This window comes from Leptodactylus fuscus, chromosome 2 (assembly GCF_031893055.1).
Source record: "Leptodactylus fuscus isolate aLepFus1 chromosome 2, aLepFus1.hap2, whole genome shotgun sequence".
NCBI lineage: Eukaryota > Metazoa > Chordata > Amphibia > Anura > Leptodactylidae > Leptodactylus > Leptodactylus fuscus.
In genome coordinates this window covers 211,143,416-211,215,504 of record NC_134266.1, presented here as the reverse complement: position 1 = coordinate 211,215,504, position 72,089 = coordinate 211,143,416, and the positions used below count along the sequence as shown (strand labels likewise).

The window sequence follows — 72,089 nt, the reverse complement described above, 5'->3', positions numbered from 1 at the left end:
CCCCACACAGTACACACTGCACCCCACATCTCTCCCCCTACAGTACACCCATGCACCCCACATTTCACCCCCCACAGTACATCCATGCACCCCATATCTCTCCCCACCCACAGTCAACCTTGCACCCCACAACCCCCACAGTACACCCTGCACCCCACATCTTCCCCTCACACACAGTCCACCCTGCACCCAACATGTCTCCCCCACACACAGTCCACCCTGCATCCCACATCTCTCCCCCACACACAGTCCACCCTGTATCTCACATCCCCCATTTCCCCCAATACCTTAGACCACAGATATCTCCATCTCTTCCTGCACTGAATGGGATACAAAGACATGCTTGCCTAGTCACGTGTCAGTCTGATGTCACACAGGTCTTTCTGAGTACAGTAGTCAAGCTTTCCCCCGATCACAACCTCCTCTTATCCCAGTTACAACCTTATTAACTGTTATAAGAGCAGATGGTGATCGGGGGAAAGTTTGTTAATAAGCAAAACACTTCAGGGGCAATGCAGGACATGCAGTAACCTGTGCGGGACCGCGGGACAGCAGCCTAAAATCGGGACTGTCTCGCGGGATGCAGGACGGTTGGGAGCAATTGTAATGCAGAAAAACAAATATGTGTAAAACATAGTATCTTACCATCATGTGTTTCTACAGACAGTTCAGCAGGCATGTTGTTGATCTGTCTTGGCAGCTGATACTATATCTTGAATGAGAACAAGGATAAAGAGGGGTGTTGAGGTTGTAGTGGGTGGGCTAGCTAGAGAAACAAGGATGGGACAGCTAGTGAGAGAGGGAGGAGATGTGAGGCATCATGGAACTTGTAGGAAACAAAGCACAGGAAGTTATGGAAGTAAACAAATGCAGAAGATGCCATCAGCTCACTGAGAACACCAGTAATCACTGTGGGGAATTGCTCAGGTAGATGCTCAGTAGCAGTGCAGGAAACTGGGACACAGAGATTGAGTTGCACGCAAGTTCAGGCTTTATTCACTTGCAGTCCATTAACTGTCTTTGCAAAGGCACAAATAAACAAAACAAAAGCCTTGTCGGCTGAGAACTGACTAAACATAAGAAAACTTTCCCCTGACTATACAGGAGCCTGGCTACCAGACTCCTGCATTGGCATCAACAACGGGTGGCACAGTACCTGCTTTGTAGGTTCGGTCTAGACAGGTCAGCTCTGTCACTGTGGTGCCCCACTCCTAGTACTCACACGCAGACACACAGACCCTGATTAGTCAGCTGATCTCCCTGGTGTGGGCCTTTACCAAACACCCTTTAGCTGCCTGGCTGAAACATACCTGTCTTCCCAGACCACACCCTTCACTCTCTCACATCACTCAAAACACTGTTAAAGGTATTTGGTTGCATTTATTAACCCATTAATAGCATTAACAGACCTTTTTTGAAAAATGATTTTTTTTTTTTTTGCCCAGAAAACCCCTTTAAAAGTCCTGATTATTCAAGGTGATGACAAATTCCCATCATTGACAAAACAACTATATGTCACAAGGAATCTATTAATCTATTAACCCATACTATCCATCAGACTGACTCCAGACACCTGCACTTCCAAGCAGTGGCGTAACTAAAGTCTTGTGGGACTGGGTGCAAACTTTTGTCCAGGGCCTCCTACTCACTTCCTAGAGTGAATTCTTGATAGTGGTGGTCACAGGCGCTGAAGTGGTATCTCAGATACTTCAAAGGGATACAGCTTTAGTATCCACAACTGCAGTTATCAAGAATATGGTGAGTGAGCAGCGCAGCACCTGGCATGTAAAAAATACTGGGACAGTATTACATGCCACGTAGTAGACCCCACACAGTATTACTTGCTCCACAGTAGCCCCCAAACAGTTTCACGTGCACCACAGTGGCCCCCAAATAGTATTACGTGTTCCACTGTGGCCCCCACACAGTATTACATGCTCAACAGTGGCCTCCACACAGTTTTATGTGCTCACCAGTGGCCCCAAAACACTATTGTATGCTCACAGTGGCCCACATAGTATTTAATGCTCACAGTGGCCCCCACACAGTATTATATGCTCCACAGTAGCCACCACACAGAATTATATGCTCACAGTGGCGCCCACACAGTATTATGTGCTCAACAGTGGCTCCTACACAGTATTATGTGCTAACAGTGCCCTTCTCCCACCAGAGCCTGAATCCGCATTGTCCCCTCTTACTCACACACAGCCTGCACCCCCATTCCTACTCTTGCACATACACAGCCTGCACCCCCATTCCCCCCTTTTGCTCACACACAGCCTGCAATCCCATGACTCCCTCTTTCTCACACATGCTCACTTCTCTCCTCCTTACCTTCCATCTGTTTCGCTTCCAGCAGCTTTTACACTGTCCTGTACAATCCAGAATAGCTCTGCCCACACAAGAGTGTAATTATATCCTAGTGGGCTAAAGGATCTTTGATGACATCATGACATCATCAATAGTCCTTTAGCCCACTAGGATTTAGCATCTATCACAGGAAGAACCTCTGAGTGGATGCTCAGCCCAGGAGAGGTGAGTATAAGTATTTTTTTTATATTTATACACCTCTCCTGGGCTGGCATTTAATAGCGCAGTCAGGCCCCTTTCCATTAACAATATGCATAGTTGTCGGGGAACAAGGTTTTCCACAGCCATTGTGGTCTGGGGCCCCGGCCATTTCCAGCTGGCTGTAGGCCCCATACCCCTCCAAGCCCGGTCGCAGTTGCACTCCCTGCGACCACGATCGTCACACCCCTGCTTCCAAGTTATCATTGCTTTATTACGCTACCTTATCTTACTAAGATCTCACCTCATGATTGTCTTTGTGTAGCATCTTGACAGTGTTGTTCTGTGTTCTCTGTAAATGCTTGAAGGAGCCGCTGTCCTATGAAAGCTTGCAAATATAATCTTTATGGATAACCAATACAGGTATCATACCTACTATGCTTCTGCTTTCTTTACACAAAAGTATCAAATATTGCATGATAGAATTACATTAAATAACAAAGATGGTGGCTTAACAGTAGAATTATGCCCCATTAAAAAGTGTAAGTAAACCTAGATATTATAAGTGTTGCTCTTCAATGTAAAAGCTGTAACCAGACAGCAACACATTGCTTTCTATATCCATCTGTATTATTTGTTTTTTATCATCATGGCAACATCCCTGGTACTGGAGGTTATGTGAAGAGACCTCCTGTGAAACATTCTTGTTTGTTCAGAAGGAAATTACGTCATATGTACGGCATATTAAGAAATTTCTTGTTTACTTGGCTTAATGGTGCAAAATTTTATGAAGGTTTGTTGAAATAAATACACACAGGGTTATTGTAAATGATTGCAGTCAGTGGCGTAACTACCGCCATAGCAGCAGAGGCAGCTGCCACAGGGCCCGGAACATTGGGGGCCCGGTGACAGCCACTACCGCTGCTATCATTATACTCGGAGGTCTTTTCGGACCCCCGAGTATAATGATTGATGGACCGGGAGAGGTAAGAAATATAAAAAAACACTGTTACTTACCTCTCCACGATCCAGGCCAGGCCTCCTTCCTTGTCGTCTGACATCTCTGACATCACATGAACCTGGCCTGCGTCCCGGGTCATGTGACGTCCGACGTCATTGAAGAAGGATGGCAGCGGAGGCCGACAGTGTAGGAGCCAGGGGACAGGTAAGAAACAGTAGTTTTTTATGTTTTTATTCCCCCGGGTCTCTGATTATTATACTCTGGGGTCTGAAAAGACCCCAGAGTATAATAATTGTTTATGGGTGTCCACAGTGGGACATAATACTGTGTGCAGGAGCCAGTAAGGGACATAATACTGTGTGAAGGGGCCACTATTGGGGATAATACTGTTTGCAGGGGCCACTATGGGGCATAATACTGTGTGCAGGGGCCAATATGGGGGATAATACTGTGTGAAGGGGCCACTATGGGGCATAATAGAACGCACAGGAATGCGTAGGAGGGGGGTCGGTCGAGGTCTTTGGCGTCGGTGTCAGTCGGTGGGGGGGATCCCCATGTCAAAAGTTCGCCACGGGGCCCCGCCATTCCTAGTTATGCCACTAATTGCAGCGTTAAATTCTGGTCCTTTAATGGGGTTGTCCACCTTTAAAAAATATTGTATACAATATTTGGGCAGCTGCAGATGGGCTACAAAAACAAGTACTGTAAGCCCCAATGACTGGTACCAATGGTCCACATGGGAACCTGAAAGACAGAGAGACTGTCCACTAAAAGTGGTTACCCATGGACACCTGCAAACCCCATAGGCTATAATAGAATCTGCTGGTCGTCCTTCAGGTTTCTGCCGGTTTTATATTGAAACTGAAAGAGAGAAAAGTCCTCCATGTAGGACCTTTCTCTCCAGCAATTCTAGGCCGAATCTGTGGTGAAGTGTTTAATGCAAATGTGAACCTAGTCTTAGTTATCAGCCAGATCCTACTATTTCTGGTATTTGCTCCAGAGACTCTACCATAAGCCCAAAATGAGAGGTGTGGGTTTCATCAATGGTAGATTCATATATTGAGAGAGTGAAGGTCCCTGACCCCTGTTAGGTACTCAGAGGAATAGGAAATGATGTTGAGAGGTAGTTGTGCTTATACATTTAAGCTTTTGGGAGTCATGAAACCAAACAGTACAGAACGACACCCATATTCTTCCAATAGGTGGGGTCCCAGAAACAGGGGTGGGTTTTTTTAGGTTATTACGGTGCTCATTACATTTTTATATAATTGAGGGCATGTGTCTCATAAAATATATTCATCTTGTTTTGATTGAATGATCCGATCACATGGTGCAGCCCATTTCACTTGGATGTGAAATGGGCATATGCTTGAGAAAGAGAGAGAAACCCCCCAAGCATTATTGGCATGCATTCAAGAATTCTTGTTCCTCAGCAGTGTCCCCTTGTGCATTCATACATTGGATATAAACCTGAGATATACTTGAGATTCAGATCTACGTAAGTGTAAGTACACTCCAAAAAGTGAATGTACAATTATGTTACAGAATTGCTGGAGAAGGCTGTAATTCTGCTATTTCCTATACTGTATGAAGCATTCTGTGAATGCTTAGAAGTATTACAGTGTCCTGCATGGTTCTGTATATTGGACTTTCTACTTAAATCATTGTTATTCTTTGTATAACAGGAAAAGTTCTACAATTTTCCTATATACAGTACTTTCTGTATCAATTCCTCACAGTTTTCTAGATATATGCATGCTGTTATTGTTTACTTCTAGTGGATAAAAATCAGTCCATGGCCATGTCATGGACACTGTGGGGAGGGTAGCTCGGTAGCAGCAATGGCGCAGACCCAACCCATCAGAGACAGGGACGTGAAGTCTGGCGCAAACAGGTTTATTTTGGAACAAACAGCAAAAATAAATAAACTTTCAGTTCAGGCACAGAATAAGCTGTCGGAGTCTTAATCGACTATATCCTGGATCAATCAGTCAGTCCAAATTAATGAGCATATTTGTGCCCAATTGCTAAAAATGAGACAGACACTAAGTTCCATTTCAATATCAGCTAGATGCTCTTCTCAGCCCTTCCCAACAGCATTGCTGACGTTTATTCAAAGCTCACACACACTTATTAGACAAAGCAAGGAGGAGTTAGTGAATCCTTTGGCATTCCTGAGTGTTGTCCATCTCTCATTGGCTTCAGACCTCTGACATTCAGCTGGGCACCACCTTGCTGTAACCTGAAGACTTCTGCCTCTTCTGCCACAAGGCATGGCAAACAGGAAATAAGCTCCATCTTGGATTCAAAGTCCTTTGTTCAATACTATAGGCACTTAGTGGAAGGAAAAATTAGTATTTCTAATACATAGCATACAATATAAAGTATAAGAATCTTAATTCATGTTCTCAAACTTGACAAAGCAAAATAAAATATGGCCTTAACTTCAGGCAAAAAAAAAAGTCAACCAAAACCCTGCTCATCAGAGCTCTAAGTAAACCGTAAAGAACTATCTACATGTGTGGCTTACTACCAACCACACGAACAAATAAAGTATTACAGTACAGTCTCAACAGACTCTAAGTATCTGCCTCCTCTCACTCCCAGTATCTGCCCTGAAGTGCAGGTATGAAGCCTTTTATGACCCAGTAACGAGCCCAGGACCCACACTTGGGCTGAGGCCTACTCAAGACCCGCCCTGGACCACACATATGTCAGAAAATTGTGGCTGTTATATCAGGACTCCAGCACTCTTCCTGTCACCTTCTCACAACACACAGGTGCAAACAAGGGTGAAGCTGGATAGGGTAGAGAGGGATAGCAGTCACTACCAGACCCTGAGGAGGCCCCAAAGGTCCCTCTGCCCCATAAAAGATAGAACTATTCTAAATGGTAAAAACAGCTAGGTGCCACCTAGTAGATGCTACCCCTGGCTGAAAGTGCTGTATTACCACAGGTAGTGTGACAGAGGAGGAACCCTAAGCTCCTGGGCCTTAATACAAATGATGCAATGTGGCCTCCACTTACTTTTTTCTATCTATAATACTGATTTCTTCTTATATTACAGAGAGGCCTTTGGCCCCCTGATGCTCCTTCTGGACCTTCTATAGCTATACATCTTTGTAGCATGAACAGTGCTGCACTACAGTGTTTTTTTTGCTATTGCTTGTCCACGAATTCTAGCATCACAGATAAAAATATCATAGTCTGCAGGTTAAAATGTGGTTTCTGGGGTGACAGGTCCACTTTAGCATTGCTTGATAGGTACTATTGAGTATATACAAGTGGCAATCTTAAAAACAAGTGTGCAATAAAGAATAGACTGTAAACTGGTAGATTGGTGGTTGGATGGCAATAAATTAAATGTTTTGTAGTATTTTTGGCTATATCCATTGTGGTATTGGCTGCCATAGATGCCTGATAAATGTGAACACGGTCCTTCTTGTTGCCAAAAGTGAATGAAGTGAGACCGCGTATCCTGACGTCTCTCTATTGACTTGTATGGGAGGTATGGAAATAGCCAAACAGGCAGTTTCAACTATTTACTATATCTCTTTTGAAAACAGACAGGGTCTTGTACACAAGATAGATAAATGGTATCTCCCTATATTATAAAAATGAATTTCTGTCTGTCTGTCTGTCTGTCTGTGCTCTAATGCGAACCAAACGACTGGACCGATCTTCACCAAATTTGGTACAGAGATACTTCAGGTATCCGGGAAGGTTTAAGACGAGACTCCAACTCACTCGGACGTACCGTTGCTGAGATACAGCATTCCAAATACAGTGCCCCCCCCCCTTAGCCAATACAAACCTGCAAGTCTTTCACTCATATTCCAACTGCAATACACATGGTCACTCCACATGCACAATACAACACTGATATCCAAACTGAGATACACGCATCAGAGGATTAGATACACAGATCAGCAAACTGTATCACACTCCAGAAGATTAGATACACGCATCTGCACACAGTCCCACAAACCAGAGGATTAAATACGCACTTCTGCACACAGTTCCACACACTGAAGGATTTCATACGTGCGTCTGCACACAGTTCCACATGCCGAAGGATTAGATACACGCGTCTGCACAAAGTAACACACCCCGGGGGATTGGATACATGCGTCTGCACACAGTCCCACAAACCAGAGGATTACATACGCGCTTCTGCACACAGTTCCACACACTGAAGGATTTGATACGTGCGTCTGCACACAGTTCCACATGCCGAAGGATTAGATACACGCGTCTGCACAAAGTACCACACCCCAGGGGATTGGATACATGCGTCTGCACACAGTCCCACAAACCAAAGGATTGGATACACGCATCTGCACACAGTTCCACGCACCAGAGCATAAGATTTGCACGTCTGCACACAGTACCACATGTCGTCGGATTAGATACGCGCGTCTACACACAGTTCCACACTCCAGAGGATTAGATACGCACGTCTGCAGACAGTTGTACACGACATAGGATTAGATACACATGTCTACACACAGTTCCACACACCAGAGCATAAGATATGCACATCTGCACACAGTACCACATGCCGCAGGATTAGATATGTGTGTCTACACACAGTTCCCCACGCCGTAGGATTAGATACGCGCCTCTTCACACAATACCACACAGGGGAGGATTAGATACATGCCTCTGCACACAGTACCACAAGTCAGAGAATTAGATGTGCGTCTCAGCACACAGTACCACACGGGGGAGGATTAGATACGCACATCTGCACACAGTACCACATGCCAGAGGATTAGATACACACATCTGCACATAGTACCACATGCCAGAGGATTAGATACGCGCATCTGCACACAGTACCACACAGGAGAGGATTAGATACGCACATCTGCACACAGTACCACATGCCAGAGGATTAGATACACACATCTGCACACAGTACCACACGCCAGAGGATTAGATAAGCGCGTCTGCACACAGTACCACATGCCGTAGGATTAGATACGCGCGTCTACACACAGTTCCACACGCAATAGGATTAGATACACGCCTCTTCACACAATACCACACAGGGGAGGATTAGATACGTGTGCCTGAATACAGTACCACAAGCCAGAGAATTAGATACGTGTCTAAGCACACAGTACAACACGGGGAGGATTAGATAAGCGCGTCTGCACAAAGTACCACATGCCTCAGGATTAGATATGTGCCTCTTCACACAATACCACACAGGGGAGGATTAGATACGTGTGTCTGCACACAGTACCACACTTTTGAGGATTAGATATATGCCTCTGCACACAGTACCACAAGCCATAGAATTAGATACGCGTCTCAGCACTCAGTACCACACGCCAGAGGATTAGATACGCGCATCTGCACACGGTACCACATGCCGTAGGATTAGATACACCCATCTACACACAGTTACACACGCCGTAGGGTTAGATACGCGCCTTTTCACGCAATACCACACAAGGGAGGATTAGATACGCACATCTGCACACAGTTCCATTCACCAGAGGATTAGATAAGCACATCTGCACACAGTACTACATGCCGTAGGATTAGATACACGCGTCTGCTTACAGTTTCACATGCCAGACGATGAGATACGCACGTCTTCACACAGTTGTACACACTATAGGATTAGATACATGCATCTGCATACAGTACCACATGCTGTAGGATTAGATATGCGTGTCTACACACAGTTCCACACGCCGTAGGATTAGATACGCGCCTCTTCACACAGTACCACACTTTGGAGGATTAAATACATGCCTCTGCACACAGTACCACATGCCAGATAATTAGATACGCGTCTCAGCACACAGTACCACACTGGGGAGGATTAGATACATGCCTCTGCACACAGTACCACAAGTCAAAGTATTAGATGTGCGTCTCAGCACACAGTACCACACAGGGGAGGATTAGATACACTCATCTGCACATAGTACCACGTGCCAGAGGATTAGATACGCGCATCTGCACACAGTACCACACAGGAGAGGATTAGATACGCACATCTGCACACAGTACCACATGCCAGAGGATTAGATACACACATCTGCACACAGTACCACACGCCAGAGGATTAGATACGCGCATCTGCACACAGTACCACATGCCGTAGGATTAGATACGCACGTCTACACACAGTTTCACACGCAATAGGATTAGATACACGCCTCTTCACACAAGACCACACAGGGGAAGATTAGATACGTGTGCCTGAATACAGTACCACAAGCCAGAGAATTAGATACGTGTCTAAGCACACAGTACAACACGGGGAGATTTAGATACGCACGTCTGCACAAAGTACCACATGCCTCAGGATTAGATATGTGCCTCTTCACACAATACCACACAGGGGAGGATTAGATACGTGTGTCTGCACACAGTACCACACTTTTGAGGATTAGATATATGCCTCTGCACACAGTACCACAAGCCAGAGAATTAGATACGCGTCTCAGCACTCAGTACCACACGCCAGAGGATTAGATACGCACATCTGCACACGGTACCACATGCCGTAGGATTAGATACACGCGTCTACACACAGTTACACACGCCGTAGGGTTAGATACGCGCCTTTTCACACAATACCACACAAGGGAGGATTAGATACGCACATCTGCACACAGTTCCACACACCAGAGGATTAGATAAGCACGTCTGCACACAGTACTACATGCCGTAGGATTAGATACACGCGTCTGCTTACAGTTTCACATGCCAGACGATGAGATACGCACGTCTTCACACAGTTGTACACACTATAGGATTAGATACATGCGTCTGCATACAGTACCACATGCTGTAGGATTAGATACGCGTGTCTACACACAGTTCCACACGCCGTAGGATTAGATACACACCTCTTCACACAGTACCACACTTTGGAGGATTAGATACATGCCTCTGCACACAGTACCACATGCCAGATAATTAGATACGCGTCTCAGCACACAGTACCACACTGGGGAGGATTAGATACGCGCATCTGCACAAAGTACCTCACGCCAGAGGATTAGATACACCTGTCTGCACACGGTACCACAACGCCAGAAGATTAGATACGCGCATTTGCACATAGTACCACATGCCGTAAGATTAGATATGCACGTCTGCACACAGTTTCACTTACCGGAGGATTAGATACGTGACTCTTCACACAATGCCACACAGGGGAGGATTACATACACACATCTGCACACAGTACCACACGCCGGAGGATTAGATATGTGCATCTGCAAACAGTACCATACCAACAAGGATTAGATACTTGAGTCTAAACACAGTACTACACGGGGAAGGATTAGATACAGCTTTACTCCAGGTATCCATAACAACTGATCATAGGTTTTTCACTGATATCCAAAGTGAGATACACACAATCACATGACGCTTATGGACATACACACAAACCACACACAAAATACACCAATGCAAAATTGGACATTTCTTATGGGGCCACTACACAAACATAAAATGTAATATACCCGTGCGAAGCCGGGTCCTCCCTCTAGTATCCTATGAATATGATACTCCAACACCTCTTGAGTGCAAGTGGATAATCTGTTGGGATTAGAGCCTTGCAAGGTTTGGATTAGTTTGGACTGAACACGTCCAAAGTGAAACTGCTATTATTATGCTCTGGGGTCCATTCAGATCAGTGGCCCAATTGAAGTGATCAAACATAAAAAAAACAGTGTTACTCACCTCTCCTGGGCTCCGGCACAGGCCTGATTTATGTTGGTCCAGTGTTGGATTGGGATGTCTAGAGCCCACCAGTGAAATTGTTTCTAGGGGCCCACCTACCACTGACAGGACCCCTGCAAATCAGCTGTACTGAGACAGCACAGCTACAAGTAATAACATGATGGGAGCTATGCTGCTCACTCACCATGCAATTTGTACCACTGCACTACTTAAGCTCACCGCTACACTCTGTATGGAAATTGTTACCATTTCCTGTAGCCACACTGTCCTGGAAAAGTTAATCTGGAGAATCCTGGCTGTTGGACCCCACAGATGTAATGTGAATGGTCTATTCTAAGGACAGACAATCAATATTAGAAAGATGGATATCCCTTTCAGGCAGAGGCTGCACGTTGCAGAAATGAACCCTTTTTCGCTGCAGTTTTTTTTTTAGCCAAAGCCAGGAGTGGATTGAGTAGAAGTGAGAAGTATATGAGCTTCCTATATATTTCCCATTCCTTTTGTGGCCATTCTTGGCTTTGGCTCAAGCCCCAACTGAACCCCAGCACAGTTGAAAAGGATCTGAACCCAAGAGAGAAGGGATGCAGAAAGAAAAGCAGTGAGTAAAATAAGAAAAAAATTCTATCAAATATAAAAATATACTTCCACACCAATTGTCCCACCACACAGGACAGAAAAAAAGTCTCTTTCCTTATAGTTCATATAAGTGTGTCCTTAAGTAATAAATAAAATGATTATATAATATTAAAAGTTCCATCTGTCCTTCCAGCATACAAGGACAGGAAATATCCCTTTACTGTGCTGCTGGTAGGACATGAGGGACGTATTACTACTTCCAATTCTGTGTGAAACTACTTTTGGCTTTGGTTCAAAAAACTACAGCACACTCTAAAACAGTGGTCCTTTCTAATGTCGTGATCCCGCAATACAGTTCCTCATGTTGTGGTGACCTCAAAATGGTGAGATGGTTGTGGTGTATTATATGTATTATATGCTCCCCATTACGCCCCCCCTCACTGTATTATGTGCACCTCAGTACCCCCCACTGTATTATATGCTCCTCATCATGCCCCCCACCCCACTGTATTATATGCTCCTCAGTATACCTACCCCACTGTATTATATGCTCCTCAGTACCCCCCCCCCACACACACACATACTGTATTATATGCTCGTCAGTACAACAAACACACACAAACACATACAATCACACACTCAATTATACTGTACTTACCCATGAAGAGCGTCCTTCTCATCCAGACTGCAAGCGCGATGACGTTATCGCGCCTGCGTCGGGGCAGAGGTCACTCTCTGCAGTCAGTGTAGGCTGCGTTTCGCAGCCTACACTGACAGCTTTCAGTTGTATGTGCATTTTGCACATACAACTGAAAACAGCGATCTGATCACAATTGGGGAATCGGATTCCACGTTATTGAGCAATCCTGGTGATGGCGCACGGGCCGGATAAATGTCATCGGCAGGCTGCATGTGGCCCACGGGCCATAGTTTGAGGACCCCTGTGTTTTGGTTGTTCGACCCCTGCCGGGGTCGTGACCCACAGGTTGAGAACCCCTGCTCTAAAACAATTTTTTTTTTCACAATGTGTGGCCTATTAAAGTATTAAAAGGCAAATTATATAACCTTTATTATTATATGCAATTTCAATAGTGACCAAATACTGATATGTCCAAATGGTACATGTAAATGAAGGCACTTTTTTGGTACCTTAAAAGACAAGTCCATGCAAATCGTGAAACCTAGCATACATATGTTGACTTGTTTGCTTCCTGCATAGTACATTAATCCTTATTATGGATGACAAATCCACTTGAAGATGAAGTGGTTACAGCTTTTTGTCATCTTTTAACTGCCTATTATCATAACCAGGGAGATAATACCGAAAGACAAGACAAATGACATCCCAAAATATGACAATCTTACCAGTTTTAATTTGTGGAAAAATATTAATTGTTGGGAGTGTTGGGAATAAATATACAAACAAAATAAATCGCGTTGTTCATTTAATATTATACATAATTTTAAAATTCAGTGTTTTTACTATTTGCCATCTAAGCTTTGTTGAATTTCAGTACTGTATGCCATGTCCAAAAGCAGTCTGTACACTGTACCATATCATTCTCTTTGTATGTATTGATTTATGCTTCTTGTGGTTTCCTGTTAACCTATGAACATGTTTATGGCTGGAGGTGAACCACAATCGCTTGCTTGTTCACTTACCCAAACTATACGAAGCAGGAGTTACACGTGATTGCATAAGATGTAAGCTTCGTAAAAAAGGAAGTGTGCCAACCTGCAAGAAGTTTCATACATTAATATTATCAGAAAGTAACAAATGTTCTATTGCATAATCCTATAAACTGAACTAAGCAACAAACCTGATAACTGCAAAGATTTCTAACACACATTGAAAAGCCTTCTGGGAATCAGTTGTGGCAGGAAAGTAGACGGTGTGGGGGGTGCTGACAGGTGATTGTAAGGTTGGGAATGTTGTGCGAACATGCAGGTCTTCATGCAGGTCTGTGCTCAGACAGAGAAGGAAAGGGAAATGTAAATGCTTCTAAAAGGTAAGAAACAAATGTGGCTGAGGGCCATGAGCAGAAGTTGTATAGGGAGGTCCATGGTGAGCTTTTTGTACCCGGGCCCATGAGCTTTTAACTACACCACTGTCCCCTCTGTTAATGGACTGAGACATGAACTGGCTGAAGAAGCTAGTACCTGTAAGTATTAGGGCCCGTTCACACAGGCACAGAGGGGGTGGATTATGGCGCGTAATCCACGTCATAATCCGCCCCCTCACAATGGTGGTCTATGTAGACTGTCAGGCTTCTTTTTATAGGCGGATTCCGCGGCTCGGTGAGCCGTGGCGTTCACCTGGCGGCAGCAACCTCCGGAGTCGGCCCATTCATTTGAGCCAACTCCGGGGACGAAAGCCGCCACCCCAACAGTTGTGGCAGGCAGGTCTTGACCCGAGAGTGACGCGGCTCTCCGCATCACTCTCGGTGCCAAAACCCGCTATACTGCCCTCCGTGTGAACTAGCTACTGTTTTTGAACTGTTTTTGTGAACTTTTTTTTGGACCGGAACCTGAGGTTGGCCTATGCCTCAGGTTCCAGTCCAAAAAACCCCATCTGAACTCATCCTTAAAGGGTGACAATGTTTCTCTGATATACAGTAGAGAGAGATACGTAGATAACCACTATTATTTCCACAACAATGTAAGAGTAAGTAGAATCCCTAAGATATCCCAGTGTTCACACTTACACTCTATAATGCCTTACCGAATACAAGGAGGAAGACAAGATTAGAATAAGGTAGAATTGCTATTATATACCTTATAAAGGTTATATTAGGGGGCCACACGGTGACTCAGTGGTTAGCACTGCAGCCCTGCAGCGCCTGAGCCCTGGTGTTCAAATCCCACCAAGGGCAAAAAACCATTTGCAAGGAGTTTGTATGTTCTCCCCATGTTTGCATGGATTTCCATCCCATATTCCAAAGACATACTGATAGGGGAAAAAATGTACATTGTGAGCTCTATGTGGGGCTCACAATCTACATTCAAAGAATAAAAAATAAATAAAGGTTATATTAGAGCAGGGGTCCTCAAACCACGGCCCACAGGCCACCCGCGGCCCACCAAGGACACCTAGGGACGCACCTACAATAAAGTTCCTAGGGCCGTGATGGCCGTCGCCCAGATTGATCACTAACGGGGAGTCCGGTACAGAATTCCCCGTTAGTGAGCAATCCCTTCTTTCAGCTATATGTGCAATTAGCCACGGAAACCATGGCAAGATTGACCAGGATGCTTCTTTTTTCAGTGTCTTGAAAAAAAGAAGCATTTGTCACTGCCTTCCATTGTATTCAGCTCCATGTGTATGGCCACTTAAAAGGGTTCTCTGGGTTCAGGTTCTATCAACTGAATGGGGCAAAAATGCAATACCCTGCACAGTATTATGTAGTAGCATGGAGGCTCAGAGGTTAGGACTGAAGTTCTAGGTTAGAATCTGACCAAGAACAACATCTGTAAGGAGTTTGTATGTATTTCCTGTGTTTGCGTGGGTTTCCTCCAGGTATTCTGGTTTCCTCCTACACTCCAAAGACATTCTGATAGGGAACGTAGCTTATGAGCCCTATATGAGATAGTGACTGATAATATCAGTAAAGCGCTGCAGAATATGTTGGCGCTATACAAGTAATATAAACTGTAAACGAAGTCCAGTGTAAATAATGAAGAAATTACATCTGTCATGTGAGGGCCCCTTTAAACTAATGAGAGGCATGGGGTGCCAAAAGTTGCTCAGTAATATTCCTCTTTAAGGATTAATAAATATACTTTATATATGGAAAATATGGGCTCAGGTTTTTTTTTTTTTAAATATTCCATCTCTTATCTGACTGACTCTACGGGTGCAGGTCAATCCTGCAGTTATTATTTACCTATGTCCTATCTACTGCTTTACAATATGACTGTTTGCATGTATTTCTTCAGGCTGATGAGATGAGTCTTAGATCATTTTTTAGATTGCAGAAATTGTTCAATTGTTAGAGTGACAGGGTGTTGTCTATTTCCTTTTCACTATTACATCTCAGGGGAAATGTTTGTGTGTGATAATGCAATAACCTTATTGTACAAATACATTCTGCAATCCACCTTTAAGAAAAATATCATACATCATATGGCAAAGTGTGCAATTTACATGATTTAGGCTCAAGGTAAAGCAAGAGAATAAAATAACACTCCACAAAGAACTAAAATAGTGACAATAGTTTCTTTGAATGGGTCCTGTGCAAATCCATATACATGCTGCAGAAACAACCAGTTCAGATGAATGGGAGTAATTTGCAACGGCAGAAACAAATCTACAGTGTGAATATACCCTAAATGTGCTGAGATTGGTTGACACTTCTCTTAGGGTGTATTCACATGAAGGAATTTGCCACGGATTTCGCCCCCAAATGGGGGGGTCACTGGAAGTCACAAGAGAGTCACTGAGAAACCAATAAAGGAGACATGTTCCTGAACAGCGTGTCCCCCTATGGTACTATGGGGGTTCAGAAAACTGCAGGTAGTATCCATTGGCAGAAGCGACTTATATCTAATACAGCATTACAACTCTGCCGCTGCTGCTTTTGATGCCGAGTCTTGTTGATTCAGCAAAGCATGGGAAAAAAAACATCACATGTACGGGTTTTGTGAAGTGGCAACACTTAAATATCCTCCTTCTGTTTCTCCTCTGCGATTTACCTTCTTGCTTTTTGGTACGCCATTATGGATTGAACACTTAGGAAGCAAAGCCTCCCACTATTGACCATAGCAGATTGTTTTTCATTGGATGCTATGTTATGTCTCTTTTTCATATAGCACAGAAACACTAAAGACCACCAAAGAAAACGTATCCAACAACATATCCATCTTGTCTCTCCTATTATCATTATATATTATAAATTAATTGTAGATTTACTAGAAGTATGTTCCAAGACTCAGCTAACAATAATTCCTGGCATTGTTTCTCATCTCCCCCCAAATAATTTCAGATTGTGCCTCTTTGGTCTTGTGTTTAGTTCTTATTAAAAACACTTCCATCGTGGTTAAAATCTTGTTTACCATAGGAGCAATGAGGCAAGTCATAAGTGGACAAGCCAAGACTTAAGTTTTGCTGGTTTCCTGTATTCCCCAGTTATCCTGTAAGCACCTCATATATAAATAATCACATCGCTCTAACAAAAAATGTGGCTTCTTTATGGAAACATTTAGATGGCAGCAGCTAGAAGTCCTGTATTACTATCGAGCATTACTCAAGGTCTGGAGCAATGAGTTTATAGTGTTAGGAAATAAAAATAAAGTAGAAGGGGCCACTATCTCATCCTACACTGCTGAAAACCACAGGCATATTCCAACATGCCGAGCCAAGTAGGACAGTTTCCTGACTAGTGATATGCCCAATTTTTCTTAATTCCAGTCAACTATTATTTTCGGCTGAATGTGGGGTCAGGAAGTTTACACCAACCATAGTTCCCATTTGTTTTCCTATTTTTAGTAGCAATTTTAACAAGCTGAAAACCGATTTAGCAACAAAACACTGTGTGCTGTCATAAGAAGCAATATGTCAAAACATGTACTTGCACCCTTCGGGATGAATCCGTGGTCTAGTTGTTTATTATTGTCAGAGGTCATCGCATTATAATAAGTTTAGACCAGCTTGGTCCCAAATTCTGTAGCTTGCCCAGTATGTTATTGACTTTCTGCCATATCAACTAATAGAAAAGACAAAGATATTGGAAGCAACTTGTACAATTTAAATGCCTAAGGTTACATATACACCACCGTGCAATGTGCTATCCGTGTTTTTAAAGTACAGCACACTGACTCATTCTTTTCATGTGGCGCCATACACACGCCGTGTATTATCACATGTGGATGAAAGGAGGCTGTGAGCTCAGAGGCAAAACTTAGGACTAGTCCTATATCTGTCCATTTTGCAGCCCGGGCTCATTCATTGAAATGTGTGAGTGCGTGGAGGTCAAGGACTGTTTTAGACTAGATCAATAGATACAGTAGCATGCAAACGTTTGGACATCCCTGGTCAATATGACTGTTATTGTGAACAGTTACACAAGTTGAAGATGTGTCAGAGTCCAGACACAGATTCCGGGCTGCAGATTGCACCGCTAAGGAAACAGGGGAAGGAGACTATCCCTGGCATTATGGTGGCTAGCTAGGCCCTGCCTACGGGTGGTGGTCAGCTGTCCCCAAGCTAGCCTTGGCCCCGACAACTCCTGGCTCTCTAGCATGAAGACCTAACAGACAGATAGGACAAGAGCTGCAAGAGAGCTAGGGACTGGAGATACTATGGGGGTGACCCCTACAGAAATAAAGGTTCAGCTGCAGACAAACAAACCTGATGGGAGGTGCTGGACAACGGACACGCAGCACAACACAATACAAAACCAGAGAAATGAGGAGAGGGACAGTGGAGAGGTGAGGAAAGGGTAAACACGAGACTGGGGTAAAATAAACTGGAACCCACCTCAAACAACCAGATAGTGCCAAACAAACAGACGTGAAGGGCAGGGCAGAGTAAAAGTGTGGAGGGAAAAACCAATAGAACTCACACCAAACAACACTCAAACTCCTTTCTAATTAGTAAGCACAAGCAAACCACTCCTCCTCCTAAGGCCAAGAATTCTAGGTTGGGACCACAATATCCGGCAACTGGTGGAGACAGCCCTCTTCCTAATAAAGGCCCCAGACTCCTTCCATAGGATGATGGCAATACATAACACCTGAGGTTTACTCTTATAACCTCAAGTGTGTTCAGAAGGCCAGCACACTATGTACACGCTGATGGCTCAATGGTAGAGAACCCACCAGCAGTTCACAGAAGCCCGGATCGAATCCCCGACTGAAACATACACCAACACACACACGCAATCAGGTCATGACAATGACCTTTAAAAGACATAAACTTAAAGATTGAAGGGATTCTATCATTAGAGTCCCTTTTTTCAGTACTACCACTTCTAAATGGCCTTAAGAACGGCTTTTCTTCCCCTAACTTTAGAAATCTTCTCTTCCCTGCCATTTTGGTGACATTCCCGGTTTTCTCCATATGCAAATGAGTCTCCAGACAGCACAGGGGGCATTCCCTTGCTGCCTGAAGACTCTATAGCAACGCCCTTCTTCTTCTACAGCTTTGTACGTCCTCCTGCATCTTCTTCCAGCAAGACTATGTTCACTCATGTAGCAGCCACAGAAAAATGGCCGACAAGACATGCGCAGTCAGCTCTGCCATTGTCGGCCATTTTTCTGTGACTGTTACATGAGTGTACTGTGCATGCGCAGTACGCTCGTATAGTTCTACAGACTACAGAGCATAATGAGTCTGCACAGTAGCTCTTAGCAGCATCACTTATGCGGAAGAAGACTCAGAATGACTGAGTCTTAAGGCTATTCCGACGTGTTACTACTGAAAAAAGGGATTCTACTGATACAATACATTTAAACACACTTGTCTAGAATTTTAAGCAATATCAATGTATTATTATGTTTCAGTACAATTTAAGATTTAAAAAGGGTAGGGAGTACCTTGCAAAAGTTTGGGAACCCTTGTAGATTTTTGTGCTTAGATAACTTTGACTAAGGTCTCAGAACTTATATAGACAGCTATGGTTATGGTTTGTTCACTATCATTGTTAGTAAAGGCCAAGTGATGCAAATTCTACAGCTTTATAAATCCCCAGCCTCCTCTGACCGTGTGCCAAAAACAGCAGCCATGGGTCCTTCTAAGCAGCTGCCTAGAACTCTGGAAATGAAAATGGTGGAGGCCCACAAAGCAGGAGAAGGCTATAAATAGATAGCAAAGTGGTTACAAGTTGTCCTTTCCTCAGTTTAAAATGTAATTAGGAAATTGCAGTTAACAAGAACAGTGCAGGTCAAGATAAGGACCATGAAAAAACTCAGAGTCAACTGCTAGTAGGGTTCCCAGAGTGGCAAATCAGAACCCCCACTTGACTGCAAAAGACATTGGGAACATTTGCAGACTCTGGAGTTGTGGTACATTGTTCTACTGCTCAGCGATACCTACAAAAATATGGCCTTCATGGAAAAGTCATCAGAAGAAAACCTTTCCTGCTTCCTCACCAGAAAATTTATTGCTAGAAGTTTGCAAAAGAACATCTAAATAAACCTTATGCATTTTGGAAACTAGTCCTGTTGACCGATAATGTTAAAATAGCACTCTTTGGCCACAATGATCAAAAGTATGTTTGGGAAAAAAAGGCATTGAACTTCAGGAAAAGAACATCTCTCCATCCATTAAGCATGGGGTGGATTAATCATGCTTTTGGGTTGTATTGCAGCCAATGGCACGGGGAGCATATCAAGGTTAGAGGGAAGAATGGATTCAATGAAATTTCTGTAAATTCTTGAAGCAAACATAACACCATCTGTATAAAAGCTGAAATTGAAAAGAGGATGGCACATGTCAAAATCCACCATAGATGACCTAAAAAGGCACAAGCTGAAGGTTTTACCATGGTCCTCGCAGTCCCTTGGTCAGAACATAATTGAAAATCTGTGGCTAGACCTCAAAAGGGCAGTGCATGGAAGATGACCCAGGAATCTCACAGAACTGGAAGACTTTTCCAAGGAAGAATGGATGAAAATCCCTCAAACAAGAGTTGAAAGACTCTTGGCTGGCACAGAAAGCGTTTACAAGCTGTGATACTTGCCAAAGGGGGTGCTACTAAGTACTAACCATGCAGGGTGCCCAAACTTTACAATCAGGCCATTTTCCTTTTTGTGTTATTTTGAAAATGTAAAATTTGAAAATATTAATTTTTTCCAAAAAATACATTGGGAATGTGTCATCTTAATGTTATGTCTTTTGAAAATCATTTTATCTTCAACTTGTTTAACTGTTCTTAATAACTGTCATTTTGACCAGGGGTGTCCAAACTTTTGCCTACCACTGTATAGTTAATAGCAGTACAGTACATTGTACCAGAGGTAGACAGCAATGCAATGCATGTAGTGCATGTAAATAGTAATATAATGCTAGGTTCACACCAGCGTTCGGGTCTCCATTATCAGGTTTTTGTCTTCTGCTGGCAGAAGACGGAAACTTGTCAGACCGTGTCTGGCCATGAGCGCCCGTGAGAGTTTTATGCTCTCCGCAGCTAAACCGTTTTTTAAACCGGACACAAAGTCCTGCATGTCCTGTGTCTGGTTAAATTTGTGACCCTTTGTTTTCACATTTGTGTGGATTTGTAAAGAATTGGAAAAATGTGGACATAAGGTAGTATGGATAATGTGTCTTTGACCTACAACCCTTATGGAGTAAAAATGCATTTTGGTGATGTTAATTTTGCAGTCTTAAACTGGATAATGAGTGAAAATTATAAATACAGGTTCATAATCTTTTATTGCGCCCGATAATTACAGTAAGTGAATCATAAAAATGTTGCAAGCATATTTTATACCATCTATAAAATTCAGAAATAACAGGATGAGTCATTTTATGGAAGAAATTCTTAAATTCTATAAAAGCTAGAAAAATACATATATACACTGCTCAAAAAAAATAAAGGGAACACTCAAATAACACATCCTAGATCTGAATGAATGAAATATTCCCATTGAATACTTTGTTCTGTACAAAGTTTAATGTGCTGACACAAAATCACACAAAAATCATAAATGGAAATCAAATTTATTAACCAATGGAGGCCTGGATTTGGAGTCCCCCCAAAAATGAAAGTGGAAAAACACACTACAGGCTGATCCAACATAATGTCCTTAAAACATGTCAAAATGAGGCTCAATAGTGCGTGTTGCTAAGGTGCAGCGTAACAAGCCACAACGAAAAAGGTGCTGTGGGAAAAAAACATTGCGGTTTTTCCAGCAGCATGTTTCACAGAAAGTCTGCAGAGCTTTCCTTTGCGGACTTTCTGCTTCAATTATATCTATAGGGAAAATGCCAGCGTTTCCGTAGGCATGACTGACATGCTTCGATTTAGAAAAACACAACCGTTTCTGAAATCGCAGCATGTGTGATGCGGATATTTTTTTTGCAATATGTGGATGGGATTAGCCATAATTACATTCACTTTGACATGACTGTGGCAAAATCTTGGTGTTTATTAGAGATGAGCGAGTAGTATTTGATCGAGTAGGTATTCTATCGAATATTACGGTATTCGAAATACTCGTACTCGATCGAGTACCACTCGCTATTCGAATGGAAAAGTTCGATGCAGAACCAGCATTGATTGGCCGAATGCTATACAGTCGGCCAATCAACGCTGGTTCTTCTCCTACCTTTAGAAGTCTTCTCCGTGCAGCTTCCCCGCAGCGTCCTCCGACTCTGGATTCACTCTGCCAGGCATCGGGCCTGGGCAGAGCTGACTGTGCATGCCCGCTTGTAGTGCGGACATGCGCAGTCGGCTCTGCCCAGGCCCAATGCCTGGCAGAGTGAAAGAAGAGCCGGAAGATGCTGCGGGGACGCTGCACGGAGAAGACTTCTTGGAGGATCCAGCCCAACCCTCACTCATGGACTTGGTAAGTATAATTTGATCGAATGTTTCCTACCCCTGAAACGAGCATTTTCCCCCCATAGACTATAATAGGGTTCGATATTCGATTCGAGTAGTCGAATATTGAGGGGCTACTCGAAACGAATATCGAACATTTTACTGTTCGCTCATCTCTAGTGTTTATGCTACATGGGGTCCCGGCCTAAATATGATAAACATTGCTTGTGGGAATTTGACTTTATGGAATTCTTACATAAACGTAAGGTATCAATACTGACAAAAGCTAATATTATCAGCATATTGAAAGAAAAAGCCCATCATCTGTAGACTGGTAAGATTAATATCACAATTTTTTCATTATAAGATAATCAAGATAAACTCTCTGGGTAGTAAAATAGATAAGGTTCAAAGCTAACAAGTGTACAAAATTGTATATTTGGGGGGAAAATTATACGTGGTAATGAATTGATCACTCTTTGTTGTAAGCTATATTATATCATGTAATAAAACGTTGCTGAGCAAAAGCTAAAAAGATAGTGAGGCAGATTTACCACATTTATTAACTGTTTTATGCTTAGTCTATAAGAACATAAACTATCCAGTATGGTGGTCAAGGAAGGATGAAGACCTTATCCTAGGCATTCTTCCCTATCCTGTGGCATCTGGAATATTGTGATGGAAAAACATTAAAGACGCAAGGGGTTGAAGGAACAAAAAAAGGGAAATATAGAAGGAAAGAAAGAAGAAGCAAAGATAAAGAGAGGAAAAAGAAAAGTGAAAAAGGAAAAGGAAAAATATGAAAAAATGAGGATAGAGGGGTGATCTTTAAAATTATTTAAGGCTGAGGCCCCACATTGCAGAAACGCAGTTTTTTTAATGCAGATTTTACTGCGTTTTTTGAGCCAAAGCCAAAAATGGCTACAAAAGGAATAGGAAATATATAGTAAGTTCTTAAACGTCTCCCTTCTGCTCAGCCTACTCCTGGATTAGGTTAAAAAAAACACAGCAAAAGTTGCAACAAAAAAAAGCTGCATTTCTGCAATGTGGGGTCTTAGCCTAAAAGGAGTTTTCTGAAAGAGAATTCAGGACTACCATACGCAATAATATTTACATGTGTTATTAACCTCCTGAATTCACTAAATCAGGCTAGGGTAAAGAGTAAAGGGTAATGCCCTAACGGCAGTCAAAAATGTTTCTGTAACGTCTCTGCCTGTTCAGGTCTCTGCGCCACCTTCCATTCGCACGCTGTGGTGCAGGAGGCGAGTTCAGTTTGATTCTTTGCTTAGTGTTTTTCGTTGCACTGTGTGAACACTGCTCTGTCTCTGTAATTGAATTTCCACCACACCCATCTCCTGCATCTTGTTTCCCTCTGTTCATCAAATGGTTAATTATAGTCTTAACTGTGCGATTGACAACCTGTCTTACAATCAAACGTAGGGCAGGCCTTTGGCTTCCTATATACAAGCCATTAGCCCACACAGACTTGCTGGATATTGTGACTCCATCCTTAGACTTTGTCCCTGCTAAGCTCCTCTTTCTGCTATTATTATATTACTGACCTCTGACCTCTGGTTTACCCTTTGACTATTCTCTTGGATTTTGATTCTGTACTGCATTACTTGACTGTTACTGGACCCTTGGCTTCTACCTCCCTTTGTTGTTGTTTGTCTTTTCTGCGTTCTGTGTGTCTCACATATATAGGAAGGGCTTTGTTGCCCAGTTGTCACCTATTGCTTAGGATAGGACCAGCAATCAGGAAGGGACAGCAGGTGGTTTCAGCTTAGGACTCACTGTCCATTGTGCCCCTCCCCTCAGCGTTCACCAGCAGCTACTGGAGAATTGCTGTTCTAGCAATTTTCTTACACTTTCTTGATAGTATAAATGGAGTTAGGAAGAATTGAGAGTAAGGAAATCTGCAAGAAAAAGTGCAGCATTAATGGCAACAGCACTGCCAACCCCGCCAAAAAATTCTCTGCTCCTAATGGCAGGTACAGTGTAGCCAACTCTTTCCCATTGGCAGCAGCATTATTCCCACATAAAACCTTCCAAATTTTCATTAAATCATTCCCATTTCCAGTCCTCCCACACTGTGAAGAGTGTGCCCACAAAAAAGGTGATAACAGGAGATAAAAGAAGAACATCTGCCTCCATATTAGAGAATTCAGACTCAGGCGGAACTGCTCCTAAATGAAAGATCTATGGACACTAAAATGCACACTAGTAAAATAAAGCAGGAAAGTATCATAAAAATCCCCTTGTGATAAACATTCCCCATTTAATCTAGTTGACTGGAAGATTAGCTAATCCCGAGTGTTCAGTGTTCAGCATGGCTCTAAGCACAGCATGTCTAATTTTTCCTGTAGCTGTACTATTCACCATTGTGAGACATAATGAAAAGCAAGATAAAGTGGTGTTCATAGTACCGCCACTGTCCACCCCGAGGTTTCCATCCTAAACCCTGGGCAAACTGGAGAAGGGATGGCTTGCTGGTGGTCAGCTTTAAAACCTATTCATTTGAATGAGTTTTTACAGTTGACCACCAGTGTCCGCCTGCGGCCTCTCCACAGGGAAACCGTTTTGTTTTTTTTTGCCAGACACAAAGTCGAATAGATTTTAAAGCTGACTGCTGGCAAGACGTCCCTTATACAGTTTCCCCGAGGTTTAGGACCGAAACCTCAGAGGGCACAGTGGCGGTAGTGTGAACCCAGCCTTAAATGACACTAACCATGGGATTAAAATAAATAAATCCATATATTTTTACATTTTCTATTGTTGCCAAAGACATTTATATGTGCCATATATACAACTCAGTCCAGATAAACAACAAAGCTATGTACCGCGTTTCCCCGAAAATAAGACAGTGTCTTATATTAAATTGTCGTCCTAAATATAGGACCTGTCTTATTTTCGGGGGACGTCTTATGACAACCAGCAGTCATGCCGGCACTTCCTTAGCGGAGCTGCAGCATGACTGCTAGTTGTAGGTAGTGTAGGGGAGGGGGGGAAGGTATCCTACTTACCTTTCCCATCTTCATAGTAGTGCTGGTGCTGCTGTTCGTCCCGGCAGTGGTGGGCGGGACTTAGCGAGCCTTTAGAGTGGGGCTTAGCGATCCTCACTTCACTGACACAGCCTCTTCTGTATGCCGGCTGCTGCTCCTGCCTCTGGGATTAGCTGAGAGAGCTCATCCTACAGCAGCAAGGACAGTGGACACAACAGCAGAGGCAGCAGCCGGATTTCCTGTGCACACCGAGCACATCGCACAGTGTTCAGTCGGCTGCAATGATTTTTGGGCATGCCTTATTTTCGGGCGGTGCCTTAAATTAGGCAATTCAACAGAAAACCCCCCCCCCCACATGCCTTACTTTCGGGGGGTTTCCTACTTTCGGGGAAGCACGTTATATCTATGTGATTGTCCTAGGCCACTAAAATTGCAGTTTCACTTATTTGTAAAAAATGATATTTCACAATTTTTTTTCTTTTTTATGATATTTTCTAGATCCAGTCACTTTATTCTATTTTGTATACTTGTTACAAACTACCGTAGTTAAAATATAATTCCGAGTGGACAGTAGATATATCTTATTGGTTTAGATTGGTGACAAATCATCCTTAAGTATATTATTTTAGTTCATGGTTTTCATGCTCACTGTGACCCATGGGAATGTGTGGGAGTCAAGTCTGTGGTTCCTCGAGTGCATTCCCTTGCGCTTAAGCCAGAAACACCCAAACCTCCAGACAAAGCAAGAAACTGTGGTTAGGAGGTCTACGTCAGCCATAAATACAACTCAATCCAGATACACAACAAAGCCATGTATCCCTGTATGACCGACCTAGGTCACTCGCTTCAATTTCAAGAGGGAAAAAATTAATTTCTAAATGTAAGTTTTGTAAATCCAATAAGTCTATGATTAATTGAACTAAAACCGCAAAGAGTATGTGATATTCACCGGATAGAATATACAGGCAAAATGGTTCATCCAGTGACGGTAGAACGAACATTAAGTTTTACTACTGTTTCAAAATGATTTTTTTTTCTATTTCCAGGTTTGATAATAATGGTTTACTTTTATAGTAAGGATCTCCGTGTATGCAATAATACCAATTATGTCCCGTTTTTCTTATACTTTTTTTTATTTTTTCGAATAAATGTGTCATTTAACAAAATATTTAAAAAAACATTTTTGATCTTTGTACATTTTTACTGTCACTATGGAACTTTTCCCTTTTTCACATAGAGAAAATAAAACTTTTGTATTGGAGTATGATAAACTAGTATTACATTGGTAGCCAGTCAGTCATTAGGGGCTTTTAGCAGGGCCCTAGGCTGTCATATATGGAAGACCTAATGACCAGTGTAAGAAATCTGTTACTGCAATCCATCAGCATCCAGCAATTGCATCACATGGGAAGCCATGAGATTACAGTGGAACACTAAGGAAGAACACTTCACATTGTGATATAAGCTGCGGCAAAAGTGGGAGTGGCAATTTAAGGAATATTGGCCTTCATAAAAAGGCACAGTTACATATATCTAGGCCCTGAATAATAATATTACATATGTTTACTTACACTGTTTAGTAATCACTTACATTTTTTTTGCAATATTGAAAATATATAAATGTATTTATAATCATGTAATTAAAATTGCTATAGCCTTATTTTAATATTTTTTTAATTATGTTTTTTTTTCTCATACCAATTTTTTTTTCTTTCCCTGCCTATGTATTATATAGAGAGAAATTTTTCTATATGCTTAGAAAATATCTTTATAAAATCAATTATATAGGCAAAGCTTCTATTGAAACTGAGCGCAATCCACTCTAAGTATCACCATATTGAAGTCCAAATTATTAAAGACTAGCTGGTACCCGCGACTTCGTCTGCGGTGATTGTAGAAGTGGGTATATACAGGCATGGGTAAGGTTTTCGTACTGTGTATACGGTATGGGATATGAAATGTAACTTTGTCACTTGTTTTTGCTGTAATTCAGACAATACATGAGACTTTTGTGTTGAAGGTAATTTGTATTTGAGCTGCTATACGGTGTTGTGAGAAACGTGACATAGTGACTTTGGGACAGAAGTATTTGAAGTTCCCGCCGGTGGCATTTTTTGATTTTCGTTTTTGACTCCCCTCCTTTTAAACCCCATAACTTTTTTATTGCTCCGCTCCCAGAGCCATATGAGGTCTTAATTTTTCCTGGGACAAATTTTTCTTCATGATGCCACCTTTATTTATTCTATATAATGTACTGGGAAGCAGGGAACAAATTCAGAATGGGGTGGATTTGAAGAAAAAATGTATTTCTGCGACTTTCTTACGGGCTTTGTTTTTACGGCGTTCACTGTGCAACCAAAATGACATGTCCCCTGTATTCTGTGTTTCCTTACGATTCTGGGGATACCAAATTTATATGGTTTTATTTACATTTTGACCCCTTAAAAAAAATCCAAAACTGTGTTTAAAATTTTTTTTTTGAAAAGTCGCCATATTCCGACAGCCATAACTTTTTTATACGTGCGTATATGGGGATGTTTAGGGCGTCATTTTTTGCGTGACCGGGTGTACTTTGTAGTTCTACCATTTTCGGGAAATGTTATTGCTTTGATCACTTTTTATTCAAATTTTTATCAGAATCAAAACAGTGAAAAAACAGCGGTTTGGCACTTTTGACCATTTTTCTTGCTACAGCGTTTACCGAACAGGAAAAATATTTGTATAGCTTTGTAGAGCGGGCGATTTCGGACGTGGGGATACCTAATATGTATGTGTTTCACAGTTGTTAAGTACTTTTATATGTGTTCTAGAGAAAAGGGGGTGATTTGAATTTTTAATCCTTTTTATTTTTTTTTATATTTTTTTTACTTTTTTTAAATTTTTTTTTTTTGCATTTTTTTAGACCGCCTAGGGGTATTGACATGGGTGGGGGGTGTCGCGGATTGTCAGAGCGGTGGGGGTCGGCAAACATGGCTGCTCCGGAGCGTTAAAGAGAGCCTCCTGGAGTATCGTTAAGGTGAGGGGTAAAGTGGTAAAGTATATGTATATGAGATTGTGTGGGGTTAGGGGCTAGGCTGTAGAGGGCAATAGGAATTTTGTGGCTTGCTATGGTCCAAAGTGTGTGAGATTGCAAAGATGGTGGTGTGAGTTTGGGTTTTGTGGAGGTCCTGGCACAAACGTATGTGCGCTATTGTGACGAAAAGTAGCCTATTGTTTAATCGGGTGTATTAACTATGTTTGTGGAAAATTTCAGCCGAATCGGTCAAGCGGTTTTTCCGTGATTGAGGAACAAACATCCGAACATGCAAACATCCAAACACACAAACCCACAAACTCACAAACTTTCACATTTATAATATTAATAGGATATGGTAGCATATGCTAGAGATACGCACAAAATACACTCAGCTGTGGTGTATATGGTGGCTCTGTTTTAATGGTGACAATGAATCAGTATATAATACATTGCATATACATGAAGAGGATTTACTAGTATAATTAGTATAACATGATTGGTGGAAAAATTGTAACAATAGTCCTGATGTCTATTGAATAAGAAACTGAAGAGAGGTCACACCTCCCTGAGGGCTGAGGGGGGGTTGTGAGCTCTCTAAAAAAAGGTGAGTTGTAAAAGATCACCACATGGCCAGCACAGGCCTGAAATCCAAAATGGTGGTTGTGAGCACATGTCTGGAATCCAAAACGGAGGTTTACACAAGTTGACATCCTCCGCAAAACTAATAAAGATTGTGGCTCAGTCATTAAATAAGAATCCTCATCTGCTTTGGTTTATAGGTTCAAATCCCCCTTTACGGGGGCCACATGGTGGCTCAGTGGTTAGCACTGCAGCCTTGCAGCGCTGGAGTCCTGATGTTCAAATCCCACCAAGGGCAAAAAAACCATCTGCAAGGAGTTTGTATGTTCTCCCTGTGTTTGCATGGATTTCCATCCCATATTCTAAAGACATACAGTGTTGGCCAAAAGCATTGACACCCCTGCAATTCTGTCAGATGATACTCATTTTCTTCCAGAAAATGATTGCAATCACAAATTCTTTGGTATTATTATCTCCATTTAATTTGTCTTCAATGGAAAACCACAAAAAGAATTGTCAAAAAAACAAATTGGATATAATTCCACACCAAACATACAAAAGGGGGTGGACAAAAGTATTGGCACTGTTTGAAAAATCATGTGATGCTTCTCTAATTTGTGTAATTAACAGCACCTGTTACTTACCTGAGGCACCTAACAGGTGGTGGAAATAACTAAATCACACTTGCAGCCAGTTGAAATGGATTAACGTTGACTCAACCTTTGTCCTGTGTCCTTGTGTGTACCACATTGAGCATGGAGAAAAGAAAGAAGACCAAAGACCTGTCTGAGGACTTGAGAAGCAAAATTGTGAGGAAGCATGAACAATCTCAAGGCTACAAGTCCATCTCCAAAGACCTGAATGTTCCTGTGTCTACTGTGCGCAGTGTCATCAAGAAGTTTAAAGCCCATGGCACTGTGGCTAACCTCCCTAGATGTGGACGGAAAATAAAAATTGACGAGAGATTTCAACGCAAGATTGTGCAGATGGTGGATAAAGAACCTCGACTAACATCCAAACAAGTTCAAGCTGCCCTGCAGTCCGAGGGTACAGCAGTGTCAACCCATACTATCCGTCGGCGTCTGAATGAAAAGGGACTGTATGGTAGGATACCCAGGAAGACCCCACTTCTTACCCAGAGACATAAAAAAGCCAGGCTGGAGTTTGCTAAAACTTACCTGAGAAAGCCAAAAACGTTTTGGAAGAATGCTCTCTGGTCAGATGAGACAAAAGTAGAGCTTTTTGGGAAAAGGCATCAACATAGAGTTTACAGGGAAAAAAAAGAGGCCTTCAAAGGAACACGGTCCCTACAGTCAAACATGGCGGAGGTTCCCTGATGTTTTGGGGTTGATTTGCTGCCTTTGGCACTGGACTGCTTGACCTTACCTTGTGCATGGCATTATGAAGTCTGAAGACTACCAACAAATTTTTCAGCATAATGTAGGGCCCAGTGTGAGAAAGCTGGGTCTCCCTCAGAGGTCATGGGTCTTCCAGCAGGACAATGACCCAAAACACACATCAAAAAGCACTAGAAAATGGTTTGAGAGAAGGCACTGGAGACTTCTAAAGTGGCCAGCAATGAGTCCCGACCTGAATCCCATAGAACACCTGTGGAGAGATCCCAAAATGGCAGTTTGGAGAAGGCCCCCTTCAAATCTCAGGGACCTGGAGCAGTTTGCCAAAGAAGAATGGTCTAAAATTCCAGCAGAGCTTTGTAAAGAAACTCATTGATGGTTACCGGAAGCGGTTGTTCGCAGTTATTTTGTCTAAAGGTTGTGCTACCAAGTATTAGGCTGAGGGTGCCAATACTTTTGTCCAGCCCATTTAGTGAGTTTTGTGTAAAATGATCAATGATTTGACTTTTTTTTTTCATTCTCGTTTGTGTTTTTTCATTGCAAGCAAACTAAATTAAGATATTAATACCAAAGAGTTTGTGCTTGCAATCATTTTCTGGAAGAAACTGAGTATTATCTGACAGAATTGCAGGGGTGTTAATACTTTCGGCCAACACTGTACAGATAGGGGAAAATAATGTACATTGTAAGCTCTATGTGGGGCTCACAATCTACATTAAAAAAAAAAATGCCCTTTAGATACCTAAGGAATATAGTTAAAGGGGCTCTATCATTGGGAAAAGTCATTTTTAACCCCTTCCCGTCGATGGCACTTTTTGACTTCCTGACCAAGCTTGATTTTTCAAAACTGACATGCGTCACTTTATGTGGCAATAACTTTGGAACGCTTTAACTTACCAAAGTGATTTTAAGACTGTTTTTTCGTAACACATTGTACTTCATGTTAGTGGTAAATTTTGGTTGATATGTTTTGTGTTTAATTATGAAAAAATTGGAAATTTGGTGGAAATTTTAAAAAATATGCATTTTATAAAGTTTGAAATGATGTACATTACATACAGATAGTCAGACCGCCAAAATTATATCATAAATCTCATGTTCCAGATCTCTGCTTTATGTCGGCATCAAACTTTAGGCGCCCTTTTAATTTTTACGGACATTATAAGATTTACAAGTGAAACAACAAAATTCAAAATCTTCAAGAAATTTCCAAAACCCATTTTTTAAAGGGCTTAATCCAGTTATGAAGGGGTTTTGAAAGACCCTTGTATTAAAGCCCCCCATAAATCACCCCATTTTCAAAACTGCACCCCTTAAATAAGCCAAAACAACATATACCTAGTAGTTTAACCCTATAAGTGCTTAACAGAGGTGAGGTGAAATTTTCAAATTTGAATTTATTTCACTAATATTTTCGTTTAGCCCTAGAATTTGCACATTCACAAGGGGTTAAAGGAGAAAACGCCCCCCACAATTTCTTATGCAACTTCTCCCGACTACCACAGTACCCCACTTGTGGGTGTAAACTAATATATGGACGCACAGCGAGACGCAGAAGGGAAGACGCGCCACGGAGCTTTTAGAGGGCAGATCTGGCTGTGATCAGTTTCAGGAACCATGTCGCATTTATAAAGCCCTTGAGGAGTCAAAACAGTGGAAACCTCTAGAAAGTGACCCCATTTTGAAAACCGAACCCCTCAAAGAATTTATCAAGTGATGTAGTAGCATTAGTAACCCCGAAGTGAATGTGTAAGCTGTGCAGAGTAAATTGGGTACACCAAATCCCATTCTATTTTCCCACCAGCTCCTATCACATGGACGGGGTAGAGGGGCATTCTGGGGGATCAGCGCTGGTGTATTAGCCCTCATAAGCTCTAAATATGGGGTGTCCCCTGAAAACACTCGCACCACTTACACATTTCCTTCTAGTCGCAGCCACTTATGTCCTAATGATTTGGCGACTTTTAGGGTCTTTGTCTTCACATTGTACAAGCTAGATTTTTATTTTTATCTTCTGGCAATGTGGCCATATGAGGACTTGGTGTTTGCGGTATTAGATGTACTTTTCAATGCCACCATTTTGGGGCCTGTAACTTATTGGCTACATTTTATTAACTCTTTCTGGGTGGGATGTAAAAGGAAACATCAATTCTGGCATTGCTTTTTAGCATTTTTTTTTTTTCCCGCGCAGCGTACAGCTTAAATAACATGTTACCTTTATTATGCGGGTCGGTACGGTTACGATGATATCTCATTTATATTATTTTTTAATGCTTTGCTATTTGTGCAGAATAAAATTCAATTTAGAGAAAAACATCATTATTTTTGCATCGCCATCTTCTGAAAGGCATAACATTTTTATTTTTTGCTAGACAGAGCTGGTTGAGGGCTTAGTTTTTGCGGGAACACCTCTTCTTTTTATTGGTATCATTTTGGTTTTCTTTTTTTTATAAATTCTTTATTTATAAACACAGATACAGTAGAAACCGAGCAAACTGTAAAAAAAACAGGCAAACGATTGTCATAACAACAAAGGGCCCCTGGGACCCAGGAACCGAACAAGACAAGAAATGCGGAGACGGTCCGCCACAACAATCAATGGGCGAACAAACCAGACCAAGGGAAGGGGGAGGCGGAGCAAACAGAAGGAGAGGGGGGACGTGAAAGAAAAAAGGAAGGGAAAGGGACAAAAGGGAGAGGAGGGGAGCAGGAGGAAGGGGGGGGGGCCCAAGCCCAGGACCAGGTCTCAATCCCGTCCCAAGGTGTCTCTATAAAGTTGGGATCCCTGAAACAAGATCCACGGGGTCCAAGCCCTCAGAAAGGACTCATGTTTGTCTCGAAGAGACGCCGTGAGGTCCTCCATAGATTGAATGTCCTCTACCTTACGGATCCAGTGTCGCAGAGACGGGGGGTTAGGAGACTTCCAGAGGGCCGGAATACACGCTCTGGCCGCGTTGATCAGGTGGCGAATCGCCGACCGGCGGTAGGCCCGTCGAGGAATGTTGGAGAGATGTAAAAGAAAGCAAGCTGGGGTGTTGGGAAGGGAAGACTGAAAGATTTGAGAAGTCAGACGGTGAACACCGTCCCAAAACCCCCTTAAAGCCGGACAACTCCAAAAGACATGAAGGAGAGTCCCCTCCTCCGAGCCACAGCGCCAACAAAGTGGGGAGGTGGAGGGAAAAAACTTGTGCAGCAAGGCCGGGACATGGTACCACCTGGTGAGGATTTTGTAGCCCGCCTCCTGAAACTTACATGCCACCGAGCTTTTGTGGGCGAACTCCAAAATCCTGACACAGTCCGCGTCCGAAAAGGAGAGACAGAGATCTGCCTCCCACTTGGCCAGGAAGGGAGGTCTATGACCCGAAGGAGGGGAGACTAAGAGCGAATAGAGCTCCGAAAGAGAATGGCGTAAGAGACCAGAACCAGAACAGGCCTTCTCAAAAACCGTGAGAGGTCTGTCAAAGGCGACCGGATCCGACAGCGAGGAAAGGAAGTGGGAGAGCTGCAGTCTCCTCCAAGGACCAAGGGGTGGAAGGTCCTGAGCGGCGCGAAGACTCTCGAGAGGCCGCCAAGACCCTTCCGAACGAAAATGCAAAACCCTGTGCAAGCCTGCGTCCAACCAGGACCGAAATGGGCCCCGCGAGAGGCCGGCCGGGAAGGCCGGGTTGCCCAGGACAGGGAGGAAAGGAGACGGGGAGGGGGAGAGGCAATCCTTCCGAAAAAGGGACCTGCAGATTTTAAGGGTAGGGCCAATAGTGGGATGAGAAAAGACAGAGGAGGGGGCAATAGAGTCCAACCAGGGGAGCGAGTGAAGCGGAAGACTCGAAAAGGAGCCCTCCATAGAGATCCACTGTTTGAAGGGGGAATGGCGGCACCAGTCTATGACTCTTTGCAAGAGAGCGGCCTCGTAATAGCGGCGGGGATCAGGCAGGCCCATGCCCCCCAGCGACTTCGGGAGGGACAGAATGGAACGAGCCAACCTAGCCCGTTTACCTTGCCAGATGAAGCTGGTTAAATCAGAGTAGAGCAATCGGAAAAAGCTAGGAGGAACGTGAATCGGAAGAGTCTGCAGCAGATAGAGGAATCTAGGCATCACATTCATCTTGTAGATGGCACAACGGCCAAACCACGTATAGGTGCCCCTGGACCATCTCTTAAGATCCTGTCGTACAGTTCTGAGGAGGGGCAAGTAGTTCTTTGCAAACAGCTCCCGCAGATCAGCAGGAATCCAGACACCCAGATACTTAATCACCGAATTGGACCAACGGAAGGGGAAGGTATGAGCCAAAGAAGCTCTAAGCCCGGGGGGCAAGGAAACGTCCAGCGCTTCAGATTTCTGAAAATTAATTTTAAAGTTGGCAAGGCAATGGAATTCATCCAGTTCGGACATCAGAGCAGGGAGTGAGGTGGCCGGGTCACAGAGGAAAAACAAGAGATCATCCGCATAGGCAGCTATCTTAAGGTGGCGCTTCCCCATTATGAGGCCCAGTAAAGCGGGATTGTCTCTAATCTTCCTAAGGAGGGGCTCTAACGTGAGGACAAAAATCAAGGGAGAGAGGGGACAACCCTGACGCGTGCCGTTACCAATAGGAAAGGGGGAGGAGAGGATTCCATTGACCCTAGTGGACGCCGAGGGGCCAGTGTACAGGGAGGCAATCCAGGACTTCATGACGGGGCCAAGACCAATATGGTCCAAGACCGCAAAGAGAAAGGGCCAACCAACCCGGTCAAATGCCTTCTCTGCATCAGTGGAGAGGAGGCAGAGCGGGAGGTCACGGGAGTGAGCAAAGTGTATAGCGTTAACAACCTTCACCGTGTTGTCTCTAGCTTCCCGAGTAGGGATGAAACCAACCTGATCGGAGTCCACTAGGTCAAGGAGAAGAGGAGCGAGGCGCAAGGCCAGGACCTTGGAGAAGATCTTCAGGTCAACATTAAGCAGAGAGATGGGCCTATAACTGGAGCACAGAGCGGGATCCTTGCCCTCCTTATGTATCACAGCAATGTGAGCCCTAGTCATATCTGGAGGAAGGAGGGAACCTTCAGAAATAGAGTTAAGGGCACGCGTCAGGGGGCCTAAAAGCAGGGGTGAGAACTTTTTGTAATACGAGGCCGGGAGGCCGTCCGGGCCGGGGGCCTTACTAGGTTGCATGGAAGCCAGGGCCTCGGCCACTTCCTCTACCGAAATAGGGTCTTCCAGGGAGGACAAAGAATCATCAGAAAGGCGGGGCAGGCCCGAGTCGGAGAGATACTGTACAATCGCAGGGAGAAGCGAGAAACCCGAAGGGGGCGGGGGGGCGGGGGGTAGATTGTACAGCTGGCGATAAAAACCAGCAAACTCCTCTGCAATGCGAGTCGGGTCCGTAAGACGAGTACCCGCGGAGTTAGAGACAAAGGGGACAAAGTTACACGAGCGCTGTTCCCTAAGGGATCTAGCAAGAGTCCTGCTGCACTTGTTACCAAACTCGTAGAAGTGGCGGCGGCCCCTAGCCAGAAGGCATCTGGTTCTGATGTCGAGACGCTCGCGCAGTTTCTTACGGGCTAACAAGAGAGCAGCACGCACATCCGCCGCGTGAGAACGCTTGTGCATCTGCTCCAGGTAAACCACGTCAGCAATCAAAGTGGCCAGTTCACGAGACCTCTCTTTTTTCAAACGTGAGCCATGCTGAACCAGCACCCCCCGGATAACACATTTGTGAGCCGCCCAAATCGTGGCCGGAGACACATCAGCCGTGTCATTCTCCCTGAAGTAAAAATCCAGGGCGGAAGAGACAGCAAGTGAGGTCGGAGCATCCTGAAGGAGCGACTCATTGAGGCGCCACTGCCAGGACCGCGGTCTTTTAGCGGGGGACGCCAGCACAACATGGATCATGGCGTGATCCGAGAAAGTGATAGGGTCTATCGTGGAACCACGAAGCAAAGGAACATCAGAGTGACGGACAAAGAAGTAGTCTAACCTGGAGTAGACATCACGGGGATGAGAATAGAAGGAGTAGTCCCGAGCGTCAGGGTGAACCGCGCGCCACGTGTCAATCAACTGATGGGAGTGAAGAAGCCTACGGACCCGACATAGAGCCTTGACAGGAAGGTACGATACGCCCCGAGAAATGTCAACAGATGGATCTAAAGCAAAATTGAAGTCCCCTCCCACCACTAGAGTGCCTTCAGAAAAATCCGACAGCTTATCAAGGATGTGGTCAAGGGCGCCTACCTGGCCAGTATTAGGAAGGTAAAGATTAGCAAAGGTAAACAAGGTGCCAGCCAATTCCCCCTTAACAAACAAGAACCTACCAGAGTCGTCCGACATAGCAGCCCGGAATTTCCAGGCCGCGGAGCGACCGATCAGAATGCTGACTCCCCTGGACTTGGACTCAGAGAAGCAACCATGATAGACGTCCGGAAAACGAGGAGAAGAGAGAGAGGGGACAGAACCTTCCCGGAAGTGCGTTTCCTGTATAAACGCCACCGTGGACCTCTTGCTCCACAGCAAACGCAAGAGAGAGGACCGTTTTTCGGGTGTATTAAGCCCGTTAGCATTAATGGAGGAAAAGGTCAGGGAATCCATGTTCCGGGGCCTGGGACCCACCCCGGGGGGACGAGGGGGGAGAGGAGGGTGAGGAAAAACAAGAAGAAAGGGAGGGGAGAGGGAAGGTCAGGGAAGGGAAAGAGGGGGAGGGACCGAGAAAGACGAGGAGCAGGAGTGGGAGGGCAAAGACAAATAGGAGGGGGAGGAGCAAAAGCAAAATCAAGTAAGACAGACTAGGACGAAACAATATGTACTACAACAGAAGCCGAACCCAGCTAATCCAGGTACGGAAAACACAAAACAGTGGGACAAACCCACTAATGCAAGTCTCAGAGGCACACCGCGGTATGCGCTCAGAGAGCTGCCAAATACAACTAACCGGGGGAGAGGTAGAACAAGAAGAAACCCGAGCTACCCATTCCCACAGCGGCAACTCCTAACAAACAGTAGAAAAAAAAAGAGAGTGAAGGGGTCACAGCCTAGAGCAAACTTCCCAAAGGCCGTGATCTCTCTCAAACTCGGAAACCACCAGATCCCAGGGAGCCGGAACGTCCCGCATCCAAAAGAAAAACAAAGAACAAAAACGATAATAATGTGACTGTCTGCAGTCCCAGGGGCAGCGCCCCCAAATAGGGGAGCCCCACCACCAGGAGCAGAGAGAGAGAGGATGCGAGGCGCCCCAACCCGCCCAGGAGACGGAGGGGGGGCGAGACTCACCACGGGCAGGCGGCGCAGACCGAAGTCCAGAACCGCCCACACGCGGGGTACAAAACTTAGCTCTATGCAAAAGAGAGAAAATAAAGCATGAAACAAATTCAAACAGTGGAACAATACGTTTCAGAGGGAAAGCGGATTAGCGACCAGCAGGACCGACCGGCCCAGGAAAGTTCAAGGGACCGTAGGAGGCACCGATCCTTCGGGAGGAACCAAAGGGGAGTCTACAGCTCGGAACCCCTGGCGTGGCAACGGCTGGGAGGAGGGCCCGGTGACAGGCGGAGGGGCAGGGAGAGGAAATTCCAACCAGTCCGGTAGGGATAGGTCCGGGACATCCAGGAAATGGGCCAGGGCCTCCACCTGATCCGGAGAGTGGAGGGTAAAGGTGGCGCCATTGCGGCGTATTTGCAGATGAAATGGGTGACCCCAGCGATAAGTGGCGCCAGAATCCAGGATGAGGCGAAGAACGGGCTTTAGGAGGCGCCGCATAGCCAGCGTGCGGCGAGAAACGTCCGGGAGAAGAGTAATTGAACCATCCAGGAACGGAACCGGGCCATGACGCCACGCAGCTTGTAGAATGTCTTCCTTTTCTCTGTAATAATGGATACGGCAAAGAACATCTCTGGAATCGGAGGAGGAGGCCCTCCCTGGCCCCAAGACACGGTGGATCCTGTCAATATGGATGTCAGTGTCCGTCGGCTTAGACAGAACAGTGTTGAAGACGGAGATAGCGATGGAGCGGAGTTCTTTAGTAGGGACAGCATCAGGGATACCCCTCAGTTTAATGTTGTTCCGGCGTCCCCTATTTTCCTGATCATCGACCTGCAGCAGTAGGTGACGGTTAAGCGACCGTTGGGTAGTTAGGGTTTGCTCCACCACAAGTAGACGCTGATCAAGGGAATCCGTGCGGAGTTGATGGGATGAGACTTGAGACGACAAAGAATGCAAGTCCGCTTTGAAGCCGGAGAGAATTTGATCCTGTCTTTCCTCAACCCTGCGGACCATTGCCTCCATGTCCATTTTAGTAGGCATAGTACGGAGCAATTCCATAATATCTGACAACTTAGGGCGTTTGGACCGACTCCGGGATGGTGAGGTACAGGAGGAAGAATCAGAAAAAACAGGAACCGTGGGGGTCCGCAGGGTAGTGGGAGTAGCAGAGAAATCCATGTCAGGATCAACCTGAGGCGTGGGCTGAAAGGGGTCGCCTCTGGCAGGTGGAGACCACTGCAGTCCTGGGGAGACAGATGAGGAAGGAGCCACCTGGGATAGGGCCCCCGGTGTCCCATAGGATGTAATGGGAACCAGAGAAGAGGACACAGCAGTGGGGGCTGGGGGGGCATCAGATACAAGACCTTGGGAGGAAGGGACCAAAGGTATCAGCAGGGGGGGCACCTCACCCAAGTCCTGGGAGTGAGGGGGGGCTGAGTCCTGTGCAAGTCCTCCATGAAGTGGTATAGAGCAGGTAGAAACAGCCTGGGGAGGGCCAGGAGGGGAGCTGCCGGAAGAAGAGGGGGGGAGGGGGGACGCCACGAGGTCCGCTCCACCACCATACTGAAGGCCGGGTACCTGAGCAGTAGTGTGTCGGGGAGTCCCCACGTCGGGAGGGAGAAGAGCCGGTGCCGGAGGACGCAGAGAGTCGGCTGGGTCCAGGATCTGGAGCGGAGGGGACAGCTTCTGCAGCATCGCTGCCTCCGAAGTTCCGGCAAGAGCGCGCGCCGGCGCCATTTTGGAGCCGCCAGGCATGGGGGCTGAGGAGGCCGCAGACAGGAGGAATCGTGCCAGGGGAGGATCGATCCGGGCCGAGACGGTGGACTTGCGGCTCGCACGTCGCACCATACTGGAGCGGGGAGCAGGTAGGCTCTGTGACCCGAGTAATCCGGGGAAATTGCCGCTGGAGTCCGGGAGCTCTGGAGGACCACGTCTTCACGCTGCCATAGCTAGGCCACGCCCCCCCATTTTGGTTTTCATCTGACCATTTGATTACTTTTTATTGAACATTTTGTAAGGGAAAGGTGGTGAATAATCATTATTTTGTGCGGTTTTCTACGTTTTTTTTTACGCCGTTTGCCGTTCGGGTTAAATAATGTTTTAATTTTATTGTTCAGGTTATTACAGACGCGGCAATACCAAATATGTAATGTTTTTCTCTATTTTTCTTTATTTTACATAATAAAACATTTTATATGGGGAAAATGGGATTTTTGGGGTTTTATTTATTTCTATTTTATTTTAAACTTATTTAAACTTTTTTATTTTTACTTTTTTCTAACTTTTTTTTTCTGTCCCCATGGGGGATTAAAGCAGTGATCGGCTGATCACCGCTTCACTACATATACACTGCGATACACGTATGCCTATGTGGACGCAAAGGCTGACAGCTTCATTTATGGCAGGATCAGCCAGGTGCGAGGACGGGGTAAGTGATGGGGCAGACCCGGGGTCACTGATCAGACCCCGGGCTGCCCCCTACGAACACTGGCACCCCCCAAAACCGGCGCGGGGGGTGCCGATTGGCACCATTTTGAAGCGAAACTCCGGAGGTTGTTAACCTCCCGGAGGAGTTAACACCCACGATCGGACCCGGTTCCGACCGCGGGTGTCACGGGGCATTGTCAGCCGTGTATTACGGCTGACACCCGCTGTGCATGGTGCGCACACAGGTTCTGTGTGCGCACCATGCATCCGCAGTAATAGTATGGTGGTTTGCGGGAAGCCCTTCCCTGCAGCGCCGTACTATTACGGCGAATGTCGGGAAGGGGTTAACTAAACATATACTTGTACAGCCTTTAGAAAGGCTATTTTACACATACCTTTAGTATTTAAATTGCCTCAGTAGTTTTTGAATGAGTCTGGTTTTATTCATATGCTTATTAGGCTCCAGCATGCACAGAAAGATCTCAGCAAGCACTCTCTGCTGTGTGTACAGCACAGGCTGCTGCTGCTGACTCATCTCCCTGCTCTCACACACAGCAGACAGTGCTCCTTAGAACTTCCTGTGCTGACTGAAGACTATTTAGCATATGAATAAAAACTTTCTCATTCAAAAACTACTGAGGTGATTTACATACAAAAGGTATTTGTGGAATAGCCTTTCTAAAGGCTATGCAACTATATGTTATATTAAAAATGACTTTTCCCAATGAGAGCATCAGTAACACTAGCCTGGGAGGTGGGAACACATACGGTGCTCTGAAGGCTTGCACAGTAGAAAGAAGAGGAGCAAGAACAGTGCGGATCAGTAGCGGCAGCTGATCATATAATTATTCAAGAGGTCAGTTCATACTGTAGAACTTCTTAAGAAATAAGTTCAAGAACCTCTCTTGAAGAAAATCAGCAGGGTTTCAATTGCTTCCTGGAGAAGCATCCAGTCCGACGTGAGTTGAGTATATACACTTGAAAAAGGGCGCTGTTGCCCGAAATGCGTTGTGTTTCTTCAACCGAAATAAAGGATTTTTAACTACTTATCAACTGAGCGCGGTGATCCTCTCTGTATTCTGTAGATAATGAACCGTCACTCGGTGTTATGCTGGTGCCTGAAATGGCCTCTCACCGCCATATCAGTATAACCAAAGAAATTTCCAGCACTCAATGGGTATGCTTCCAAAGGTGAATATTTATTTTGACAAAACGTTTCGGTCTAGAAGACCTTCGTCAGTTTGTCTGCAGAAAATATACAAATATACAAATTGTGATATATATATATATATATATACATAAGTTAAACAAAAACAAAACATTGATACAGACATACAATACATATAATACGGTATGTACATGGAATACCAGTATAACAACATAAAAATTGCGGTATCAATTATAGTGGATCCAGGTATATTGATAAATGCATAGCGTAACGGAGCTACAGATGGAGATTTAAGCGGCATATTGACACTGTGATATACCGTTTACCCTGTGTATTGTCCTCTATTTGCTTCATTGTATTATCACGGATTCCGTGCTATATCATGACCCGCTTAAATCTCCACCTGTAGCTCTGTTACACTATGTATTTATCAATATACCTGGATCCACTATAATTGAGACCGCAATTTTTATGTTGTTATACTGGTATTCCATGTACATACCGTATTATATGTATTGTATGTCTGTATCAATGTTTTGTTTTTGTTTGGCCTCTCTGTATTCTGGTCCTCTCTCAACATTTTCCCAATGATAGAGCCCTTTAAACTCTAAATATATCTTCTGGTTATGTCACCATGTAATGGATATTAATGAGCTGGGTGAAAGAAGCTATTACCCAGGTGACCGGGTTAGATGATTTGCCATGTCTGTATTTGAGTACTGGATTTTTCTTTCTATATGGTATATTATTGCTGACAGACTGCACTTCACTCCCCATGCTATAATATTATGAGACTAGAAGTGTAACTAAAGGGGGTGCAGACATAGCAATCACTATTCAAGCATAATGAAAGTGTTATTCATCTCTCCTGGGCTCCATCATGACTCCCTTTTCTCTTCAGGCCTCCTGACTGACGTCAGGTACTGCTGAGGGATCTGAATGGACTTCATAGGTCACGTGGCTTTGTGACACATAGACGCAAGTGTCACAACACCAGGTGTCCCATGTGACTTCTGAACCCTCTGCTTATTATACTCTGGGGTCTGAAGAGTTTCCAGAGTACAATAAGAGCAGTTCTGGTTTGGACATGTTTTTTCAGAACAAAACTGCCAGGCAAAATCTTGCGAGATTCACCCAACAAACGCTCACTTTCACCCTCATTATAATCTGTCCCAGGGGCATGACCTAAACAATCATTCATTAGTTGAAATTAAGGTAAAATGCCCAAGTATTTTCTGTTTAGGGCATAATCACTCATCCTTTCCTCAGAGTCTTCCTTCTTCTGTCTGACATGTATATAATGTACAAATAAACATTTTTGTCACTAACACAAGGTCATATTTATCCCCTTTCTGACATGTGAAACCTACAGAGGAACAAAATAAAATCTTTTAGGCTAAGGCCCCACGTAGCGGGCTGCAGCAAAAAAGCGCAGCGGGAAAAACCACAGCGGCAACACATCACAGTTTTCTGACAGCGCTCTTCTCAGAAAGTCCGCAGAGGAATCTGTCAGCTGTCCTAGCTTATGGGTTTTATTAGGCAATTGTATTTCTCATCAATGACCATTCTGGATCATAAGAGGAAAGGTATAATGGTGAATATTATGGTTATATCTTTCTTGTGCACCAGGACAATTCTTCATCTACTTGTTAGAGTAAACTAAGTCTATAATGACAGTTCTACTGATGTTATACACAAGAGAAAAAAATTCATGCCTGCTGTGACCACCCCGCGTAACCACATTAAAAATAAAAGCTTCTGAGAAAGGGGCCCCACCAAAAGATAGATTCTTTGAACAAATATTCCTAAGAGAAACAGGTGCAATTTTTTTCCCTTTAACTAGTATTTTTCTGTTCAGGATCTTCTTACAGAGAACTAACTGTGGTGCAAATAGTTCTTAACTGCACTTTATGAGCCGACTTAACCGTTATCTCTAGAAACCAAAAAGTTTGTAATGACTGTGCGAAAATACACAGGCAGGAGTTTTAGACAAGAATAAACTTACATTGTTGAAATGCTGCCAAATACTGTAAGAAAATATTAACTTGTATTGTGTTGTGTAATAATACCGGTGTTCACATGAATGCAATAAGAAATAGCTATTGTGTAATACTTTCTATGCAAATGTCACTTGAATTCTCCAGTACAATATAGTAAGTCTCTAACTTTACCAATATGCTATATTTTTATACTAAACATAAGACATTGAACACACTGGGGCAATTTTATTAAGACTGGCATTTCATATGCTAGCTTTAGTAAAGGCTCCGAACGGCACAAGGTACGTCCTTGTGACCTCTTAATAAACCAGGTATATGCCGTGCACCAGAATGGAAGTCTATGCCAGTAAGGAATTGGTGTATATTTTCAATATATCTCACACCACATGTATCTCTGCTTTGTCCACAAAGTGGTGAGCAAGGCGCTGAATTGGGAAGGGCTTTGCATCAAATATGCGCGACATTATCACACATCTACACTGTGAAAACTGCATAGATGAATTGATGAATTCCCTCATATACAATACATTTCCAGTTCTTAAAACTTGAGGAAAGTTCTTATTGTGTGTTAAAAAAAAAAAGTTCTCATACTCTTAAAGGGGTTGTTCCACAGCAAGGATCCTATCTATACTGCTATTTTAGGTGGATTTAAGACTTTTTCTAAATACATTGCTTTATCAAAACTTCTTTGTTTGGCCGCTATCTTAATTTATTCAATTCATTGTTTGCATGCGTTTCTATGACCACGGGCCCCGGGCTCAGTCCCTCAGTGACATAGCTGCCTGCTCTCAGGGGGGGAAGGAGGGGCTGAGTGCTCGGCAGCAGCTCTGAGCTGTGTATGTCTGCAAGTAACGGAGCTCCTCAGATAGGGGAGGGGGGAGGTGAGAGCTCCGGGATTACTGTGCTGTCTATCTTCAGCTCTCACTTATTGATGATCTATTGGGGTCTGACATCTGGGATCCTGAGGATCTGCTTGTTGAAGCATCGGTGTTCTGCCTCAAGGCCATGTGAAGTCACTTAATTGATCACAAGACCAGATTTCAGCTCAGTCCTGTTTACGTCACATGGGGCTCCGACCTTAAAGGGGTATTCCCATAACTCTTGTTCACCAACCTGCAGGCTCTGTGCTCTCATTAAGTATCCAGTGTATGTTACAGTACTTAAACCGTTGTAATGATTTATTCTTATGAGCTTAAAGAGCATCTGTTATCTCTCCTGACATGTCTGTCTTAGTAGCTACTTGTCTCCTGAGATAACAATTTAGAAGCTCCTTTTCACATAACTGTGTTGTACCGTTTTTCTGTTATTCCTTCAGAATATTTGAACAAATTGACAACTAGGCCTTACCATTCCCCTTGTGGAAAGACAAATATCCCTACACAGTCTGGCAACATCACTTTGTTTAGGGACATCCCCCTAACTGGTAACGCCCAATTGTCAAAAGTGGTGGTACAATATTGTTCATGGCAGCCAGACTACAGATTTCATGTTCTATACCTGCTTAAAAAGAAATGTTGGCTTCTGACTGGTTGCCTGGACATTGCCTTCATATCAAAGGCTAGTAGTTTCCCTGATGAACTATTTATGCCAGAGAAAGTAACAAGTCCATCCAGGATTTCTCCTCACTAGTTCAACAGGTTGGACATAATGTTATTAATAATGTAATTTCTTGATCCCAATATTGAAAATACAGTAAAGTTTTCTGTAATGATGTTGTCTTTATTTAGCAAGAATACTCCACATACGTGGATAAGCTATAAGTTATTACATAATGTATAATGAGGCAGACTCACAATAACAAAATATATTAATTTTAATACAAAAAAAAATGTTTAGCTGCAAGTACCAAAAATATATGTACACTTAGCACAAGTTAAATATATGTACAAATGAAAAACTAGAACATTATACAGTACAAAAATTAAATATTTGATATAAAATAAAACAAGAGACAAATGTTTACAAATATTAAAATCTAAGAAGCATTTGGTAACATTGTATTCATTTGCTAAAATATTTTATTTACCTGATAAAACTTTGATGTGCTTTGAAGCTAAATACTGATATTCATACAACTGCATTAGTAAAGGCACTAAAACCTCTAAAGTTATTGCTAAAAATAATTCTACCATATGTTCAAGGTGCAGAAATGAGACTTGTTGAGAAGTGGAATAAACAAACTATACAATAAATGGAAAATATGTAATATGTTTAGTAGATATGACCAATATTGATAGTACCTCAAAATTAGTGAGAATGTCCACAGTGTACTGATGTATAGGATAAGCACTACCATGTCCACCTTCCTTGTACAGTATAATCTCATACTATATATAGGTTCAGTACATAGAGTTGCCATTAGAGATGAGCGAACACTGTTCGGATCAGCCGATCCGAACAGCATGCTCCCATAGAAATGAATGGAAGCACCTGTGACGCTGACTTTGCCGGCGGCCGGACGGCGTCACAGGTGCTTCCATTCATTTCTATGGGAGCGTGCTGTTCGGATCGGCTGATCCGAACAGTGTTCACTCATCTGTAGTTGCCATCAGCTGGTAAAATGAGACCTGATTTATTTATTTATTTTAAGAGAAGATGGCAGCCACGGTCTGTGCCAGCAGGCCATGAAATATTAAACCAAAGTGACAGTGGAGTCATTTATTCATAACCTTATAGGGATTGTCCAGGAATCGGAGCAACCATTGTACACCAGCACAACCCCAAACGGACAAAGGCAGCAGACAAGTGAGCTCCAGGACAGGTGAGAATGCTTTGGAGGGGTTGCTTCAATTCTTGGACAATCTTATTAACTGTTAATCTAAGCATAGAGCTTTCTCTGTAGGGGGTAGGTATGTTTGTGTGTTGTATGAACAGCCCCATTGATGGTCTCTGTGTAATTTTTCCTCTTGTTGGCACTATAGGTGACCCAATATTTACTGCCAGTCTCCTCTGCAGATTGCACCTCACTGCTTTGTAGGGCTCTACAAAATAAAAAAAATAAAAAAAAACTCTCTTCATACACTGAATTGTATAAGACTTAGCCTTCTTCAGTACAAATTATAAGGAATGAGGATTCATTTATTTCTCAGACTATATGTAGGACTGATCAATCATGTTTAGTTTCAGGCACATTTGTGAAACAAGGACTCGGAGATATCTATCCTAAACACATTTTCAATAGCAATTCAAAGGGAGAAAGAGCTCTTCCTGTCAAAACTCCCACACACTTGAAAACGAAGTTTATCGACTAAAAGTGAATAGCTGAGTGCAAATGTCACTGCATACGTATTGTGCATTGTGACTATTATTAAATACTGTTTTAATGGTTCTAGAAATCTTTATTAAAGAATTCATAGTTAAAATTGCATAGCATTAAATGTATTAGCTACATAAGTGATTTTATTATATATTTAGTATAGGATGCAAGGGTGTACGTACCATAGAGGGAGTCAAAGCAGCTGTTATGGAGCACCTATAGACAGGAGGCTCATTTCAGGTGGGAAAAAGCTGCAGAGGGATGCGGTCTCTAAGGATGTAACAATTTTAAAGAAAAAATTAACAGTACAAAAACCGTAAAAATAGGATGGGGCAAAAAAAGACTGCTGCATCTTGGTGGTTAGAAAAGTAGCAATGGAAGGCAGCACCTGAAAGGGGTACAACATATATATCCTATGACCTTCTCCTTCATTCCTCTATGTACGCCATGGATATATGTACTGTATGTAATGGAAACATATATAGTCTTACAATTTATTGTAGTTTTTATACATCTTGAATTTGCTTCAGGTAGCCTATGAATGATAGAAGTTCAGCAATATATTTACTTATTATTCTCCTAGAAAGCTGCCTCCTCATATTAGCACCAGCCTAAATGATGTTCCTTTTGGTTATAAAAAGCCAGGGTTACCTATATTGATTTGAACAGCTGTAACTTAAAAAGATGTCTAAATGACATATGTATTGTTGACTCTTTCCTGGTACCTATCATATAGGTTCAGTATGAATGAAATAACATTACATAATTTATAATAGTAGATGTTATATGATGAATTCAGTAACATAAATTCTGCCTGATAAACAATGTAGACACCTAGTAATAAAAATAAATAGCTAATAAAGATATATCTCACGCCAGCATGAAAACAATCATCTCTATATATCAATGTTCAAAGATTGGCCCTAAAGCCAAGGCTCCACATTGCGGAAACACAGCTTTTTTTGTTGTAGATTTTGTTGAGCTTTTTTGAGCCAAAGCCAAGAATGGCTACAAAAGAAATGGGGACTATATAGGAAGCTCTTATACTTCTTTGTTTTGCTCAATCCAATCCTGGCTTTGGCTCAAAAAGATGCAGCAAAATCTGCAACAAACAAAGCTGCGTTTCCACAACGTGGGGCTTAAGCCTAAAAATGACAATACAAACAAGTGCTTGGGATACTCTCCTAGGTGATATATAAATAAGGCACAGGGCGGATATACACTTAAGTAATAACCACAATCCATTCAAATATCAAAAAAAAAATTACAGGTGAATATCAAGGACCTTGAAGGCTCCAAAATAAGATGCTTCCTGAGCGGGGTCCAATAGTGCTGCATGTGTAGCCTTAATAAATATTTCCTCTCCAGCAAGTAATTTGAAGATACCTCCTTGGTAGACGGAGTAGAAGGTGAAGAGGGTACTGTTAGACCACACGGCAGTGCTTCCACCCTTCATTAAGTTCTCAGGAGGTCGTCCGCTCTTATTTGATTTACAGACATAAAGCATGAGCTGCAGAGTTTCTTGGGTGATCTTCGGCGCTGCTTTATGATGTCTAAAGCAAACATTTGCGTAGACAAAATAATATCCATCTTGTAGGACTTTTAATGTTCCATTGTTGTAGCTCATATTTTGTATATTTGCCCAACCTTGTTTATGGTTCCATGACCTCAAGTGCACTATGGCACTGTCTCCTTAAAAACAAACACATAAATGTCAGTGTGTCTTACCAGCGGTCTCCGACCATTCCAACACTAACCAGCACTTATAAGAGTTATAATATGTCTGGGAGATGCTAATAAAAAATAGGACTGGATTTAAATACTGGACATGAAATTCTCTATTGAAAGATCATATTTCTTAATAGCATATTTCTAGTCTTGCAGTTCTAACGCCCATGTTGCTCACTTGTTTGACAGCGTTGTTTAGAACTGATAACAATGGGATGCTGGTGTAAGCAGAAAACAAGACAGGAGCCAGGCAAGATTGTCAAGGGACTGATAAAGTCACCACATTAACAGTTATCATACACATGTTAATTTCCATATTTATGTAATTTATCTATAATGGATGAATAAACTATGGTCTTAAATGCATTCTATGGTCTGGGAACTGTATAGCATATATTTTTGATGGCTATGTATAGTGAATTTGGTTTGAGACCATGCTTATACTTCAAGGCGTCCTAGGTGTCAACAGCTTAACCCTATTATATTGTGCATGTAGAAATTTATACAAAAAGTGCATAGGGTATGTGTATAATGATGAACACTATTAAGTCAGTTCGCTGTGCTGTGTCTATTCTTTTCACAGTAGCATAGATGACTATGATGCTTAGAGCCTGGGTCCCAGTTCAGTGTTTGGTCTGGAAATTATGGTCGACATCCGGTCGGTAAGTCAAAGACCAAATATAACCGTGTAAAGCGAACCTAATATTGAATCCTATTAAACCCAACCAGGAGGGGAACCAGAGCCTCACAGATATTGCAAGTGAAATACAGTAGATTTTCAAGACTTGCTCAGTAACATCAGACAGTGTGTCAGACTTTACAGACTTAAGCCTAGGCCCCACGTTGCGAACACACAACATCTTCGTCATGTCAGAACCGCAGTGGCACAAAATGCTGAGTTTTACATTACTTTCAAAATGGATGGGATACTAGCTAATTCCATCCACACATAGAAGAAAAAAAGTCTGCAACGGAAAAGCTGCAATTTAAAAAACGCTCATGTTTTTGAAAATCGCAGCATTTCAATGATACCTATGGAAACACTGGCGTTTTCCATTTAGGTATAATAGGGGTAGAAAGTCTGCAGAAGAAACTATGGACTTTCTGTGAAAATGCAGCAGGAAAAAAACTGCAGTATTTTTCATATCATATTTGGGGCCTTACCCTAAAGCTGGCCATACACATAAAGGCTTTGAAAAAAATATAGAGAACTGATCGCAGCAGCCTTGGCCAGATTATTTGTCTGCCAAAGAAATACCCATTGTACCTCTCAGACAAAAATAAGTGTTTGGCATAACTGGCCATATCAAATATATTTTTCCCCAAACAGGTAGGGAAGTTTATTTGTTAATGTTGACAGTGGACAACATGTTTATGGACAGACGGACCAATACAAGTAAATGGGTCCATTTTTAGCATTCATCAAAACAGATTTACACCCGCTTGACAGCTATTAATAATCAATGAGTGGTTGGATCAAAAAATAGACCAATGGAGTTCATTTTTTTAAAACTATACCTATAAATGGGTAAACTGATGCAAAACATACATAAAAACTGACAGTCTGACAGAAAATAACAGTTTTTAATGTGATTTTTTCACTGTTGTGTGCATGTATACTTAGAACGCCATCTACATGACCAAGTGTGCATTGGATGTGGGGCCGGGCAGTATAGGGTCTGCTCTATAATCATCCATGTCATTGAAATAGAATGGATCCGAAGCCCACATAGTCATCAATAACTAAATGCACACAGATGACATTACAAGGATAAATTGCTAAGTTTTTTTTCCTCTGGCAATGCATTTTAATCCAAGAAATCCCAATTAAATAAATTTGTGAACAGCCCAGGTTACATTTTAAAATGGAGTTTCCTTTTTGTGTGAACTTCCTTTAGAACTGAATGTAGAAAGAAGAAACTAGGCAGAAGTTTGAGTTTATTTTCAAATCCTGGACCACAATTCTGTAAACTGTTTCCATTACTAGTAGTTCCAATAAAAAGAAAAGAACAAAAAAAGAGAGGGCCGTGAACTCCTACATGGTGGTTAAACATGCAGATTTATGCAGAAATAACCCTCATTGATGTCATTCATAAAAGCACTGATAAAAATGCCAGTATTAAAAAACATTCAAATAAGACCAAGCTGAAAAATGCTTTTGCTCGAAGGTTACAAAAGTGGTTGACTGGTCAATATTTTTTTAGGACAGGCAGACTGGAAACCAGCAAAAAAAATTATAGATCTAAAAAGCTCCCAACAATTTTTTGGCAAGATACACAATGGTTTGGTTAATTTTAGCCAAGTTATGGTCAGTATATTACTATGTACTCTCACAGACCTTATGTCTGGGTGGTCAAATAAGACTGCTCAAGCGACAAAATGCCAGATTTTTGGAAGAACGTTTCAGAAGAAAATGAATAGAAGGTCAGTAGAAAAAAAAATGTGTGTTGGGCATTGGACTGTCAGTGATAATGATTTATCCATTGTCTATAGAATACAAAAGGCTATATGAACAAAACACTGTTTAAGTTCATCTGCCACCAAATGTTTGGCCAGCTTGTTTGTATTTGCATTACAGCGTCCATCAGACATCAGAGTACAGTGTTTTAGGTCATAGAGCAGGGTCCCAAGACGAGTACTACTTTCTTCGATGTCCATGTGCCATAATAGGAAATATGAACAGGGGTAATTCTTATGAAACAATCCCTTTAAGCGATTTTGTTCCAGGTTATAGGTGCCACTGATTTTTGCTAACAATGGGGGGATTTATTAGGGCCAGTGCTTCTGTCTTACAATATTGTGTCCTGGTGTCAGATTTTCCAGAACAATTGAGAGACTCCAGCCTCTTAAGGGCTAGTTCACACGGAGATTCTGCGTGTGCACATTCCGTAGCGGCTTTCCGCTCCGGATTAGGCCCAAATGAATTGGCCTAGTCTGGAGGGCGCTGTCGCAAGGCGGACGCTGCGGCTGAATCAGCCACTGAATCCGCCTGAAGAAAGGGCAGCTCGCTTCTTTTTTCTGCTAGCGGGAACAAACCACTGACGGAAAAAAGAATGCTAGTGGTCTACATAGATCTGTATTGTGAGGGGGCGGATTTTGAGGAGGATTCTGCACCAAAAGCCGCCCCCTCTTGCCCTGGGTGAATTAGCTCTAACATTTCTGAAGCACTGCTCCAAAAATATAATCTACATCAGTCAGGGGCTATAGCAAATTTGACAGGTTGAGGTGTCCCTTGATCGCCACTTCATTCCACCCACTTTTCTCAAAAAGATGTGGCAGTCATACAAATGACAAAGTGGCACAATCTGGTGCATCTCTGGCACGAATGGCCATACACCAACAGTATGCCACTTTTGAGAGAGAAAACTAACATGACCAAATTAGTAAATGCTCTTAATTTAATAGGAAACAAATCCCATTTTCGGGTGTGTGAACTATAAGTGATACTCTCTGTACCTAGAGAAGTTGTGCTTTGGTTCAGACAGTAGGAAGCAAAAGAAAAGAAAACAAGAGGCACGAGAAAAGACAGGAAGGGATCCCTACGAACATGAAGCTATTAATTTATAGGGGCTGATCACTTTTCAAATACAGTCATGAATATTTATGAGGCTAAGCTTCTGTTCATTAATAGATGCATTGGCCACTTGTATTCAGTTTTCATTGGTCTGAACCGGTCCCAATGCCAATCAGACAGGTACTGGCCATAACATGCTGGAAGGTGCAGAGCATGTGACCATACACATCATACATGTGTTACTAAAGAGGAAGCTAAGCGATTATTACGACCACAGAACACAAGTGATCAAAGTATCTATTAAAATCTGGAAGATCATCTCATGTACATGCTGCCAACTACTTTAAGAAAAAAAAGTTTTGAGTTTCTACATGTGCCTGTTTTTTAAATAGATATTTTCTATTTTTTGCACACTCTCCTTTACGCTCATTCATTAATAGTGATCTAAATACGGGGGGTGCTTGGTGGTGAAAGTCTGGAACATACAGCTTGCAGCTATTATATATTTTGCACAACCATCCACTATGTTAAATTGCAACTTACCTGGAGTACTGTTACCTAATGTAAGATGTGCAGCGGGCCATGTCTGGCTTCGGGACAAAACTGGATCCTGCATTATATCTAAAAATAAAATATAAAGTAAAAGTGTAAGGAATGTCAAACGTTCACTTTAGATGTAGAATGATAAATCTGGGTAAGCACTTACCATTCCCTATATGAAACTGCGTTTGTGACACAAGTCCCTTTACGGCCTGAAAAGTTACAAACACAACGTGTTACAATAATAAAAAAACAACGCTTCAAATAAAGTGAACCTACCTATGTTCATTCTAGTGTGGCTATCCATTGCTGTGGTTCATCAGAGGACCAGAACAATGGACAAACAGACCGCTAAAATAGCAGTCACATAAGGAGCCTGATGGATTCCATTTACTATAATGGTGCCTTAAAAACCCATTTAACATTCTCTGGAAGCAGCTCAGTATCTGCAGCCAAGTGCAGTACTATTTCAATTAACAATGGGAAAGATATATTATTCTCTTACGCCATTATTTTGGTGATAAAAAGATGTGCACCTTAGGTTTAGGACTTTTAAGTGCCAGTTGTGATAAAAATGGTTGTACTTAGTGTTTTTACACCACTTTTTGCAAAAGGGGGTGTATAAGGGCAGGACATTGTCCCCCATCACAGGAGGCATGCACCACCTCATAAATCAGGCACATCTTTCACCGGTGTAATATTTCCAGCAAATTAGTTTTACAAAAAAAAAATAAAGTCAGTGACATGTCACTGTGATAGACAGAAAATGAATATAGGAAACAAGCAATTGAAAAGTCTTCTGCACGGGAAGTGGAATCTTAAAGAGTAATGAAATGGCTATTCAGTACAGATACCTTTTCTACTGCTCCCTTAAACGCCAGCTGTATTCTTTCACATTCATGTTCTTCCTCTCCAACAAATGTATCCATAGGGAGTGGAGCGTCTCTCATCTTCAGAATAGTCCTCCAACACTGAAGCTCTTTATTAGGCTCTACCTAGGAAAGTAGAACAAATACCTTGACTTAAATATACTACATTCCGGATGACATTTTACAAATAATCTCACTGACTGTTATCTCGAAAATATTGTTAATGGAAAAAATATAAATAGATGAAACAAGCTTGGTTGGACCATTACAATGTCTTATTCAGTTTAAGCCTGGACATATTTGCAAATACTGTATATATGATGTTCATAGCATAGATCACTTGAGGTTGAGTTCTCACATACCAGAAACCCTCAGTAAAGCCTCCCTTATAATTACCAGGGCTTGCCCATACCACAGTTCAATGATCTGATATGACCCCGATATGAATTCTTGTGGCTTTATAATACTAAATATCACTAGTGCCCAATGAACAGTACAAGGACCAAATCGGCCTTTTCTGTTTATTGAAGTTAAAGTAAAGCCAGTCTAAAGTTATTTTCCAAGTCTCTAATACTAATGACCCATGGTTAGGATAGGCAGGGATACAACATCAAGAATGTCCACAATTGGTTGTTTGAAGAGGTCGCAGCCTTCAGAAGACCTGCTCGGTTGGAACGAAGCTGCAAAAAGAGCACATGACGTATGAATGTGACATCACAGGCCTGTGAAAGAGGCGCTCACTCAAACACAACAGCTCCTCCAGACAGCTGATCAGCTGGACCCACCAATAATATCAATATTAGTCCAAGAAAATGTTAAAATAACAAAAAAAATTATAAAAATAATATTTGCTTCATAAGTGATGTATATGTATATGGTGCTGCACGCTTGGTTCAGTAGAACCCCTGGGATAATGGATGTCACATCTATAGATAAGTAAACTCAGATACAATACATCATTCTGAAGTCGGACACTCACTAACACTTAGCTCTACTTTTACTGGTAGGATATTCACTAGGTAGCACATGAAATATACTAGTAACTGAATAATAGTGATAATTATAGTAATTAATAACAGAATGTTATCTCTTCAGCTTAGTGTTATTCATATGTTTTGGCAGTGGAACATCTATTACCTCTGGACAATGTATAAATCACCTTAATGGGAATCATCCTGTTTGGTATCCACTAGTAATTCAGCATATACATACAGTAGAGGGGGGGGGGGTGACAACTTTATGTATATACCATACTGCTTTCCATTCCAAGTCAAACAGAAAATACTATAGTACATTTAACTGGAATTAGTTTACCTAAGACCTGGTTCACATCTGCGCTCAGGCCATTCTGTTCCCCCTATCTGCATGAAATATGCGGAGAGAAAAGTCCTGCAAGCAACATTTTTCGAGCCGAAATCGAGCTGAAACCACACGGGCCCCATTATAGTCTATGGGGTCGGCGGGTTTTCTTAGGTAACCACTATTTTATGCAGATAGGTTTCCATTCGAGGGTTCCAAAGCCGACTCCCCAAACGGAAACCCGAGTGCAGATGTGAACCGGGCCTAAGCTGAAAATGATATCTATTGTATGAGCCATTGGTTGGGTTGGGCCAATCCAAATATGCCAGAACTGATATTTTTTAGGTGTTTGATGGATATTGTCAGATACACATGCAATGCCCGCATAATCCCTGGATTAGCACCTTAATATGCACATGTAAATCATCTTGGTTTACTAAAAGAAAGGCCAAGTAGTTTATATATATAATTATAGGCAAAGGAAACATAATTTTAAGGGCACTTATAAGGCAAAGCTTTCTCTACCACTTCCTCTTCTTGAACTTAAAAGGAAACCAGCCAAAAGATGCAAAGCTCACAACCCACCATGGGAACCAGGTTTTGCCCGTGAGAGCTTCCACACAGCATAATATCCTGTCAGATCCGATCACAGCTTCTCTTTCAGTTGTACGTATAAACACAACCACTACCGGTGTGGGAAGGCAGCCGCCTGTTAGAAGCGCTCTTGCCATACTAGTTCCACGTTTTTTTGCTTTTTTAAAAAAATATGTAAAATTGATATTATATAGAATTTATACCATTGAAAACTGAAGACCTACTTTATACTGAGACACGGTACAGATATATGAATCAAGAAAGGTAAACTATGGTTCACAAATGGGTTATTACATTTTTTCTCAATGAGCTATACATAAACTGAATTGCTATTTTATTAGAGATACCTGCCCTTTTACAACTGAATCTTCCCTGTATAGAAATTAATGCACATGGCCCAAAAAGTACAAAATTAAGTGAGCTTTACCTTGGATTAGTTTCAGTGTGAATCTCCATTACTACAAGAAAACCGAGTAATCTGAGAGACTTCATATACGGCGTGTGTGGTAGTGCAGTACTGGTAGAGGAAGGTTTTCTTGGCCCACCATAGGTCTGAAGATAGTTGTGTATAACACGAGTAATTGATGTGGTTCTGAAGGCCAAACAAGATCCAAAATACTACTAGATGAGTGTCTCTAATAAAGTGCTCATACAGTGTATAGATTGTGTATTTCCTTTAGGAGATAACTTCTGTTTATAATAGTAAGCTTTGATAGATCTGTTGACTTATAATAGGGTCAGTTGAGTTCCACTGGGGTGTATGTCATTTTAAAGGGAATCTTCAGTAGTGGCTCCTATCAGAAACTATACCAAGAGACAGAGCCAATGTTGTATCATCAAAATAATGTCTTTAATAAATTACATCAGTCAGGCATTCAACTGGTTACTGAAACCACCAGCAATAACCTATTAGAGCTGAGAAAAGTTGTGGTTAGTCAAGCATTAATGATGCATATTTAGCCATCTATATAATAGGTGGATTGGGTGGTTCCACCAGAGGTCAAGCTGTGATTTTCATATATGACATTAATATGCCCCATTTTGAGGTGTCCATGTCCACAGCCACCAAGAGTTTCACCTACTGTCCTGTCTCCTTTCCCAGCCACTTCCTGGTTTCATTGAAAAGTTGGTGAGTGGACTTCAGTGGAGTTCAGTGAATTTCCTCATTGGGAGTAATGTAAATGATACAACTACTAGTGAAAACAATCCTTACAATGGGTAATAAATATTGGTTTGTTGCAGTCTGAAACACAGTATACTCAACGATCAGTTATTTTCAGCACATGCTACAGTACATTATGCAGCTTCCATGCTGCAATACTGAGTCTTGAAGACGCCCTTTAAGTCTAAAGCCCCACGCTGCATTTTTTTGAATGGATTTAATAGAATAGAGAAATATAATTTCTTACTATATATTTCCTATTTAAGCCAATCTTGATTTTGGCTCAAAACACGCAGAAAAATCTGAAACATAAAAAAAATCCTGCTTTTCTGCAATGTGAGGTCTTGGCCTAAAGCTAGGTTCACACTTGCACTGGGCTCTCAGTTGTTTGGGTCCACGAGGGAACAGTTACTCGAGGACACCTGCGGACCCCATGGACTATAATTTTGGTCTGACAGGTGTGCGTTGGGTTTCTGCCATCCTCCTTACAGGCCTTTTCTCTCTGATTTTCGGTGGAATCTGGAGTTGTCTTCTACGGGACTCCAACATAGATGTGAACCTAACCTAAGGCAGAGTGAATCTGGTACAATTGCTCACATCCTACATGACCAATATTTCAATATTTTTGAAATGCTGGTTTAAAAGAAAGTTTCCTGAAGAGCTATTTGTTTTTTTCTTAGTAGAATAGCTGTATTCTGACTATATTTTGAGAAAATCTGAATAATTGGAAAATAAAATAACTGGAAGAGTATGCTTGGAAGAACTATGAGTGAAAGAAGAAAATATTGACCAGTAATTTAGGTGTATACCGTCAGTGGTGATCACAAACAGAAGAGGGCCCATGTGCAAGAACAGTTCCAATATCTCAGCATTTACATCTCTAACAATCCACCATCAGTCGCCATGAACATTAGCTTAGGCATTTATCTGCAATCTAACAGAAAGTACAAAGCTGTTGTTAGGCTGGTTGCAGCCGACCAAGTGATTCCGGCTACCATGAATTAAAGGCACGAACGGTGCAAGGGGGACACGCGAATGTCACCTGTGTGCCACTAGTGGACCGGCCATGCTTCCGCAGCCCCTTTTATTAAATGAATTGGAGCCATGGAAGGGCAGCAAAATAGGACAGGAATAGAACCTTTTCTATATTTTGCGGCCCAGACTGTCAACCCGCACACGTGACCATGTAATTACGCGATCATGTGTACGGGCTCATAGAAATAAATGGATCAGTGTGCTATCGGGAAAAACACGAGGCCTTAAGGTGTTTGGGCTTCTGACATACTGGGCCCCTCTGTAGCTACACAGGTTTCACCAATGCTATTTTTGGATGTGTATCACATAAATTAAGATATCACTGAGCAGTATGACGCTAGGTTCACACTAACGTTGTGGTCTCTGGAGCAATTACACACAGATACCGACAAATGCCATTGACTATAATGGGGTCCATTGGGTGTCCGCCATTTTCAAATTGAAAGCAGCGGCTAAAAAAAGTCTAACATGCAGGACTTTTCTCTCCACCGATTTTCGATGGTTTCTGTGACAGACTCTCCAGTGTAGAGTCTGGCGCGGATCTGAATTCTGAGTGAGTTATAAACACCAGACAAGGAATTCTAGTAAGATGCTAAACATATAATTGATATATATAATAAATAATAATAACCATAATAAAATGTAAATAAATACCAACTAGTGGACTGTTCCAGAATTGCAACGATACATAAATTGAGATCTAAGGGTGAATTCACACTGAGTAAACGCTAGCTTATTCTGAACGTAAAACACGTTCAGAATAAGCGGCGTCTAAAGCAGCTCCATTCATTTCTATGGGAGCGGGGATACGAGCGCTCCCCATAGAAATGAATGGGCTGCTTCTTTCACTCCGTGCAGTCCCATTGAAGTGAATGGGGAGTGCCGGCGTGTACGCTCCGGCATGAGCAGAGCTTGCCGTATACGCCGGCACTCCCCATTCACTTCAATGGGACTGCACGGAGTGAAAGAAGCAGCCCATTCATTTCTATGGGGAGCGCTCGTATCCCCGCTCCCATAGAAATGAATGGAGCTGCTTTAGACGCCGCTTATTCTGAACGTGTTTTACGTTCAGAATAAGCTAGCGTTTACTCAGTGTGAATGCACCCTTAGAGTGATTTATGGAACAAGCACACTAGGAGAGATTTCCACAAGATAAATGTAGCTGCAAGGCTGGAATAATAATCTTAAAAGCCTGAGATTAACATTCTGTCTCTTTTCCACACATCCTGTGACTGATTTTTGTGGTTATAACATAAGCATGTAGAGTAGAGCTTGCAAAGCCTTATAAACTTTCACTCATCTTTCATTTCTTTGTGGTTGTCCAACACATTTTTCTTGCAACAACTCAATAATTTTAAAGAGGAACTAAGCCTACTGTCCATTGTTCTCCAGTTATAGCACACTTGGAAGTAAACAAAAAAAAAAAAATAAGGAAAATATTCATCTAAGGTGCCCATACACATTAGACAAAAATGAAAAAAATGGATAATTTCACGCATGACAAACTTTGGGTTAAATTTAACAAAATTTGCTTTAGTCAACTGATGAAACATCATTGTTTGAAAAGAAGTTGGAATGTGAAATTTCTATTCAGTAGTCCAGATGAAAGAACTTTTGTCCACAAACAATTTTTCCGTTAATGGTTTAATGAATGTCCCTTGAAAGATCACTGGTGTCATTATACCTGTATGGTCAATTTTAACAAATATAATGGGCCATATTGACAAAAAAAAAAAAAATCTTATGTCAATGTCTACAAATGACTGTTCTGCACATTGTGGTTTGTTTTACCATCAACAGCTGTAATGCATATTGCCACCTTTAGATGTAGTTTAAGGGGTTTTTCAGTGAATAAAAAAAACTCAGTGGACAGGACAAGCCTATTTACTAATACTGTATATATGCAGGTCTCCCGTTCTTAGTTTGCAGACTCCAGTCGGGTACCACTAATCTGTGAGTTCGGTCCCTTGTCCCATAACTCTAGTTCTCTGTTACATCACCAACACTGCTCTATATCTGCTGCTTGTGGATAGAATAGAGTGGGTTCAGCCATGTGACTGAGGGTGACAGTGCCAGCAGGTGAGATTGAGGAATGACACACCTGGCCCCCTTGCTGCACTCTGCAAACCAATGATTGGGGTGATGTGGAACCTGTGTATATATTAAGTAGGCTTACTCACTGCTGTTCCAGAATTGCGACGTCACATAAATTGAGGTCTAACCCTAACCCCTTTTATGTAGTTAGGAGTAAGCAGGTAATACCTAACTTTGTATCACTATTCTCTGACCCATCCATGCCACAAAGGTATAGCCTAAAGCTCTTGGATTTGGGCCAAACCTATACCTAGCTCCACTACCTAACTGGAGGTGACATATTATTCTGTTGCAGATGTTTATATCACCCTATACAAGTCTAATATAGATCATTTGAGTAGTGTGGTAGATCACAGGGAAGTGTGATCAGAGTTCATAACACTTCATAATCATAAGATCCTATGTGTTGGTTCTAGAGGGCTTTTATTCCATAGTCTAGCTAACGTGACCATTATTGGGTCAAAGGGTTCAACCAGCATTCTTACAGAAGACAAATGACCATGATGCAGCTTTGTAATGTTAATTGGTGAATATTTTAGATTCCAAGTTTTGCAGACAAGGGTACCATGTTTTGGTTATTAAAAGACCATAAAAGGGGTTTTCTGTACATCGTATAGGTCATCCATCTTAAATCGGTGGGGACCCAACACACACTTTTCCCACTGATCAGCTACTGGCACCACAACTACACAATGTACAGAGATGGAAAATGATGGCTCTGTTCACTGTATAACGACTGTGCTGTTTACTGAAAATCAGCAACCGTTTACTTAAAAAAGAGTTGAGCTAGAATAACCATCACAGTCAATATACAACTGGACTCCCAATGATACTATGAATGGACATCCTAATAACTCTGTATACTCAGCTATTTCAATATTTCCTCTCCATTACAGCAAGTGTGTACAGTCACAGCAAATTCATCTGTGGTGAGATCTAAAGAGTAAGTAGTGAGACTTTCAGAAAACCCTCAAAATATACAATCAATAAAGGTCTAAGAGGGGGAAACCCCTTTAAGCCATTCACACTAAAATTAACTTAGAGAAGTAGTTACTGATGCAATTTTGTTGTGTCATGTTGAAGTAAAACTACTGTGTAGGAGCCAAGTCCATTGAAACCATATAAACACTTAATACAATCTTGAACATGATACTGAGATTGCTTGGCTTGGAAAACAATTTCCACATCCCATCTCTAGCAGAATAACATTTGACTTACCTCCACTGTGCCACTGCAGAGTGACAGATAACATAAGATACAGGTACAACAGTTGGTTTACTTACGTAGTTTATGTCTTATGTGACCCGATAATAAGAAAATACAGCACTCTTAAAGGGGTTGTCCACTTTCAGACCAATCTTGCAAGACAAAAGTTATGGTTTGTATAATAAAAAGTTGTACACTTTTCCAATATACTTTCTGTATCAATTCCTCACGGTTCTCTAGATTTCGGCTTGCTGTCATTCATTCTGTTACTTCTAGTGGATAAAACTCTGACCATGGTCATGTGATTTACGCTCCATGGTCATGTGATGAGTTCACAGGTGCACAGCTCGTTATGGTCACAGCACAGTAATCAGACATCTGCCTGGTAATCAGCTGTGCACCTGTGTACTCATCACATGACCAAGGACCGTAAATCACATGACCATGGTCAGAGTTTTATGCGCTAGAAGTAACAGAATGAATGACAGCAAGCTGAGATCTAGAAAACTGTGAGGAATTGATACAGAAAGTATATTGGAAAATTGTATATCCTTTTATTGTACAAACAATAACGTTTGTTTCTCAATATTGGTCTGAAAGTGGCCAACTCCTTTAAGCATCAAACAAGCTCCAAGTTGTGTGGGGCTACATTATGGCACACAGATGTCTATGGAGCAATGTTGTGTATGTGTAAGCCTCTTATTTTATCGGTTAACATACAGAGTTGCTACAGAAATGTGGGGATTCTGTGTATGGCCCTTTGGACTCTGTATAGCACGAGATCTTACTAGAAAATTGGCCAATCTGCAAGGGACTTGCACAAAGAAACTGACACAGTACAGATCAGTACAGAAGGCTGGATACACATTAGCATTTGTCTCTCCGCATGAAATCAGTTTTAGGAACAGTCTAAGACCAGGGTGTATACCCAACCACACATTACAGAAAAATATGCGCAGCGGAAATGCTGTGACTTCCATAACCGTTGCATTGTTGGAAATCGTGGCTTGTCAATTATACCTAGGAAAATGCAGGCGGTTATCCTATAGGTATAATTGGAGCAGAAATTCTTCAGGAAAATTCTGCAGACTTTCTGTGATAACCACTGCTGCGCTTTTTCGTTGCAACCTGTTACATGGGGCTTTAGCCTAAAAATCTTCAAAAATTGATTTCGAACAGTTCGTTCTGCAACCCATTGATTTCAATGGGTTTTAAAAACCATCCATCGTGTATCCGCTCTTTTGGACAGAGACAAAAGTCAGATTTGTAGTACTTCTGTTGCAGTTCCGTTTTCATTCTTCTCTTTGCATACTAAGAATGAAGTAGAAGGGAAAAAAAAGGATTTTTCAAAAATGGACAAAAAAGGGTTTTTAGATGGACACCCATGGACTACTCTGTCAAAAAAGATGCACTATGATAGGCACTGTATAATCATTTGCATCCATTTTTTGATCAATCTGTTGTTTTTTTTTATACAGATTGGCAGCAGACCAATACCAGGCACAAGTGTGAACCTAGCCTTAGGCTCTACAGAAATGTGGAGACTCTGTATATGGCCCTTTGTAAAAACTGACCACTCTGCAAGGTTCTTGCCCAGAGAAACCGAGTACAGAACTTTGAGCTCCTTCACACCGCCATGTTCAGTGTACGGGTTAGTGAAAACAGCATGGATGACACACAGATCCATCTGTCATCCATGCTTTTTACTAACCCACACATTGAAGTGAAAGGTATAGGCATATGATGTGGATCTTCACAAGCACCCATACACACAGCCGCAATAACTATGGCTATCTGTATGGCCCATAGAAATGCATGAATCCATACTTTGATGCACAATTGTGGATCTGCAATTGAAGATCAAATGTAGGGCTATGTGAAGGAGGCCTTAGACTCTACAGAAATGTAAGCATATAACAGTATTACCACCCATATAGCATGTATAACATACTAAAGGGAACCTGTCACGTGGTTTTTCCTATATAAACTCATACAGGATAAAGTAATTCCCTTTTCATTGATGCGTTCTGTAATCTTTCTGCTGCAGCAAAATGAAGTTATAATAATTTGGAAGCATAGAAAGTCATATGGAAGTTACCCAAAGTAGTACCAGTGGGCGGGAGCAGCTTCATACTACTAAGGATAAGTTCACACTGGGTTTTTTGGACCGGAACCTGAGGTGTAGGCTGTCTCAGGTTCCAGTCCAAAATACGGGTAGCTGAAAGAATGAGCATCTTGCTTCTTTTTCGGCTCCCGGAAAAAAAAAGAACGTGTGAACTTACTCTTAGAGTCCATTCACACTGAGGAAAATGGTGAGGAATTTGGTGTGGAATTTCAGCACTGAAAAAAATGGGTCCATGTGCTTTCTGCGCGAGTCATGCAGAGAGAAAAGTACTTCATGATCTACTCTCCTGTCCGCTTTATTTTGTGTGGACACTGCGCAGAAAGCACACGGACCCCATTATAGTCTATGGAGTCCGTGTGCTTTCACTGTACACCGCTTGCCAATGCGCTCGGTAGTCTGTTTGGGGGGTCCCCATGCGGACTCCCCGAATAGATTACCAAACGCAGATGTGAACCAGGCCTAAGTCTCAGCTAAGCTTGATCGTGTGAGTATAACCTTACTGTCCCAATCATTAGTAGCACAGATATATTGGTTCTCTAATAAATTAGGTATGCATTGTTTTAGGAAACATTCATGTGAATATCACTTAGGGTCTGTTCACATCTGTGTTGTTTGATCCATTCTTCTGGTCTGTTATAGGAATAGATAAACGGGTTAAACAAAAGACGAATCTGTGAAATGACACACAATAACGGATCCGTTGATTATAAAGGGATCCCTCGGGATTGTTTTCCCTGACACTTCGCGAGACAAAAAAGTTGCGCTGCGATTTTAGGGGACTCTATGCCGGAGGCTGCAGTCACACTAGTGCTCTAGGTGTAAGGCTGCGGTCACACTAGCATTGCCATTTTCAGGCAGAAACCCGGCAGACACAATTACATGGGGTCCTCGGGTTCGCACAGGTAACCACTTAATAAGCAGATCCTGAAGAACGTAAACCTGAACGCTAGTGTGATCCTAGCATTATAAATGAGATGTTGTTTATGCTGCTATATCTGTAGACAAAAGAGACAAGTTCTGCAACTGATTAAAATGCTGCCACATATCTTACCACAGAAGACAACAAAAACCAGTGAAAACTAAATTCAACCAATTGCAGAAGTTCAGGTTAACTCTGCTACATATGAAATTATTCTGGATCATCTTATCTTACTACAATTCAACGTGCCATTCCTTTGCTATTCCTCCTGGAAATACATAAATAAGTTTACAGCTGAATATTTACAAGTTGAGTGTCCCTGCACTCCTGTATAGTCTGCCACTGCCCAATATATCTGACTGGGTAGGGACATGCCCTTTTGACAAAGGGAAAAGTAACAACCATTTGTCAATTTTTCATATATTTCCAGTATGAATAACAGAGGAACATCATAAAACAGTACAGTTGAAAAAAAAAGATGCGCCAGAATTGTTACATTAAGGTAATACCAGTAATTTTTTAAAATAGAGGTGACAGGTCCTCTTTATATTGGTAGAGATGTAAAGAAAGGATACTTCACAGACTGCGCTGTATACACTAAATTAGGCACAATTACATATCAAAAGGAAGGAAACATATATATATCTTCTTTCCAAAGAAAGTTGTTCTTCTAAAAATAAAGCACTCTAGATTTCTAAGAAAGCAGAAGGCGCTACTCTGTGAAACGTACATACATCACATATATACTGTATATCGAAGAATGAATACCACAATACATAGAGCTAGGACTCTGGCTGAGGTGCATGCTAGATTGGATGGAGAACTATAGAGTTTCTAGGGCAGCGGTAGGCAAACTTCGGCACTCCAGCTGTTGTCAAACTACAACTCCCAGCATGCATACTTGCTCTGCTGTTCTTGGAACTCCCACACCAGATAGCATGCTGAAGGTTGCTGACCCCTGTTCTAGGGCTTCCTCCAGCACCATGAATGATCAGTCTGGTCGATGATCAATCATAATAGTCACATAGTTATCAATATTATATTAGAAAAAAAAAGGTACGGTCCATTACACTCAACCTCCAAGCATTATGACTATAATAGGGGCTCGCTGAGCTTCCAGGAAGAATCTTTGCATTGTACAGGATAAAATCAGTTTTGGAAGGAATCTGCAACCACAGGTGTGAACAAAGTCTAAAACATATTGTTGTTCTGATCAATGGAACAAAATTCTATCAACCAAATTCAATCCCTTAGTATCACAGACATTATAGCTCAGCATAGATTGGTACTTGTAGTGACAGCTTTATAGATTTAAGTATTATTATGACTATCTGTCATTGTCATCTAGCCTGGTGATTAGATTTGGTATTAATAGGTTACCAAATACTATTCTTGGTAACCCCAGCTACAGGGTGTAGGTTTCCATGTAGAGGTGACAGGCATATTGACTTCTAAACAGATAGCTATAATCAGACATAACAGATAGATATAATCGATATAGATATGATATAAAGCATATAGATCCACATACATAATACCTGATTGCCTGGCATTCTAGGATAAAGTTTTCCAAAGTTCTCTCTAGTCACAACAGATCCTGCAGCAAGAACTTTAGCTATATATTACCTGTGCCTTAACGTAGAAGAACAAGCCCAACGTGCAGCCAACCTGTAGCAGTCCCAGGACAAGGAGAGCAATGAAGACAGATCTGGGGAAGGAGTGTGCTCTGTCACGGATCTCCGGAGGACCCCCGAGGTCCACTGTCCCCCGCAGATACCCGCCGGGGTTCATCCCCGCAGCAGCACCACACACTGCCCTGTACTGAGCTGTCTGCGGACTGGCAGAGACTTGCTCGGCTCCAGCTGTGATAAGGGTACCTGCAGGGGAGGAGCCGGCCAGGAAGCAGCAGGGGAGGAGGGGTGGCTCTGACCATAGACTCCTCCTCCCTTGTACTCAGTGGCGAGGTGACTGTCCGGTCACTGCTGGCTGTCTAGAGTGTATAAAAAGACATTTATTTCATGAGAGTTTCCCTATAAACTACTAATTCTTTGAAAAAACAGGGATGAAGTGAGTATCCAAAAATATAGGGTAACAAGTTAAAACTCAAAAGCTTTTATTAATAACCTGCTAAAATATTTAATATAAGATTACTCCCCCACAAGTGAACCACCATCTCCTATCAAAATGTGGATAGCTAGAGTACAGTTAGTCACATAGGTCTGAGCACCATAGCCAAAACAGACAGGTATTCAAGCTACTAGGATGTCAAGAGGAAATAAATAAACATGGATTCCCCCCCCCCCCCCCTCCTTTCCTCTAATCCCTTCAGCACCCCATATCAGATCTAGTGTGTGTGTTGCTTTTGGGAGATACACAGGACGCTCTTCTATTCTATTGTCCTCTCAGCTCCTGTGTCAGTATAAATAGCAACTAGACTACAATGTTTCTAACTATTTAAAACAGCATTAAAAAATAGCAGAGTGTTTCATCATGTTCCACTCGCTACACTAAGTTTACCCTTTACTGCCTGGACTCTCATAGCTCCCGGCACTGATAACTACCTAATTTAACAGCACTAATAGCTCTGGGCAATGCTAACTGTCTAGCTTTCCAGCACTCTTACCTTCACTGATAACAGCCTGACGCGCTTCCTTACTGCTCACTGCAAGTAATTCATCAGAGGCTTCTATAAGTTAGCTTGCCACTATCTAAAATAAGTGATTATTTCAACGCATGGAGAGCCTAATCACTGCCCCACTGCCCGCTCCCCCCTTGGCATTTTTTTTGCAGGGGCGAGTGAGAGCAAAGAGACTCCGCCCCCTCACCGGGGTTCCGGCCAATCAACATCCTGCCTTTCAGTCGTGCCTCCAGCACCTAGTTCTCCTTCAGTTCAAGCCAAGCATGCACACTAAGTTTAACCCTCGCATGCAGAAAAGGAGATCGGCTCATTTTATAAGCCAAACCTCCACCATGTAAACTATATCCAGGACATATATACAGGGCTAATAAGCAGCCACTTAACGGTAAGTATAGTGACGTTCCAATGCAGACAGAGTACATTAGCGGGGGCTTACCTAACCACTTACACCTTAATAACCAAGCACCCCCTACTATTCGAAGGTATTCATAAATAAATAACACTAACCGCAGGGGTACGGCAACAGAGAATTACAAAACTCACTAATAAGTATATATGGAGATATTGCTTCCATATTCCAAGTCCGACTACATAAGGGGCTAGATGGTATATAATCTCTTCCATATTACAAGTATGACTACATAAGGGGCTAGATGGTATATAATCTCTTCCATATTACAAGTATGACTACATAAGGGGCTAGATGGTATATAATATATTCTATATTACATAATGCCCCCCATCACCTGCACAAAGGCAATATTACAGGACCCATCTAAACTCTTCAGACAAATAAATGGTGACCAAAAAAAAGATTGTGTATCGCCGCTTAAAAGATAGTTAATCTATGATGGTTAATAGTGGGTTAGCCTCCATGCCATCTAAAGTGATAAACATACCCATCCCATTAAAGGAAATATGCATAGCCTATGTAGTCATTAAGCCCATCTGGCTTTACTGTCTATAATAAAAAGGTCCAGCGTGCCTCCCTTTGGAGCACTTTTCGGTCAAAATCCCCACCTCTCTTTGACGACAAAACCTTCTCGATACCTTGGAAACGTAGCACATCTGACTCACCATTATGCGCCTGCCAGACGTGCCTAGAGATTGGTGTATCCTCCCTTCTAAGTAAGTCATTGACAAGGTCCAGGATCCTCCTGCGGAGTTCCCTTATGGTTTTCCCCACATATTGGACTCCGCAGGAGCAAGTCATGAGGTATACAACCCCCTTTGTCCGACAATTAATAAATGAGTTTGTTTTAAATTCTCTGTTATTCACTCCACTATAAACAGCATTGCCAGTTTGAATAAGGCCACATGCCTTACACCCTCCACATTTATAGGTGCCTTTTAAATGGTAATTAGATTTGGTATTAATTAGGTTACCAAATACTACTCTTGGTAACCCCAGCTACAGGGTGTAGGTTTCCATGACTCCTCCTCCCGTGTACTCAGTGGCGAGGTGACTTGTCCGGTCAGTGCTGACTGTCTAGAGTGCAGTTGTTCCTGGTAGATGTTATGTCACATGAAGGGGCAAAGCCGCTCCGGTAAGGGGGGGGGTCTCTTCCATCACAGTGCGATGCTCTATAAAAGAAGCGGAGCACGTGCAAATGGAGAACAGAAAGCAGTGAGGACTGTTTTGTGGGACTGCATGATAGAAGGGAGAATGATAGGATTATTTTGCATTGGACTGCATGTTGGATGAGACTGAGGGGAGGGAATGATGTATTTACATGGGACTGCATGTTGAGAGGCTGAAAAGGGAGTGATGTATTACATGGGACTGTATTTTGAGGGATTGAATTGATGTTTATGATGGTCTAGGAGTCCTTGGGGGGTTGTTGGCATCAAGGGAGACAGAGTCATTTGGGTGCTGCTGGCATCTAAGAGCGGGTGCAAGGGTCCTTGAACCTCTTCTGGCATCTAAGGGGGGTAGGGCTCCTTGGGGTGCTGCTGGCATCTGAAGAAAGGTAGGGGTCCTTGGATTGCTGCTGGCATCTGAAGGGAGCGATCCAGTGGTCCTTGGGATGCTACTGGCATCTAAAGGGGGGGTGCTTCTGACATGTAGAGGGGCAGTGAACCTTGGGGTGCTTCTAGAATTTAAAAGAATCCTATCTTTCAAACACATTTTTTTCTTAGTAAGGGTGCATTCACACTGAGTAAACGCTAGCTTATTTTGTAGAGTAAAATTACACTTGTAAATTTTGCTATCCCATTGACTTCAATGATATTTTTTTACAAGTGTAAAAATACGCCTGTAAAAAATACGCCTGTAAAAATACGCCTGTAAAATGTCATTGAAGTCAATGGGATAGCAAAATTTACAAGTGTAATTTTACTTTACAAAATAAGCTAGCGTTTACTCAGTGTGAATGCACCCTAACACGTCGGAATAGCCTTAAGAAAGGCTATTCTTCTCCTACCTTTGATTGTCTCCTCCGCGCGCCGTTCCGTAGGAATCCCTTTTTTTAACGGTATGAAAATGAGTTCTTTCGCAGCACTGGGGGCGTCCCCAATGCTGCGAGAGAACTCTCTCCAGCGCCGCCTCCATCTTCGTCAGCAACGTCCTCTTTATCCTCTTCTTCCAGTGCAGGTTTCAGACTTCTAGGCCTCGGGCAGAGCAGACTGCGCATGCCCAAAGGCCACAAGAGAATGGCCGCTTACAATACTGTGTAAGCAGACATTTTCTTTTGCTCAGGATTGGTGCAGGCTAGAGAGAAAATTCTACTTTTGCTGAAATCATTATTTACTATAACAGATGCTAAGAATGTGATTTGGTGGAGATGGTGGAAGGTCTTCTTTAAATTCCTATTCTGTGTTTTTTTTTTTTATTAGGTGTGAAGGAGCTTTTTCAACCAAGGCTCACACCTAAATATATGACAGGCACTTCACCGCTTTTGTCACTGCCTCCACAGCTGTCAATGGGAAGTTTTTCTTTTATCAGATTTCAGTAGCAAACATAAAGTGTTGAAGTTTAGTAAGAGAAAAACCTCCTGTAGAGAATAATGGAGGCAGTTGCTGTATCACTAGTAGAGTGTCTCACGCCTAATAAAATAAATACATAGAATAAAACTTTTAATAGATCAGGGAATAGCCCGACAACCTCCACATTAGTATTCTCTGCACTGAGGTGACTCAATGTTACATAGTTACATAGTTGATGAGGTTGAATAAAGACATTAATCCATCAAGTCCGACCTATAACCCTACAATCCCTACAGTGTTGATCCAGGGGAAGGCAAAAAACCCCATGAGGCTCGTGCCAATTGCCCTATTTCAGGGGAAAAAATTCCTTCCCGACTCCAAATCTGGCAGTCAGTATAAAACCCTGGATCAACGTGTCCTTAAAATCTAGAGCCCATAACCTGTTATATTTTTCTCTTCAAGAAAGGCATCCAGGCCCTCTTTGAACTTGTTCAGTGAATCCGCCATCACCACTTCCTGGGGCAGAGAGTTCCAGAGCCTCGCTGTTCTTACTGTGAAGAATCCCCTTCTATGTTTCTGGTGAAACTTTCTCTCCTCCAGATGTAGAGGATGTCCTCTTGTCACTGTCACTGGCCTAGGAGTAAAAATATCCTTAGAAAGTTCTTTGTATTGTCCCTTCATGTATTTGTACATTGTTATTAGATCTCCCCATAGACGTCTTTTCTCTAAACTGAATAACCCCAAGTTTGTTAATCTATCGTTGTACTCCAGTCCACTCATTCCCCTAATCATTTTGGTTGCCCGTCTTTGCACTTTTTCAAGTTCACTTATGTCTTTCTTGTATATCGGGGCCCAAAATTGTGCACAATATTCTAAGTGTGGCCGTACCAGTGATTTGTATAGAGGCATAACTATGTTCTTGTCATGACAATCTAGACCTCTTTTGATGCATCCCATAATTTTATTTGCCTTGGCAGCAGCTGCCTGACACTGGTCATTAAAGGTAAGCTTGCTGTCCACCAAATCCAAAGTCTTTTTCATTGGCAGTCTTACCCAGTAAATTACTATTTAGTACATAGTCATACATTTTATTACGTCGCCCAAAGTGCATTACCTTACAATTGTCAACATTAAACTTCATTTGCCAAGTCTCCGCCCATGCTTCCAGTTTCCTTAGATCCCCTTGTAATATTCTACTATCCTCCTCATTATTGATTACCCTACAAAGTTTAGTATCATCTGCAAATATAGACACCCTGTTTTGTAAACCCTCTACCAGGTCATTAATAAAGATATTAAACAAGAGAGGACCTAATACTGACCCCTGTGGCCCAGTCTGAATATTTACCATTAACAAGTACCCTCTGTTTCCCAGTTGCTAACCCAAATGCATATGTTTTCCCCCAGTCCCAACATTCTCATTTTGCATACCAACCGTTTATGTGGAAAAGTCCAGGTACACCACGTCCACTGCATTATCCATGTCCAGGTACACCACGTCTACTGCATTATCCATGTCCAGGTACACCACGTCTACTGCATTACCCATGACTAGATACACCACGTCTACTGCATTACCCATGTCCAGTCTAGAACTGACCTCCTCATAGAAGCTGATCAGATTAGTCTGACAGGACCGATTCCTCATAAACCCATGCTGATTTGGTGTTATAAGATTATTTACATTGAGATACTCCAGGATAGCATCTCTTAGAAAGCCCTCAAATATCTTTCCCACCACAGAAGTTAATCTTACTGGCCTATAGTTTCCAGGTTCCCTTTTACACCCCTTTTTGAAAATTGGCACCACATTTGCTATTCGCCAATCCTGTGGAACAGACCCAGTCATTACTGAATCCTTAAATATTAGATACAAAGGTCTATCTATGACCGTGCTTAATTCCCTCAGAACTCGGGGGTGTATTCCATCTGGACCGGGCGATTTCTCTATTTTAGTGTTTTGCAGGCAGTGAATAGTAATGCGCAAACCGCCAGGTGAAATTGAATGCTCATATGGGCTTGAAAATCAGTAGAGTCCCAAGAAAGCTGGGTAAGTTGCCATGTCAGCACTACAGATGACAGCCAGCTACATGACGTGGGTACTTTCTGCTGTGGAAAACAAATTGCATAGCATCTGAATCAAAATTAATCCAGCTGAATCAACCATGCAATGGAAAAAAGGCAGGCAGGGTTGTAAACTGATGCTGGATTAAATGAAGGTAGAATGTTTTGCAGAATGAGGTGAAACAAAGTACCTACAATTTCCATCTTTGTTCTGGCCCCATCATTACATTACCTACTTAACATAGGATCTAGCACCAGGATGATCCATGGATATTTTATAAAGTACATTTGTATATACACCCACTCCCCACACAACTACATGCTAAGCTGAATGTGACATTAAAAGGGGGACTCGGCTTCCACTCTCATTTTGCTTTATTCAGATTTTTGGTTTGTTATTTGTCTCCTGATTCTGCCTGTGACGTAACATCTCAGAACTGAACCTTGGCTTAAACATGGGATGTCCATTTTGTCTCCTGATTCTGTCTTTGGCATGACTTCCCGGTACTGACATTTGCCTGTATATTTATTCTCCTGTTTCAGATCTACCCTGTAAGATAATTGTTGGTTCTGGTTTGGTTTTAGTTAGTGGAACATTTAGCTGTCGTATGATTTCTGGTGGTGATTCCTCAGACCCCAATTTCAACAAAGTCCAAATGGCCATCTGGCACTGGTAAAGGTGTTTGGATGTCTGGGCCTATCTGTCAGTACTGTATTAGATTTAAGCAGCTGTTCTACTACTCTCTGTTTTCAGCTAGACCCTGCTATTTTGTGATATTTGTTCCTGGAAGTGTAGAATGACAGTTACCATTTAATATTCCTTACAATGAAGGGGGGGGGGGGTAGACAAAAATGTCAGTTGAACCATTTTCTTATGGGTTTTACTTTTATAGTGTTCACTCTGCAGCCAAAGTGACAAGTTACCTATATTCTGTGGATCATTAGGGCTAGTTCACACAGGGACATGGAGGTGGATTTTGACAGCGGAATCCATGTCATAATCCGCCTCCATGCAATGTTAGTCTATGTAGAGGGCTAGCTCTTTTATTCGCTAGCGTTTTTTAACGCTAGGTGGAAAAAGAAGTGAGCTGCCCTTTCTTC

General features: G+C 42.4%; 1 protein-coding gene across 1 annotated transcript; it reads right to left on the bottom strand.

The window, feature by feature from the left end:
• Nucleotides 1–47,290: 47,290 nt before the first annotated feature.
• On the bottom strand, nt 47,291–65,167 carry TNFSF11 (TNF superfamily member 11). Its single transcript, XM_075262839.1, has 5 exons — nt 64,988–65,167; nt 52,913–53,053; nt 52,225–52,270; nt 52,062–52,139; nt 47,291–47,968 (listed from the first exon to the last, which is right to left on the bottom strand). The coding sequence occupies exons 1-5, from the start codon at nt 65,150–65,152 to the stop codon at nt 47,541–47,543; spliced, it is 858 nt and encodes a 285-aa protein (XP_075118940.1). The 5' UTR covers nt 65,153–65,167; the 3' UTR covers nt 47,291–47,540.
• Between the last annotated feature and the right edge of the window lie 6,922 nt (nt 65,168–72,089).

Excerpts from the sequence above, each read along its gene's own strand:
- TNFSF11 (XM_075262839.1), bottom strand. The coding sequence starts at position 65,152 with ATGAACCCCGGCGGGTATCTGCGGGGGACAGTGGACCTCGGGGGTCCT. Across the intron at positions 53,054-64,987 it reads TCTTCTACGTTAAGGCACAG|GTAGAGCCTAATAAAGAGCT; the intron begins GTAATATATAGC and ends CTACTTTCCTAG. Across the intron at positions 52,140-52,224 it reads GCAGTTTCATATAGGGAATG|ATATAATGCAGGATCCAGTT; the intron begins GTAAGTGCTTAC and ends TTTTATTTTTAG.